Consider the following 72089-nt stretch of genomic DNA (forward strand, 5'->3'; position numbering starts at 1 on the left):
TCATCAATTCATATGTCTCCTTAACTATATTGTGATAATTTCGAATGGCTATAGCTCCAAACACAGACATGAACGTGAACAGAGAGAGAGCGTGTCTCTCCAGATCTAGCACAGTGCTTAGAACACATCAGGGGCTTGTTTCCTGTCTACGGATTGGTTGTTGATTGCAGAGAAGCAACATGCCACTTAGTCTGTGCCTGTGACATTGGCATAGAACCTAGATGGCTCTTTTCCCAGCTCTGCATTTAATTAACTATTGGTTCTCCAAGAAGTGATTTCACAGAACTTTAGCCTTAGTTTCCTTATTTATAAAAATCTTAAAAAGACTAAATTAACATTAATATCTCTTCCATAATAGTTGAAATTCTGTAATTCCAAAATGATTCTATAATTCCACAATTGTTCAAAATAAGGACTATTAGCACATTGGTTTGGCTCTATGCTGGCAAAAATTAGCGCTCAGCACAATAATTTTCTATTGAACTGATTGGGTGTGCTTTTATTTTTACTTCTTATTGTGAAATAATTTTAGGCTTACAAGAGTTACAAAGATTACAGAAGGTTCCCATACACTCCTTGTTGAGCTTCCCCTAAGGTGACCATCATGTACGATCACAGTAGAATTATCAAAATCAAGACATGACTGTTCGTTCTATACTAGTAACTAAACTGCAGAATTTACTCAGCTTTCACCAGTTTTTTTACTAGTGTCCTTTTGCTGTTCCAGGATTTAATCTAGGATTCCACATTACATTTGGTTGTAATTTTTCCTTAGTCTTCTCCCTAATTGGGTCTTTGGGTTGTTTGAAATGGATACTTGAGGATTGTGCTAGATCTGAAATGATTTCTTTGCTGCACATGGAGAAAGCCCTCCTCCGGTTCTTTTGCCATGGACAATGCTTTATTTTTACCTTTTCGCTCTTCGTCTTTTCGTAAAGGGTTCATCTTGAATCTCATCCAACTTTCTCCAGATTTCAGAAGGTGAACCTGAATCTGCAAAATGGAATTTTTCGTTTTCTTCTTTACCCCTTAAAATCACCCCTCCCAGGAGACCATCCAGGCAGTAACCAAAGTAGGTCTTTGTAGAGAACAGCTTTGTGTGTTCTGAACCAGGGCCAGGAAAGATTTTTAGAAGGTTTACTAAGCGTAATGAACTGAAGTGGGTCCTGCAAAAGCAGTCCTTATCTGCAGGAAACGGGGATCCATGTGGCATTATGTGATTTTCATTCTTCTATTATCAAGAGAAACGTGTTAAGATCTCTGGCTCATTATTCAACACAGACTCACTTCACAGTGGGTTTTTTTCACCTTGAACTTTAGCAAGATTACCATCTCAGAAATTTAAGCGCACAAAAGTTAGTTTTAGGGACACATACTGGCACGCCACCAAGGGTTGCCAAACTGCACACCTGAAGCTTGGCAGTTGGCTCCTGTGCTAACAACTGGCCGCTCTAAGGCCAGCAATAATTGCGAGGCACACCCCTGGTCCCCTGGGTGCCAGGTTTTCGTGGCTAACTGCTAAGCAGATGGCTCAAGTGAGACATTCAGCCTGGATAGTAATTGGGAACTGCTGAAAGCCTCTTCCTTCAGGGGAAATTTTGGAAGGCATGTCTTTCCCTCCTACTGTTTAAGCATTGCAGATTGTCAAATTACACATGGCAGATGGATTACAGTTTGTCCTTTTAGTGACAGGAAAAGCTGTTTCTATAGCCTGGCAAAGGCATCCACTTACACCAAGAAATGATTCTATTGCTCCTCAGCTATATTGGGGAAAATGTTTTTTGGTCTGTTTTAACAAGTGAGTATAAAAGCTTTTCATTATATTATGCCATAATTAAATAACTGGCTTTCATTAATATATTGTACTAGAAACGTGATAGGCACCCTGTAATTACATGTAAGACTTGGCTAGTCTTATTAGCGCAACTGTGTTGTCTTTGCAGTGTGTAAGGAAATTATAAGATACATAAAATGTGCATTGTGAGTCATCTTGGCATTATTAGCAAAATGTTTGTTTATTTAAAAACCAAAGGCAAATGTAGCATTTTTTTTTTCCTCTTGGAGCCATTAGAGAAACTCAGTTTCTATTCTTTTAGTTTCCCAGGCTCTGTTTTTTCTTAAATTTTTATGCCCTCATGCCTTTCTTGCTTTTTTCTCATCGCTTTTCATATTTTCCGTGTCTTTGTTCTTTCTGTAGATGCCAATGATTTCCTCTCCAGCAGTTGTTCTTCAGGGACTCTTTGACCTGGCTCCAGTTAGGATGGATAAAGTTCAAAGAACGATTGTGATTGAACTTCATCATCTCTTGAATGAATATATGGAAGAGAATAGTATCAAATAGAAAATTACGTTTTATAATTTCAAATGAAGCACCTAAATGTTCTCATTTCCTGTTTAATTTCTCTTTTATAATCCATTCTATCCTGGAAACAAATGATCTCCAAGATGAGACGGGAAGTCTTAAAAATCCACCCACTCTTCCCTTGCTAGCCCACTGTTTAATCTCTTGCTCTCCTTCAGGAATTTCCTGTTGTATTTTTGCTGTTTTTTTTTTTTTCAAGCATCCAAACCCAAACTGATCTTTCTCCCCCATACCCTGATCTAGCCATCTTACCTTCTCCTCAGATGCCAGTAGTGTGGTCAGACCCCAGTACTCCAAGCTCCAAACTTGCAAATGATCCTTTACTCCTCCATCAGCTTTGTGTCACGGGAAAGAGAGCTACTGAGTCCTGCCAGTCTTTAAGGAATGATCTCGAGTTCATCCCTTCTCTTTCTTCATTTCCATCATTCTCAAATTCCTGCCCATCCCCAGGCATCTGCACCAAGTGCTTAAGTGTCCTACCCGCTCCTGACATTTTCCCTCCGCCCCCACCCCTCTGCCATGAGGAACTGGCATCTTAAATTCCTGCTTTCTTCATGATACTTGCTCAGAATATTTCATTACTCTCCAAATCTTAATTCGACTTTCCTTTATGGGCACAATTAGAAAATGTGGGACTCTCCTGCCAATTAAACAAGAGGCCCATTTCTCTGAGCTAGACCAGCTCCCAGCATTCTCTCAAGTTCATTCAGCCTGTTCTCCGCTGCAGGTCGTGGCTTCCACCACCTGTTTGTGTTCTGTGTCCCATCCCATCCCCCACCGGGTGATACTGACACATATGCTGTCATCTCTCCAGAGCTCTTTAAGTCGGTTGTCCCCAGAAGTTGAATAGCGACCATTTTCTTTTAAAGTTGAACTTAGTGCCTTCACGGAAAAATAACGAGTAATAAAATTACGATTAGGTATAAGAATATCTAGCATCATTTTAGAGAGTTCTTGATACTTCTCATATCTCAGCCCCTCAGGGTGAGGACACTGTGGATTTTCTACTGTGGCATAGTAGTCGTCACGGCCAAGGAGACAGTAAGCGCTCCCATACTTTTTCGAGTGTCGCATATCAGGGAAATTCCAGATAAGTGTCTTCAGTTTTAACGTCACCCCTTTCCTTCTGGCTATTTCGAAAATCCCTTGTAGTCATTCATTCTGATTTCTCATTATCTTTCCAATCATGCCTACCAGCAATCCAGAGCAACCCTAACAGCACACGTTCTTCCTAGCCATGCCAGTCTCCTCACAGTCCCCACGAAGAGGGTGTTGTCACCACCTCTAGGTTTCTGCGTTCTGCTAGGAATGCCCTCTAAGCTCCTTTCTGCCTAGTTAATGCTTGTTTATACTTCAAGCCTCAGTTCCTGTCCCAATCTTTTCTGTAAAATCTCTCACCTATGCTAACCTAAGTCACTATAATTTATATGTTGATAGGTTTCTCATATGTTTATCTTATTGTCCAAATATATGGTAAAATCCTAAAGGTCTGATCAGCTAAGCCAACGTTTTTCATCCTCTGGGTTTTAGTCACAGGCATTGTTAGTGGGGAATGGGATTGGGGAATTCCAAATTTTTTGCAGAGTCTAAGAATCCACAAAACATCAAGATTCTTTAAAGACTAGATGGATCATATATGGCTTACAAACATGCATATCGACACTGTATACACATATGGATGATATGATTATTATACATACATGATAGCATGAGTAATTAGAGAAAACAACATATATATGAAGTATTGCTGAACTTATCCTAGTCGTTAGTCATTTTTTTCAACCAATATATACTAAATATAAAGCTGCCATGAAGGAATTGTCGAACCTTTTTAACATTAAATTTTGACTATGATACTTGAAAAAGTTTGTGATCATCAGTCAACCATACACATAATATTCTCAGAGAATTGTCAGCTAACCTGTTAAAAAGTAGAAACTTGGTCACACTTGCAAAACACCCTAGACAATGCAGTATAATTGTCCAGTTTGCCGAAGACCCATGAACACTCAAGAAATGGCAAGGATTACAAAGTTAGCAAATGAAGAATGAACCATGTTAAAAATGCAAGACAGGAAGACGTCACGTGTTTAAACTAAGAAATGCTCCTTGACCTATATGTCTGTTAATTTCAGGATCCTTCTACTCTTATGCTTGCGTTGGGTGACTCGTGCTACACATCAGAGCACCCAGCTTCCTCTAAGAATAATTTTTTATGTGTCGTAAAGCAGAGGTATTAGCCATTAGAGATCAGTGTTTCTCCATTATGAATTAAAATGTGTTAGGACTATGACAGCATTAACTGTCATCAAATTAACAAAACATTTCTGTTGCTGGTACCTTAATTAGATCATTAGTTATACTTTAATTATGTGTTATTTGTATTCTACAGCTGTTAGCGACTGAATTTTCAGTCATCGACGTTAATTACGTATTCCACAGTGACTCTGGAATCGGAGTCTGGAGCATTAGGTACAAATTAGCCGGTGTAGCAAGTGAGTTTATTACAGCCAGTTCATCCCCATGAGGATGACGATAGTGACAACAGCTTACGTGCCTACAGTAATTACTGTAGCGAGTAATTCAGAAGATGAACTTTCAGCTAAACGTTACAGGATTCTTTTTTACCCAGACTTTAATTATAGGCATCCTACGCTGGAGTTCCATCAGAATCTTTGCATATAGGTGTCTCATCACTTTAAAACATAAAACACACACACAATAAAACTTTTAAAAAGTATTGTTTCTCCCACATTAAGTAGAATCTTTGCCAACCAAAAACAATTGCCAGTTACATTGCCAAATGTCCAGAGGGCTAAACCTGTCCTGCCCTGGACCCCCATGTGTGTGATTCAAGAAGGTTCAGAAATTCTCCTTTCAAAAATATCAGTAAAAGAACTGCTCCTCTCAATTACCTGGACCTTATTTCTAAGCGAATACTAAGAACTGTCTGACAAAGGATTTTTTGATTTGCTTATTAATATATGACAAGACTTGCAAAAGCAATAAAATTAAATTACATTTGGAAGAACTTTTAATGAGTTCTTTTTATTGAAAAGGATAAAACCCTCATAATATTTGGACAGAGCTAGAAAATGTAGGACGTGTGGGTTTTAGATATAATGTTTTCAATTTCTGCATTCGAATTTTATTTCTTAGAGCTTTGAAAGCATTGAAATCCTTAAGAGGCCCCCATTAGGAGGCAAGTCCCCCCAGGAGCAGTAATTCCTTTAGAATTTGTCAATGAACTCCTTAGTGGAAAACTGCCCATAGCAAGTGAGAATTGGTGAGAACTTTACAGAATGTCAGCATAGGGACGTGCCAAAGCTACTTCAACTATTTTACTCTTTCTTTCTGGAGGCAAGAAGGTGAAGTAAATCAGAAAAAAATGTAATTCGTAAATGTTGCTTTATACAATACACACACATACATATAAATAAATATATGCGCATATATTTTTTTTCTTGAATAAAGGCCCATTGTCTCTTTATGGTCTATAACCCGCCTTTACATTGCCTGTCCACACAAAGGTAAGTCTGCCTAGTAACAATTCAGATCCATTACATTTCTCAATTATTTTAAGCCCTATCTTCTTCTGATGTCATGGCTCTATATCTGGAAATGTTCAGACCAAATCAAGAAATATATTCATCAATGAAAGAGTAGAAGAGAAATTCTTAACAACCAGGACACATGAATGCAATAAAGAGAGTACAACTGATAAAATCCAAGTTGTTGATAACGAGGTCTCAGTAAGTGCATCGAAGAGAAAATATACATAAGAAGATACATATTAGATATTTTGGAGACATATAAATTTCCTTTTTCCCCAATTTTTTTTTAATTAAAATAGATGTTCCTATTTCCCTTCAATGGAGAATTCTGAAGACTAAAGAAGCACCTTCCAATATTGATAGTTTCCTCTTTTCTCAAATTTCGTTCTGCTTCTTATAAACTACCAACCTCTAAGGTTCTATAGTCCCTAATTTTCAGTAGTTTGTAGCAATAGTGATGAAGAGGTGGACGGCAGGATGCCAGGACCGTGTGCAGCACCGCTCACTGGCGAACATTCCACATGCTCGCGGGGCCCTCGTCTGAAAGGGCGATGTGGAGTTTAGAGCTGAAACCCTCCAACCTCCTCACGTACAAGGCTTTATCTTGTGGGGTGATACACTTGAGCCTCCTAGTGTTACCAGAGAGTGGGGATCCCCTCCCAGTGCGTTGTCCAGGTTCTTGATGTCTCGAACAAAGAATTGAGCAAGACACCGAAATACAGTAGAAAAGAAAAGCTTTATTAGCAGGGAAAGTACACTTCCAGATGTGGAAGCAGGCCTGAGCAAGAGAAGCGTGGCTCAGAAGGCCTGGTAACAAAGCCTTCAGGGTTTTTATTCCTATCTGCTGTGAGTGGTTACTTTTCTTAGAGGGGTGGGCTTCCTTGATTGACAACTAACATTGACAGGACTCAGTGATTCATCATTTGCTTTCAGCTCATGGTCATTCCCAGAATTTAGTCTGTTATAATGATATCCATGAAATTCTGGGCATATGCATCATATTATAATGATGGTATACTGAGGTTCAGGTGAGCTGAAGGTTGTTGGGCATCTTCATTGCGCAGGTACAAGTGACTCGCTTAAACTGGGATCTTTTGCTCTGCTTGTTTCTTTGTGTGAGTTTAAAAAAATGCCTTCTGGCTTGCTTAATTGTGGGCAGATTAGGGTGGACCCCTTCTAGGATAGGATGACCTCAGTGTCTTTGCAGACAGACCCGAAACCCCCTAACTTTCCTGCCTAACTCTTTTCTAAGAGCCACGAACCCCCTTATTGTTAGTATGGATGTTGAGGGACGGGAGGTTTCTTCTGTATCTGCTTCCTGCTGAGAAGGGTCATTGTCCCTGCCTATTGGGGTTTCACGGAGCTCTTTTTCTGCCTCAGTTAGGGTGCTGAAGTGCCGCCTCAGTCTCTAGACAAAGAAAAGAAGATACAAACTTGATATTTAAATCATATATCTATTAATTTGTATTATCGATTTGCCTATTAAGTGAGTAAAAGGAAACGGGCTTGGTTATTATATTTCTTAAAGAGTCAAAAAAGACCTTTGGCCTAAAGTCCCCTCCCCTCTCAGACTCTAAGGGCCCTGTCTGGCCTAACACCATTTCTGCTAACAATGGGCCGATGACCCTTATCAATAACCAAAGGATCTGAGTCACCAGTTTTGGAGCAATTATCAGGATTTGAGGGAAAGGGCCTTTTTCCCAAAGAAAGGAAGAAAACTTAACTAGGTTTACTAAAAAGATTAAGAACTCTGCAAGTGATGTCCCACATCATTTCCTGCTAAAAGATTAAGAATTGTACAAGTGATGTCCCATCTCACCAGTTGTACCATTTCTCCGGTGTTCCAAAGGCGGTAATGGTGGAGCTTGGGCTTGAACAGAATCTGTTGCTTCCTAAAGAAAGGCTCAGGCATGCCAGTTGTCCCCTTTCAGTTGTAAAGAATTGTCACTTTTTCAAGTTTTAGAAATTTGCTTTGGCTTTTCTTGTTGTTGTTGCAATTGTTTTGTTTTGCCCTCTGGGCTTCCTGTATTAGCACAGTAATAACTAAGTCATCTTGTAATGAACTTGGCATGAGTGCAGATTTAGTTATCAACGAACCTTTAAAGTTTTTAGATCAAGTCCTCTTCTAAATGCCTATTTTACTTTCTGGTTATTACAAAAATTATGCATATGACTTCTTGAGCAAATACATAATTATGAGCGATTTTATTTCATTGTATTAATCTATAAAGGAAGTTATATTAACTTTGATTATTTGGCGACTTGACAGTTGTCTGCTGGAAGCAAGAAAGTTGAGAAGGAAAAACTGATCTCAGAAAGCATACTGTGTAGCTATACTAAAGTTTTCTCATGGAGAAAGTGATTTTAGTATAACATAGTATGTCCAAAAGCTGTGGGGGAGACAATCACATCTGCAGTCTACCTTTTCCAATAGCCCAAGAGAAATCAAGCAGTTAAACAGATACACTCAATAATCAGGCCTTGCCGAGGAATCACTAGCAGATTTGGATTTCTCATTTCATGCTACCCAGTCTGCTCCATCATTCGGCCATTCACATTCTGCTCTTTCTTTCTCCCTCTTTATCAAGTTAGCACAAACAGAGTAAGTAGACGGTGCTTGTTAGACTCTAGGGCTATTTATTTAAATATATACACGTCAGTCATTCAGTCTTGGCTCATAACCCTTCTTTGACTGTACCTAGTAAAATATAACTAGATTTGCCGGAGACTTTGCTCTCCCTGGCGATATACTACCCCTGAATAGCATAGTATGCCAGCTGAATTATATAATGCTTTGATACTCAACCAGTAAAAGTGCTTTGTGCTGTAGGACACTCCTCCAAAGTTATTTGATGACTATTAGAAACATACCTGATAAATTTAAGTTTTTCACCTAGGCCAAATATGATCTTGTGATGAAGGCTATTTATAAAAGCAGGTAAACTAATCCATGTGTTTTGATTATTATCATCTACCTCTACCGACTTCATTTTGACATCTTTTTGAATTTCGTAGTTTCACTTTGCTTTCTTAATAGGAGTGCGTAATTAACAGTGCAAACAGCAACTGCAAATTAATTAATTTTTAAAACAGAGATCATTTTTGCATTTACTTGTGTCCCTAAGTGATACTCAAAAATCTGATGTTTCAAAGAGAAATAAAGCATTATGGTATCCTTTTAAAATCTGTTCAGAATTAATTATCTCCAACCGTCAGAAGTCCAATACTAATTTCCTTAGACGGACTTTGTGTGATACATTTTTGTAGCACACACGAAATTTCCTTTACATCCTAGCTTCGTATATGGAAATACCAACCCTTGCTCTGCCCTATAATCTCGGATTAGAATTAGTCACTTCATTCTCCTAAATCTTTCCATTCAAGGAATGATTTTTAAAAATTGGTTCAAAACTCTTAGTGTCTTAGGAGAACTCTAAAACAGAGCGAGGACTTGGCCAGAGCACAGTTGCTGAGCTGATGAATGGAAATTGCGTATTCACCACCTGTTGGAAAATGTTAGTGTTCGCGTTCAATCATGTGCCTAATTTAGTGTGTAATTGGAAATGTAGCGCTTGCAAGGCAGGCAAATCTTTTTGAAGGTTTAGCTATTTATATTGAGCGTATTAATTACACTGAACCAGAGGAGAACACAAAGCTATCAGGAGAACAGAGACGACTTTCAAAGTAACTGCTCAACAGGACACACACTGGTTACTTAGAGAAAAAGCACCGTGTTGTCTAAAAAGTGTGAAATACTTCAGGGCTGCCATATTATCACCGGCACAAATTGTCAGCAGATGTTTCTTCTCAACACAAGTGGACACTGGTTCTTACCACTGCAAAAACATATACCAAGGGTTTTTAAGGGCCTCGTGTCTTTATTCTGTCCTGTCTTAGCATTAGAATTTTCCTGCCGAGTTTATCTATAAACATAGTTTGAAATATTATAATATTCAATAAGCACAGGGCAACATTCTCAGTCTTCTTGAATTTTCCAGAGTCCGTTCAACAGGATGGCCCTAGGAACTTTTCTAAGTGAAACTTTTAGTCCATGTGGTCTATTTGCCCGCATTGCTGTTGAGGAGCTTGAAGGCTGGTCACGTGTCTGCTCAAATACTTTTGTCCTTGTCAAGGAGAGGGTGGTGCTTCAGTGATAAAAGGCTAAGAAAAGTAGGAGGAAGCACCTGAGTGTGCTTCCAAGAGTCAGTGTTATCCTTGACTTTACTTATAGTCCTTTCTGTTTTCCTGATAATTTTTGGAAATGCCTTCAATCCGATGAAAGGTATGAGTCTGACAGGACAAGGATAGGTTTCATTCAAAAACATCTATTTAAATGTAAGTTTGCGAGCTTTTGGCTACTGAGTTCTTTTGCAAAACAATTCTTTTAAATACTTCTGATCTATTTGCCTTAAGAAAGTTTTATGTGCCAATCATCGTAGCTAAAAGTTTTTACTAGAAGTAATTCTCAAGCTTCATATGCTTATTGCTTCTGTGTACCTATATTTTTCTCTTTCAACTTAAAACTTGACACTTTGAGGTTCTCTGACTTCTAAACTTGGGTGGGAAGGCCACATCCTTACACCGATCTTTGCCCACAGGGCTGGATCTTCATGAAACTGTTGAAATCTCTCACAGGATTTTCTCTTCTTGTTCTAGATCGATAAGCAAATGATTTTTCTCAACTTTCAAGGCCTCAAATTTCTGAACTCTCTAGTTTCTGTTATTTTTACAGGGGAACCAGACAGTTATTTATGATCTAGATTCTCTTTCTTGAAAGAGCACCTTACAAACACAAAGTAAAAGCCAAAACACACCACTTTTCTGACATTTTCAAACCCTTTATCCTAGAACTATAGACTTGTTAGGCCCATGATATGCCCTCCAATTTATTCCAGGTGACAATTTTGCCAGTTTTGTTAGTGCATGACATAGGTAACAGATTTTTCAATTTGGTTTTAGTGTTCTTGCACTTGACATCTGACAACTAAGCCAAAGACAGTTTTGTTTTGTTTTGCTTTGTGGTTTGGTTTGGTTCAGTTTGGTTGGTTAGGTTTGGTTTGTTTTGGTTTGGTTTATATGACAGCATCTCGCTTCTGGAAATTTTGATGATAGTTAAAATAATGCGAGCTGTAGATGATTCCCCATATCTCTGTGGATTAACACAATACAAGTTTATTTTTTACTCTCATTAGATTTAAAATGGTCTTCCATCTTGTGCCTCTGCCACCTCTAAGGACCTCATGGTCCTCTGCATCATTGGCTGATGGGGGAAAAAAAAGAGAAATCACACATAGGGTATTTTTATCTGCCAGAACTGGTAATGGCACACATCATGGTCTTTACATCTCATTGGCTAGACCCAAGTCACATGGCCTGACCTGTGAAGAAGACTGAAAAGGGTTGTCTAATTTTGTGCACAAAAAGAAAAGAAAGTGGATTTGGAGATCAGATAGCCAATCTCCAGCGCAGAAAGAATCTCCCACATAGCTCAAGAACCATGGCTACACAGTCGGGAGCACCTCCAGACTGCATTTCGGGGCTGGCGTAGTAGAGATACCACTGCTGTCGTTGGGTAGAGATGCAGCCAGAAGCAGGGCAACTGGTCTATCTCCATGGCTACTGAGCAGCTGCCACCGTATCTGAGAACTGGATGCAGCTGCTGCCACCTCTACCTGACCTGATTCTTCGAAGTCTCTACCACTTTCTAGCAACCTGTCAGTGTTGAGAGACGTGAATCTGCTTGGTGGGCCTTGGTAAGACTGAGAAGGCAAGTTCTGCATTTTTGTCTTCAATGAAAGGTGTCAGGCTCTCTTCCAAAGGCACAAACTCTGTAAACACGGGAGAAAGTCTCAGACAATGATCTGCCTTCCCCTTGCCAAAAATAGGATAGACGTGCATCGCACTTCCCAGGAAGACATAAGGTGTCCAGAACTGTTGAAATCAGAGTATGAGTTGCAGAAGTATTTTGAATTGGGGGCTACAGACAGAAGTCTAGCAACATTTTGATCCATCCGACACTGTGAAAGTGCAACTTATCCTATAAACTGTTGAAAACCAAAGGTGAGAACAGCCTTCAGTGATATAAATAAAAAATGAGAGGGGGCTCTGACTGAATGCAATCATCTGCAATCTTACATGATCGCTCTATGCATTTGGAGAATGAAATGATGTTTTTAAATTACACTTTGGGAAAGTACCCTCGGTATTTTCAGAATAGTATAGGCTGAACAGATCTTTAAAAAGATTTGGGTGTCACATGGTAGTGACATTCTGAAGCCCTGCCTGAGGGCCATGCTAGTGGGGTCATCAGTATTCACACAATGAAGCCAGTGTGTTCTGTCTAATGATATCTACCTGCTCAATGACAATGTGTTGTTCAAGGTGAAGCTGTACGAACCTGGTTGTATCCAGTATATTGTTTTTTCACTCTTAAGGAAATGATGACTGAAAGTTGCCGAATTCACATAAAGACCTCAAGAGGAAGAAACTAAAAAAAACAAAAAAAAACAAAAAAAAAACAAGTCATTTCTTACGAAGTAAAATGAAAATTATCAACCCCACTGAAAGAAGTGTACACATCATTGATTCTAGCTGCATGCTTTGCCCAAATGAAAACACCATCAGACGAATGCATGAAAACACAAGATGAAAGACAGGCTTTCATTAATACATACTTCATAGGTAAGAAGAATTCCTATGACTGAAAATAATGAAGTTCATAGTGGTATGACCATGAATATCATCAGCTGCTTTTATTGTTTTGTTTTTATTTTTGCTTATCTGTGATAGACAATATGCACAATGGTCAAGGACATGGACTCTTGATTCTATCAGTCACTACCCTGTAAACTTGAATGATTTGCTCAGCACTCTGCACGCTTCGGTTTTATTTCTCCATCCGCAAAATGAGGGAAGGAATAATACCTCCCATATAGGATTATTATATTTTACAGTATTGGGCAAATGCCTACGACATGCCAGAGACTGCTCTTGAGCAAAATTATCTCTGCCCTCATGAAACACACTCTAGTGTTTCTAGAATCAGTTGAGATAACACATATAAAGCCTTTAAAAAGAGTCTTTGGTACAACATAAGAGTTCAATAAATCTCTATTATTTTTCTTTTTTCTCTCCATAAACTGTTGATTTGCAGTACATATCGATATAATATAGAGCAAAAAGTAATTTAGAAATCTCAGAACTTTTTCGAACTCCTAGATCATATCTCCTAGTATTTCTTTTTTTATGATAAAATTCACTTCAATTTTAATGTTTCTGAACTGACTTTCAGTTCATGGAAATCTAATAAGCAAGTAAATCTAGAGAAAGTACAGGTTCAATTATTAATCAGTATTTTTCTTCTTTGCTCAATTAAAATTTATTAGTGAATGATAGTATCTCACTTCTGGTACTAAAGCCCAGAATTACACAATTATATACTAATAAAATATATTAAAGAGTTTTAGACTACTTTCGATTGATTGCTAAAATTTCATACTTTTTGAAAGTTATTTACTTTTTTTTTTTAATATCTATGAAGCCCTTTTACTTCATTTCTAATTGAGGTGAATGGGAAGAAAACACCCAAAAATGTGAATCAATCCAAAGGCAAAAATACTTTTCAGATACAGAGGAGTCATATTTATAAACTATTGGGTTGATTAATGTCAAACGCTCCACAGAAGCTTGAGGGAATTATGTGTTATTTAAAATTATATGTATTTTATGTAAAGTCACTACCACCAAAAACTGGTCTTTCATAAGCTCTTTAAACTTTTTCTTTTTAGTTAAACAACTTTTCCCTAACTTACATGTCCAAGAGATGCTGTTAGTTGTTGGATCCACAGACACAGAATCAGAGATGAGTGAACACCTTTCCCTGGGCACAGAACAGCTGAGTGTGCCAGTGTCAAAATGATTTCTGCAATTTTGGAAGCTTTTCAGAACACTCTACAGGAATCTTTCTTTTACCTCTTGCCTCCATTTCTGGAATCCCAGGAATCAAGAGGTGGCTTCTAGAGCACTAAGTGTATTGTTGAAAATCAGCTCGGTTTTGGAAAATCAATGTGTTGGGTCTTTTATAATTACCTCGAGAGGAATTTTCTTTATTTTTCACGTCAAGGAAGAACGAGGAATCGTATACACAGATGCATATAGGGAGATGTTAAAGAAACTTGAAAGGTGATATTGGATATGCTTATGTATTTCTAGGAGCTCTAAAGAGGGAGAAGGTTAAAGTCTCTTCGAGATGCTAATACTGCAACATGTAATTCCCCCTATCATAGTGTTCATTGAAAATACTATTTTAAAAAATCACTTGTAAATGTTTCTTTCTCATCTATTGGACTGTAAGCTGCCAGATCAAGATCTGTATCTTGCTCTACGTCATGTCCCCAGTGACTGGCACACCGATGTCTCAGTCACATTCATTGAATAAAGGCCTCGTTGACTATGTACCAGGTGTGATGTGGGCCCTGCAAGTGCTCATGAGCTGCTACCTGTGGCACAACAGTGTGGCAATGACCTAAGAGAACTATTTTGACTTGAATTCCACTGAAAGCGATTGGCGAATTCCTCCTGTGATGGTTAATTTTATGTGTCAATTTGACACGATAACACATATTCAGTTTAACATGATTCTGGATTTGTCTATGAGGGTGTTCCGGAAGAGAGTAGCATTTGAATTGGTGAACTAAGGAAAGCAGACTGCCCTCCCCAACGTGGCCTCATTCAACCTGTCCCAGGCCTGACTAGAAAGAAAGGCGAGGTAACAGAGAACTCACTCTCTCCTCCTGACTCTTTTCAAGCTGAGACATTGACTGGTCTTTTCCTGCACTTGGACTAACGCGATACCTTCTGCTTTCCTGGTTCTCAGGCCTTCAGACTCAGACTGGAACTATGTCACGAGCTCGCCTGTTCTCCAGCTTGCAGAGGGCAGGTCATGGGAGTCCTCAGCCTCCATATCCCATGAGCCAACTCTTTCTAATAAATAAATATGTATCCCATTCGGTCTGTTTCTCTGGAGAACCCCGACTGGTATACTTCCTCTGCAAAAGTTAAATGCATTTCTAACTAGAATCAGGCAGAGTACAGCGTTTCTTCCCCAAAACGATGTAATGACTGCAAAGAGAAAAGACGGCTCAATATCCTTTCCTAAACTCACCGATATGTGAAATTCTCAGCAAGTTATTTTTCCTTCAGATGATAAAGCTGGTGAAATATGTAAATTATTGCAACAGAGATGAAGACGATGCTATGAGTTTAAACGCTGATTCAGTTACCAGAAAGCAACTGATAAGGAGTAGAGTACAGGAATCAGCAAACTTTTTTCCTGTAAAGGGCTAGTTATTAAATAGGATAGTTTTTACAGACCATACCACCTCTCACCATTACTCAACTATGCTTTATGGTGTGAAATCAGCCATTGGCACTATATAAATAAGTAGGCATGCGTGTGTTCTAATAAAACTTTATGTGCAAAGCTGGGTGGCAGGCCTGCTTTTGCCTACAGGCCATTACTTGCTGACCTGTGTGTAGTGGTTTACAGAGGACACAGACAGTAAAGTCAGACAGCCAGGGTTCAAATTCTGACTTTGGCAATTATCTGTACTATAAAGCATGTGTGGGTGATCATTTAAACTCTATGAATAAAGTACCTGCCTCCTAGGTTTGTTGTGAGAATTAAGTGAACTTTATATTTCAGTTGCTTAGGAAACCATTTGAATTATAGTAAGCACAATAGAAGGTTAATTATTATTCTTCTTCTCAGCTCGTTTTCTTCAACAGTTGAAGGTTTAGGATTTTGTATATACCACCTATTTTCAAAAGGATATTTTTTAAGTAGCCTGAAATTAAGTCATAGTAAGTTTTGTGGAAAAAAAGTTTTCATTATCGTTCATGTAGTGTGGGACTTTGGAACATGTTACTGCAAATATTATTTAATAATCCTACTCTTAGTAATGTTCTTTCTACAAAGAACATCTTATTCCACTGAAGGCTGAGAAACTGTCTTGAGGGAAAAGAAAAAAACAGTTTAGATAAGACTTGGGGAAAAAGAAAAATTTAACTGCTTCAGCTTCTTTGTATAACTGTTAAGTTTCTAGTATAACTTCTCAAAATTTTATTTGGCTTTTCTCAATTACCCAATTTTATCTTTTCTAATGCAGTTTAAACTGATAGAGAATCACCCAAGGAAAACATGGCCGCATTTATTTCTCCTTAAGGTCAGTCATAAATATTTCACCTCAAATTATCTTTATTTCCACCACTTTGATCATTTTACTCTCACCCTGAAAAACCCTCAAGTAGCTTTTGATTCCGCTCTATGCATCCTGACCTAGTGCTTCAACTTGGAGTTGACAGCTCCGTCCAGTTTTCTCAGGACCCTCCGGCACTCTCCATCACTCCCCCAACTGCCAGGCTCCCTCCACCCAGATGCGAAGGCATGTCACCCCCTCTCATCTGCGCATTCCCAGGACCGAGCTATGTCTGGAATGCTTTCTCCCACTCCTTGATGGGTTCCCTCCCTTCCATCATTTATGGAGCTTATCAGATCACACGATCTTCTCAACCTTCCCCAAATAACTGAAAATACAGAAGTAATTCTCTGCTTCCCACTCTGCCTTTGGAAGACAGGAAACTTTGCCTATAAATGTGAAAGCGCATGCACCACTCATTTTACCCTTGTTTACTGGGATGTTCTGATTTCTGCATTTTATGTCATTCGAATGTCATTCTTTCAGGTAGTGCTCTCCATTATTGATTGCTAATTCCAATAAGATAGGTTGGGAATCTTGCTGTGGTCATTGGCATCTGCCAATGTATGTGTCACCAGCTAACAGCCAGCAAAGAAACAGGGACTTCAGTTCTAGGTCTGGAAACAGCAGTAACAGCCCCTGGGCCCCACAGCCCACGGAAACTATTCAAACTAGCCAATCCTGAGCGTGTTTATCCCTCCTCTCTATTTCTTTCTGCAGAAATGACAATAAAGGCTCTTGCTCACATTTTCTTCCTGCCTCCTGATTGGCCCTGGTGCCTCCTCATGCGGTCCCTCCTCATGTGGTCCCTCCCACCTGGTTTGTGTGCCTCCTGGTTGTGTCCCGATTGTAGATGCCCTTTCGAACTTTCCCCCTCATCGAAGGAAACGTGCTTCCTTCATCTGCACTTTATTTGAGCTGCTCTTCTGTGCCAGTCATGTCTGTTCTTCCTTCACCATGACCCCATCACCTTTTCTCATACACACATTCATCTCTCTCTCTCTGCTGAACTGGAAATTAAATAAGACCCATTGCTGGCCTCTGGGGAAACGGGGTTGAACAAAGTAGAGAAAATTCCTTCTGTCAGTCATTTCATAATTCCCTGGGGCGATAGCCATTGCATAGCTCCTATCATTCCACCTCCATATCTGATATTTGCTTTCAGGGTTGCACAATCCACAGCGGCCACCATGCCTCCAGGCCACATTCTTCTATGTGGGTCACTGTCACCAATGACTCTGCTGCTGTCACACTGTCACTCTGCTGAGGAGAGCCCCAACTCAAAACAGACAAAGAAACTCTCCTCTGGTTTAGAAAGGCACAGCGAGACTACTTAGAATCCACATTGTTAAAGTTCTAACTTTTTAAAGTACTTTCCCTTCCCTCAGATCACACCCTGGTGATCATGAGGGTGGCAAGATGATGTGGGGGTCAAGTGATGGTTGTAACACTGTAGCTGAAACTACCACTGACCCTGTGGCCGAATCTAGCTATTCGTGCCAACCCTTCCTCTTTCAGGTTCAATTTGCTTGGAGGCACCAAATGCCCTTTTGTTTTACCCTGGGGAGAATCTAAATGTAATTCAGTTAGGCAAATAGATGCATCAAAAACAGGTAGAGAGAAGCCATCCAATTTTCCTCGGGCTCAGCTAGGACACCAAGATGACTTATACCACACTCAGTAATTTAGACTATCCCGTAGAGAATGGGAGCTATAATTTAGAGTTGCAGGGGGAGCGAATCTTTCCGAGAAATTTGCAAGTATTCAAGTTCTACCATTTAGATATGAGTAAATTGTCTTCTGGGAAATGTCAACACTGAATATACTGTGACATAAAAGACAGTAGTCTCAAATTGTTAATCCTGTCTTTCACCCCAGAAAAAATTAAAAAATCGTTGATTTTGGTGATGGTTAGGGGTTCATGGTTCGATGGTTCAGGCTTTTCAAGGGGAATTTGTTCAAGGAACTCCCAGGTGTAAGGTTTAAGTTATGAAAACAGCCGTAATTATTGATTCCCTTCTAGTAAGTACCAAACCAGAGTCCTAGGCCTCAATGGGGTCAATAGGATGTTTACCCAGGATTTACCCTGGAAGCATACAAGATCTGAGAGTCTGATGAGGGTGATCAGTAGGAGGAAATCCTTGAGACAAGCATCACCAAGCGACAGGTTTGAGAAGCAAGTATTAGCTTCAGAAAACAGGGTGAATGATGGCAGGTTAAACGATGAGGTCTTTTCAATAATGTGCCTTTATTTTGCTTCAAGTTTGTATTTATGAATTCTGTGCCATACATCTTACCAAAGCTGGTCACTTCATGCTACTGGATGGACCTTCAATTTCAACCTAGCATGTCAGTTTAAAGGTACCGCTGTAACAGTTCCTTCCAATTGTGATCACAGAGCCAGCCTTCTCTTAATCTTAAAATGCATATTTAATGTTGATACCGCATTATCCATCCAAGTCTTGGTTTATCTCTTAAAAATTCTATTTTCTGGCTCCTTCAGAAAGCAGTTTCCATGTGCTATACTAAGTGTACTGACAATTGCAGTTAGGAATTTAATAAGCAGATTCTGAGGAAAGATAAACACGATACCCCCGAAGCCATCCCCGCTGCCTATTTTGGAGATTCCTACATATCTCAGACCCAGAGCGATATAGGTTCTTTGCCTGCATAAGCTCATTTGTATCTAGTTGGTGCTGGATGCCCCCGTAGTACCGCAAGCAGGACTTTCTCTGTTAACTCTCAGATTAGTTTAACACATATTCTAGTATCCAAAATATTGGTATGTAAAATTCTGATCAGAACTTTATGATCCTAAGGTTTTTAAAGATCTTTTGTTTCGATAATCCTGATCTAGCATTAACATCTAAAGTCACTAGTTTTTATCTTTTGCAATTTGGTAATTCAGAGTCCATTAAGTAAGCCTATAAGATTAGAATATTTTTCTAATAAGATAACAAGGAAATAAATCAAGATAATTTTTTTCTGCTGAAATGATAGCTAGCACCATTTCCAAAGAATTTAATCCATAAATATCACGTCTTTCAGTTGAAATGAGAAGTTAAATAAAAAAAATAATAATTGATCATATTTCTCAAGAATTATAAACTTTTCACAGATACTTTCATTAACAGCATTAAAAATATTCTGCAATTGAATTTTTATCAAAACAAGTTTAACAACAGAAGCAAAAAGATTTAACAACCGAGGTGAAGTTTACTTAAAAACTGAGCATAAATTTCCTCCTAAGTTCTGTTTTCCAGTCTTCCTTTTCTTCCCCCACCCCCCGCCCCCACCACCTTATTTTTAAAAAAAAATTTCATTTTCTTCCTCACCAATGGCTCATAATAACAGCTTTGTCTGGCCTCTAAATTCTTCCTTGTCATTTAATGCCAGCTGGAGTCTTGAGGAGCTCTGGCTTCACTCCTAGCTTTTAACTTCTCCAGACTGTAGGTCATTAATTGTTCAGTAAAAGAGCTGAAGATCAGATAAAGTTGCTTAACCCCTCCCAAGCCAATGGCCCTCGGAGCCTGCCATCTCCTCTTTGCAAGTCATTCTACTTCCCTCAGAGCTATTACGTGCTTAGCTCAGTAAGGTTTCAAACAGTATCCTTTTGTTAAACTCGGTCTTCCTTTTCTAAGGCACTAAAAGGGTTAAGTAACATTAAAATAAAAATTTATTTGCCCTTTACCCTTTCCATCAGTTGAGCTCTGGTTGGGTCGTCTAGGGCCTTTCTCCTTCCATGCTTCCCCTCACAGGGCTTCATGTTTATGGTTAATGGATCTATTAAAGGGGACAGTGTTCATGCTTAGGCTGTAATTTAATAAGCTCTTTAGTTTACTTAATTAATTAACTCATTAACTGCCTTTTTCCCCACATTTTTCATGCTGGCTTATAAAAATGCACTCTACAGAAAATGGAGTAGAGTATGTATCTCTGTGTGTGTGTGTGTGTGTGTGTGTATGGAACACACAACAGAAAAAAGTACAAACATACAATGCACACTACAGAAAGAGGCAGAAATATATATGTTGACATGGAACTATATGTAATTAATATTTAATAATAATATATTATTAGATAATATATCATTGGTTTTATTAAATTTATATTTGTATATAATAAAATGCTAAATAGAAATAGAGTATAAGAAGTCATAATAAAACTTGAACAAACCAGTTCTCTCATGAGAAATTTAAAATCAAGGTATTTGTTCTATCTAAAGTAGATTTTGTTACTTGCATTAGAGTTACTTTTTGAACAAAATACTTATGAAAACCTGTACGGGACGATGCAGAACTATAGACACACAAAGCTGTCAGATCATTTGCCCCAGCTCCCCCTCACCTACTCACATTTAATTTCCTTAATGGTTCTACTTTTAAAAAAAAATGAAAAGACTTCGTAAAGATAAGCATACATTAGAGCCCATTAACACCATTAGGGCAAGTGTCTTAAAGAAAATCTGTTGAATATAGCGAAAATGTGGAATTTCTACTCTCCTAGGCATTTTTTTTTTTTCATTTAACTCCTAGGACTACAGCCAGGTGCAGAACATTTCAAAGCACCTTACTGTCGTTTATATTTTACTTGTAGGATATCATAACCACAGATAAACCTGGAGAAGACAGAACCGTTTAGTTAAACCTTGCATTGGGCCACATGACATAAACTGCACACAGACAGTTTCCAGCTGGGAAAATACTTAAGTTCCATTCACAGCTCTAAACTGTTATCCTGTCTTTGAAAGTTCTCACTAGACCCTCAGCCCGGTGCTTGGTGGGTTACCTATATGAAAACTACAGGAGACTATCTTAACAAGTTCATTGTAGCATCACAAGACTGTTGTCACAAGGTTTTAAATTTAGTACTATTAAAGAAGGAAAATACAGTTACCTAAAGGGAACTATTATAGTTCAACTCTTATTTCTGGTTATCACTGCTTTCTTACTTAGTTTTGACCTCTAAGGAGAGACCATAAAATGACTATCTCATGTCTATGAAGATTTCATGTTCAAGAGTAAGAAAGGGAATTTTAAGGAAAAAAAAAAAAAAAGAATTTCTTTCTCTGCTGACGAAAAATAAAGAAAGAGCTCATGTGAGTTTGTACCTCCTTGAATAAATAAGAACTCGCCCAGATTTATTTTAACCCTAACACATAGCATTGTATCTATTGTATCTTTTGCTGTTTGGTTAGATTGCTCTCGTGTTATCACTTTTTTGTCTGTTATTCTTTCAGCTACAAATTTCTTATTAATCATTCATAACATTTACAGTTTATAGTAGTTACTCACAACTATTTTACAGAAGTCATTCATGAAAGATGAAGTTTACGTGCAGGAAAAATTTCCATGTACCTATCACTGACTCCTAGATATAACATCACTCCTGTATGACACTCAAGAAAAAAAAAAAATACCATAATAGAAATTAAAGTAAGAGAGGGATAACCTTGAATACATTCTGCTGTCTTTACTGTAAATCATTTACAAACTTCACTTTTTTCACTAGTAAGACACGCCCAAGGCAGTAAGACAAACTCACTATATCATGACAGAGGTGTTAAGTGTACAGAGTAATGACAGGTTGTCCTGGGTCTGAGAGCTACCTGTGCCATTTACTAGCTGGGGGACCTTGGGCACATTACTTAACTTCTCTTATCTTTTTCAGTCTATAAAATAAGGACAATAATAGTACATACACGATAAGATTCTTGAGAAGACACTGCCTGGTGCATACTAAATAAATACTCTATTAAAATTCTCTGGCTTAGAGACGTTTTAGCATTAGAAATCTTAGTTCAAAAACATTAGCTCAGGCATCGAAAACCTTCTATTTCTACCTATGAATGGGAAACAGGGTCTGGATGTACCCTCCTACCACCACCAACTTAAAAACTGGTCAAATATATGAAACACCTATTTTCAGATGTTGGACAATAGGCAGCACAGGACTGTGATCTTTGAGAGAGGGGAAACAAATGAGGTGAATTCTGTGATTGTCCCAGCTTTTCACTCAGAGATAGTTTTCAAAGCTGTAGCACAAGTAAGAAAGCTAAGCAAAGAATGCGAAGTTGAGAAGGTAGAGCTTGGAGTTAAGTGTCAACATGGCCGGAATTTGTGGGTCATATTACTTGAGAGGAAGGAGTTGTTTAAAGAAAGAGCTGCATGGTGTTCGCTTGGCTTTTTGGCTGATTGCCAGTTTATGCATTCTTAGAGCAAAATTCTATCATGCTAGACAAAGAATAACATCTGATGAAAGAATATTATCAAAAATCTGTAAACCAAACAATACCCAGAGCTCATAGAAGTCCAAGAATCATTCAGGTTTTTATCATCCAGAGTGGAGAGACCACATAAAATATATAGGACATTCTGTAGAGACTCCCCACAAAGTCAAACCATAATAGTGGGACAGAATTAGACCAAGAGGAACATCAACTCTAGAACTACCTTACACTCAAAGTGATCAAAATAATGGACAAATAATTTAACTACCTGCCCAAACACATTAAAATATTTTAAATGATATTTAACAGAATCTAATACTCAAAAATGTACAATTATAATGTTCAGCATCTAATCAAAAATTAGTAGGCATCTGAAGAAGCAAAAAAATGTACCTCATAGCTAGAAGAAAAATACAAAAATATAAATAGATACAGAAATATTAGAGATTATGGAATTAACAGACATGCTTATAAATGCTATTTAAAATATGCTCAAAGATTTAAAGAAAAAGATGAGCTTAATAAGGATAGAACCTAGGGGAACAAATGGAACAGTAAAAATAAAATGTAATAAAAAAGTTTTGGGATGGAATTCATAGCAAATCCAGTACTTTAAAAGAAAAGATCTCAATGAATTTGTAATATAGCAATAACACCACCCAAAACGAAGCACTGTGAGAAAAAAATTACTGAATAACAACATTAAAAACAGAAGCATAATGACTTGGGGACAATATCGAGCAATCTAACATTTGTGCAACTGAAACCCTAATAGAAAAGGAGAGTGGGCAATCAGGAGGAAAAAATGATGAAATCAGGGGTGAAAACATTCATAATTCGATTAGTTATAATCCTACAGTTGAAATAAATTCAACAAACCCAAGCTAAATAAGCCAACAAACACACACGCACACGTGCGCGCGCGCGTGCACACACACACACACACACACACACACACCAAGGTATATCATAATCAAATTACTTGAAAGCATTCAAAAAGAGAAACTCAAAGGCAACCATGGGAATGGGAGAGAGTTGGCAGGGAGGCATATGCCATAAAGACATAAGCAATACAGAATATTTTCCATTACAAACTATAAAATCCAGAAGATGATGAGATAATACCATTAAAGTGCTGAAAGAAAAAAATCGTTAACCTAGAAATGTGAAAGCAAGTTTTTTAAACAGAAAGCAAACAATGTCAGGGGATTCTTGGATCTGCACAGGGGAATGTAGAGTGACAGAAATGGTAAATACATAAGTAAATATAAGAAATTTTTCTAATTTTTAACTTAATGAAGATAATTGCTTAAAAATTAAATCACTGTATAGTGGGATTTATAACATGTAGAATAAAAATATATAATAACTAAAGCACAAAGGATGGTAGAGGTGAAATGGAAGTATATTTCTGTGAGATTTTTATATTATACGTGAAGTGGTATGTTATTTGAAAAATATTGCAATAAGGTAAATTTGCATATTATAAACCCTGGAAAAACTGGGAATTTAAAAAGTAAATAGGGGTAGTTAATAAGCCAACAATGAGAATATAAAGGAAATTTTAAAATATACTCAGTTGAAAAAGAAGAAAAGGAAAGGAAAAATAGAAAAAAGAATAACCAGTACAAATAGAAAAAAATAGTAATTTAAATCAAACAATATGGTAATAATTTTAATGTAAATGGTTAAGCTACAGTTAAAAGAAAAAGAATGCCAAACTGGACAACAGAGCAAAATATAACATATATTGTCTATAAGAAGATCATTTTAAATGTAAATTCACAATTCGATTAAAAATTAAAAGATAGAAAAATATATGCCATGCAGCAAACACTAATCATTAGAAAGCTAAAGGGGCAATATGAGTATCTGACAAAGAAAACTTCAGAGCAAGGATAAAGGTGAACGTTTCATAGAGATAAAGGGTCAATTTATCAAGAAGACAAAGCAATCCTGAATGTGTTTATACTTGGTAATGGAGCTTCAAAATTGTTACAGCAAAAACTGACAGAACTGACACAAATACAGTTAGCTATTTCAGCATTCCTTTTTCAGTAATTGAAAGAAAGAAAATAGAAAACCAAAATGGCTCTAGATAGTTCACCAACACTATCAACCAACTTGACCTAAATACATTTAACAGAACACTCTAATCTAAAACCGAATTATACAGAATCTATGTAGAACTTTCACTATGATTGAACATATTCCAGGCCATAAATATAAGATGCTTATATTAAAAAAGAAAAGATTCAGTAGCAATGAATCTTTAGGAATCTATAAACTTAAGTAAAATGAAGGCAATAATAAAGAGGAGGACACATTAAAAAAAAAAAAACAGAAAATGGACAGAAAATATAGAAAATTAATAAAAGCAAAAGCTGATTCTTTGAAGTAAAAATAATCAAATATTATCACTATGAGAAATAAAGAGAAGATGTTACTAGAGAGCTTAGGGATGTTAAAGCATAATACAAGAATATTTTGAACTACTTTATGTCAATAAATATGTCAAACTAGATAAAATAAATATCTTAAAAGATACGAATTATCAAAATGTATTTAATAACAAATATAAAATCTGAAAAATTCTATATCTTTTAAAGAAAATTAGTTTGTATTAAAAACTTTTCCCCAAAATAAAATTCAACACTTAGAAGGCTTCACTGGTAAACTATAACAAGCTTTTAAGGGAAATATACAAATGCTACAAGAATTAATATCTGAGTTATTAACAGTGCAAAATTGATTTATAAATTAATTGCATTTCTGTATACAAGCAACGAACAATCAAATATTGCAACAAAATACCACTTATGAAGACATCCAAAATCACAAAAAAATAAATTTAACAAAAAATATGTGCAGGGTTCTGTACACTGAAAACTAAAACATTGCTGAGAAAAATTAAAGAAGGCCTAAACAGAGAGATCTACCATGTTCATAAATCTGAACACTGAATATTGCTAACATGTCAATTCTTACCAAATTGATTTATATTCAACACAACCCCAATTAAAAATTTAAGCCAGTTTTTTTTTCTTTTGCAAAATTGGCAAGATTATTCTAAAATTTCTATCTCAATAAAAAAGAAAGGACCTTCGAGACTAGCCAACATATCTTGAAAAAGAAGAACAAAGTTAGAGAAATTAGAACACTTGATTTTAAGACTTACTATAAAGTTCCAGTAACCAAGACAGTAATGTGTTGTCATAAGGCCATGAAGATCAGTGGGACAGAATAAAGAGATCCATGCATATATAATCAATTTATTTTTGCCAAAGGATCCAAGACAGTTAAACGAGAAAAGAATAATCTTATTAAACAAATATGTCGAAAACAACTGGATATTTACATAAAAAGAAACAAAACTCTTATTTTATACCTTGAAATCAATTACATACTAGCTATAAATCCTATATAAGAAAGGGGAAATTTTTGTGAACTCGGAGTAGACCAAGATTACCTACTCAGACAGAATGAAAAAGGCCAAGAATATAAAAGAAAAAAATCAAATATATTTCAAAATCAAAACCTTCTGTGCTTTGAAAAAACAACCGACTGGAAGAAAATACTCACAGTATATTTTTCTGACATATGGCTTATAAAGTATGCGTAAATGCAAACAACCCAATAAAAAGAAGGCTGAAAGATGTGAATAGACAATTAGAAAAGAAATATATGAATGACCAATAAACACATTGAAAATGGTCTACAGCCTTAATTATTAGGGAAATGTAAAGTAAAACCAAAAGGAGATATCACTAAAACCCACTGAATAGTTAACAATAAAGGAACTGATATTAGCAAATATTGGTAAAAAAGTAGAACAACTGGAAATCTTATACATTTTGGTAAGAACTTAAAAAAGCACAAATACACTCAAAAATAGCTTGGCAGTTTCTTAAAAAGTTAAATATACTCTAACAACGTATCCCAACATTTCCAAACTTGGGTGTTTATCCAAAATAAATATATATGTCTACCCAAAATCTCGTACATGTACATTCATAGCACATGTATTCACAATAGCCATGAGGAAGACGAACTTGAAGGTGGGCCTCGCGATCTCCACCCCCTGGTATTCGTGCCTGGCCGTCATTCCTGTCTCTTGAGCGTAGATGGGACCTGTTACTTGCTTGTAACCAATGGAACATGGCAAAGTGGTACCTTATCACTCCTCTGATTATATTTTGTTATATAAGATTCCCTTTTGACAGCAGACTCTCTACAGAAAGTGTGGCTCTTTATTTCCGGCTTCTAAGGAGCGAGCCACCATGCCCTCTACAGCTTCTAGGTAATGAATTCTGCCCCGAACCTGGCTGAGTTTGGCAAGGCTCCTTCCCCCAGTTAGGCCTCCAGATGAGAACCTAGTCCTAGCTGACACCATGATCACAGGCTTGCAGAGGACCCAGCTGAGCTGTGCCCAGACTCCTGACCCAAGATTCTGTGACATAACGAATGTGTGTTGTTTAAAGCTGCTGAGTTTGGGAACAGTGTGTGATGCCATGATGGAAAAATGGAAAACAAGCCAAAACTTAGAAACAACCTGAATATCCAACAAGTATATGGATTTGTGCTATGTGATATAGCCATGCTACATAAAGGAAAAATTGGCCAATATACATAACAAGGATGAATCTCAAATATTATGCTGAGCAAAAGAAGCAAGAAACTAAAATGCATACTGCATGGTTCTATGTAGATGACATTCAAAGAAAACAAATCTTATCCATAGTAACAGAAAGCTCATCAAACTGTACCCATAAATTATACCTCGATAAACATGATTTTTTAAAACTTCAGGAACTCAGTACATGCACATCTATTTCTAAATATTTAAACTAATGAAAGGAGAAATAGTATTTGTTCCTGTATGATATAGTATATCTGGCAGATAACATTTTTAAGATTGCAGATCTTGCTTTTGATATGGAGTAAGTACTTGAAGAAAAATCACCATGAAGGAATTTTAGGAGCATAGATAAAATTCTGTATTGGCTCTAGCTACACAATAGCAAATACCTAGAAATCTCAGGCTAAACAAGGGCTTTCACTAATTTCACTGTTTAGATTATTTTTCTCTGAGATTGTCTATTAATTGCAAGGCACACCAGATCTTTTGGACCATGAAGAATTATAGACCCTCTACTCTAGAAACAAAGAGTATTAGGAGAGAAAAGCACTATGAGTCACTGTGAGGCCAAATGAAACCTGTGAGCACCGAAAAAGCCCTAAGTGCCTTCCTAGGAAGTGGTGCTTGCTTTGGGATGGCAGCTCAGGCCAAATTGATATAGCAGGGGATATTTAATTTGATGTAGGTTTTGAAAGATACATAAAATTTGGGTGTTTACAGAAGGAAAGTAATCAGAGGGATGTTTTTGTCTAAATGCAAGAATACAGAGAAAAAGAAAAGGTTTCATTTTGAGAAACAGAGTACAAATAGTAGAAATTTGAATGATTCGGCTTCAAATAGACTCTCTCTGGGTGGTTTTATCCAATTGTGTGACATTAAATAACACATTTATGCCAATGATTCCAAGTTATATGTTTGTCTGACCTCTCCATCGACCTGCAAATTCAGTCTCTAACTGCCTCCTCAATGCTGACTTGCATAGCTAATAATAATCACAACCTCAACATGATGAGAAAGATTTTGATTTCCACCTAACCCCAAAACCTCCTTCTTGGTAAATGACACCATTGTCTACCTGTCAGGTCAAAAAAAAAAACCCAGGAACTTTTTAGTCCTTTCTTTCCCTCATCTCCATTTCAAATACATTGAAAATTACTGCCTGTTTTTCCCTGAAAATATACCCTGACTACCTCATGGAGGGGCCGTTGGCTGCCTCCCTATCTCATTGCTCACTATTCTCCACCTAACTTACCCAGCTTCAGACAAGGTGCTTCAAGCTCCGCTCTGCTTAAGGCGTTTGTCTTGCTGTTTTCTCTGGCTGAAGGATGCTGACCCCCTTCTGCAAATGGTTACTCTATTGTGTCCTTGTTTTCTCACTCAGTACAGGCCTTTCCGATCAACATGTCTAATTAGTCCCCTAACTAGGGTTGACTCCAAAATATAAATAGTTTGGGGGGGCTCTCTTTAGAATCAGGGTGGAATGAGACAGCAGTGTTAACCGAATAGGGTAAAATAGCTCACTTGGGTGAAAATGGCCACGTGAACGCATTTGTCAGGCTCCCAAGGCTTGGGAAAGGGCCTAGGTCACTGAGGGACCCTTCGGCGTTAGCATTTTTAGCTTCACAATAAACCTTCCTCTGGTCCTACCTTGTCGGTCTTTACGTCACTGTCTTTTGTCCTCTTCGTAACATTTACTACTTTTCAGAATCAGCTTTCCATTTATTTGTTTACTTTCTAAAGGCCGACTCTCCTTTTTCCTATTAGAATATAACTCCATGGGAGCAAGGACCTTGCTGAAAATTTATAACTATAATCTAAGAACCTGGAAAAGCACCTGTCACATAGTGGAGCCCAATGAGTGTTTGAATGAGTGAACATTAAAGAGTTCGAACTTGGATCTATGGAAAATATTGTTTAAAATAAATCTTAAAAGATAAAAATTAAAAGAAATGATATCCTTAAGGGGCTATTACTATGGTTTTAGCCAGAGAAAATGAGAACGTAAATTCAGGTCACACAAATGGAAATGCTGAAGAAAAGAAAGATATGAAAGATATAATGCTTGTAGAATACACAGGATTTGTCAGCTTACATGTGAGTTGTAAGCAGAAGCAAGGAGTCAAATACAGGTGTAAGATTTTAAGCCTAAACAGTGGGAGGATAATAATATCATTAAAGAGAAAAAAACAAAAACAAAAGCAGATTATCCGAAGAAAATTCTAAGGTTAGTGACTAAGATTGAATCGGAGATGAACTGAAATATTGCCTATATATGTGTGAATCTCTTTTTTAAAAATCCTATTTTTCTGTTGGTTTTTTTTTATAATATTAGTATTATTTACTATTAGAAAGTGTTTTGGCCTCCAATCTTAACAAAATCATATTTATTATCACCATAAAGTAAAATCATATCGGTATAGGAAAAGGTTTATTTTTCTGAAATCATCACTGATATTTTGAATAAGTTAAAATATCATTCTAAAGAAATCTGGTTCAGTTTCATATCTGACCTAATTTAATTTCCAAGGAAAGCTTGTCAGTGTCAACCAGACTGAGCAAAATGCTGGGATGGAATCAGTCACCTTCTGTTTAATCATCTTGTAAAGCAGGTAGCATGCTGCTCTCGCCGACTACCCAAATGTCTGTCCCTAGCACTATTCTGCAACCCACAGGCTTTTCAAGGCTGGAGAAAGGGCCAGGGTTCAAAATGGAGCCGTGGAGGAGTCTCAACAGGAAACATGTTTAATGAAACACTTAGCTGGATGGACCTAAAATTTCATAAGGTAAAAATTCAAATAACATCCTTTCAATCTGTCCCCTGGTTTAAAATTCATCATTATGCAGTATGCTGAGAAGTTCTGTTTTCTCTCCTTTCCCCAACTGAAACCTCATACAACCTGCAGCCAGAAAGAGGAGGCAGCGTTTGCATAAACATAAAACAAATGATTCTGGCTCAATAAAGCAAAATTATATATTGATAAGACCTAAGAGATAAAGAACCTGCGATGAAGCTTTAACAGGTTCTCATGCAATTTGTTGTCTACCAGTGCAACAAGAAGGACGCTTGTTCCATCTCACTCCTCAGAGCCCCTAATTTCACCTGCACAATTATGAGCACATAGAGATTCCGGAAGAGAGCGCTACAGACACCACATCTGCAGAAGAACTTTCAACTGGAAGTGGTTCCTTTTTTTACCGTATCTCAACGCCATGGGGCTCCAAAGCCAGCTGCTGGGGCTTCCGCAGAGGCCTCCATTTTCCTTTCCAAGCCAAGAAGCTTCCATCTTGAGGCAAGCTCCTCCTCCTTTGAAATTCATTTCGTCTGGTTCTAAAGAACCTTCCAGTCCTCTCTCCCCATCTCCCCACATCTCCTCCCCTAATGAATCTAAGTCACTGGTATTCGTCTTACAGTCTTCTGCTCCAGGAAGGTCCAAGTGTCATCATGAATGACCTCGAAGTCCATGCGTACAAGTCACCCCACTCCCTGGTCACAAACTTCTTGCTCGTCTAAGGATCAGTGAGTTTCATCTTCATTCCACGTTGGCCTCCCATTCCCTTGAGCTGAGATTCCAGCCAGAATTGCAAGTTTCCTCACCGTAACTACCAGCCTTTCCACCTTCTCACTCCTTACTTCACAGTACAGGAATATCCACAAGACATATAACTAAGGATTAATGCCCCATAAGTCAAGAGAAGACCAAATCACCAAGAGAAAATGGGAAAATTATTAGAGCAGGCAATTTAGAGAAGAGGACCACAAAAGACCTTCAGTTAACTTGATTTTTCCCCCCTAATCCATCATCTTCACATTGTGATTTAAATTCTTCCTCTTCTCTTATTTGCATCAAGACCCTCACCTCCATCTGCTCTACCAATCACCACATTCCCTATGAAGCCATCTATCATTTTTCCCAGTTCGCCACTTCTTGCTGCTGGTTGCTGAGTACTATATAAAACCTGGGATTTAATGCTCTATGAACTTAAGACTTTTAACCTCAAATGGGGCTTTGGGTCCACAGAAGCCATTCTAAGCTTTTATCACTATACTATTTATTGCAGTCAACAGACGATATTTTCTGTTATTTCATAGAAAAAAATTGCAACTATCAGCTGGGAATGCCCTCCATTTCCTTATCATAAATCAGTATTTTATATCCATTCAACAATACGGACAAAGCAAAGTTTTTCTTAAAGAACCCCACACGATGATATCCTCTGCCTCAGATAAAACCACTTCTTTTTATTGTGTCTTAAGACGCTTTTCTGTGCATTTTCAAATATATATAGTTGAAATACATTTTACGTATTTATGTTTTTATATAACTGATATTTTCCTTAGTTCATTCGGACTAACCCCTGCTAACAAAATGCCATTGATCGAGTGGCTTATAAACAATGGAAATTTATTTCTCACAGTTCTGGAGGCTGGAAGCCCAAGATCAGGGCAGCGTCCTGATCAGGTCCTGGTGACGGCTCTCTTCCGGGTTGCAGACCTCTTGTTGTATCCTCACGTGGCAGAAGTGGATGAGCCCTCATGACCTAATCGCCTCCCAAAGGCCCCGTCTCCCACGACCATCACCATAGGGGGCAGGTTTCAACATAGAAATTTTGAGAGGACACAATTACTTAGAACATAGGGGTGTTCTGTAACTGTCACTCTGATACTTCCCTTTTTTCTTACCAATATGATAGGAGATTTTTCCATTCCAGTGTTTCTAGCTTCTGCTTTATATTTCACTGTATAAATATGCCACAACTAATTTAACCGCTATTGTATCTATGGGCATGTCAGTTGCAAACAATGCTATAACATCTTTTTGCATACCTCCCTGTGCACATATGAAATTACTTCTCTCTAGTAAATATCTAGAGGTGAAAATGACGGGTACAGGTTATGTGTATTTTAAAAACTGTATTTGTTATTCTCATTTGCCTTCTAAAGTGCTGTATAATTTTCACTCCTACTATCAAAAAACAAGAGTGACAGTTTCCCCACACCTTCAACACTCTGTATCTTGTACTTTTTTTGCTGACCAGATAGGTGAAAAATGGTATTTCATTATTTTAATGTGCTAACTTCAAGTGTTAATTAGGTTTTTATATTTCATGTCTTATGAAAAGCCAGTTCATATCTTTTGACCATTTTTCTTTTGGAATGTTCTTTTTCTTATATTTTGTTGTAAATATATAATAGATACATATCCTTCAAGTATTTTAAACATTATAGAATCTTTCTTCCAGTTTGTCAATTTTCTTCCATCTGTTGAGTGACAGAGCTTTAACTTTATTTATTATGTTGATGGTTGTATAGAATTTAAATTTTTTAATTTTTATGTAAACAACTATACCATTTTTTCCCCTCTAGGACTCTGTTCCCTGTTGAAAGGAAACATTTACTACCTTAAGGTAAGAAGTGCAAAATTTTATATTTTCTGCTAATATTTATATATGCACACATGCATATACTTATACATGCATAAACACATTATTTCTTTAGTCCAATTGGAATTCATTTAATTAATGGTAAATGGCAGATATCTGATTTTGCTATTTTTACTGAATCGTCATCATACTTTTTATTGAAGAATCCATCCACTCCGCAGTGAGTATATCATATTCTAAGTTATATTTATATTCTCTATGCTGTTCTATTCATTTCTTGTTATATTTTTAAATGACTGCCACAAAGTTTACTAATAATTACTAATCTTTATTGCAATTCTTGTGATCTCATGTTTCAAAATATTCTCAGACAATCTTGCTCATTTTTTCTTCAGATAAATTTTTAAGCTTCCTTATCATGTTCTTTTTAGAAATCCTGCAGGTTTTATTTGGACTGCCTTGAATTTACAGATTATTGCGATGCTGAAATATTTAAATATTGTGTCTTCCCATCCAGGAAAATCCCATTCAGATTTTCTTTTGATTCCTCAGTGTCATACTTTCCTTGTGTATCTTTTTTTCCTTTTCAAGGTATTTTATAGTTGAGCTGGTCTGTGAATGAATCTGTCAGTTACTGCTGGTTTATAAGAATGCATTTCTAGGCATCCCTAAGGGGCATCTCATGATCCCACTGTGTCTGAGCTCCTCCCTGGGTGCAATCCCGCCTTCTACCCCATACCCTCTCACGCCCCCATCTCTCCCACGCCTACCTGACCACCCACTCCACCCTACCTCCCCACGCCTCAAACCCCACCACTCAGGGCAGCTTTTCTTCCCCCGAGTGGAGGACATGCCACACTGCCCTGCTGCCCTGCTGCCGCACAGGGCTCTCCACACTCCCCTCTGAGCAATCCCAGAAATGCGTCCTGATCGCGAACTCCCCTGCCCGCGATCCTCCCGCAGCATCTCATTGCCTGCAAGATTGTGTCAGAAGTGTTTGTAGGGCGTACACGCAAACCCCCCCAGGTTCTGGCTGCTGCTTTTCTCTCTCTCTTTATGTGCAGCTGTGTCCTTATGTGTCAGGTAACTCGCGAGGCACTGGGCCGGGGAAACTCCTTGCGTGTCCCCGCTGACGCCACACACTCTGACCTCTCTTTATCTTGACACGCTTTGTTCCTTCTCTTTGAGATGCTTTTCTTAGCGGGAGGTCACCCACCTGCTTATCTGGGATCCATCTCCTTCAAGAAGCTTTCTAGAGATTTCCCTGACTTCTCCTCACCCCTCCTGCCGCGCTGTACTGAATCCATATTACTCTTTCAGTGTCTGTCTTAATACTTATGGACATCTGTAAATGACCCCCCCATACTAGACTCTGCCTCTCTGTCTAGCATAGTGCCCGAAAACAGGGGAAAAATTACCTGGTGAAGTAATATGTTGTGGGTTTATCCTTTTCATAATACATTATTGTTTGCATGGTATTCCCATATATAAAATTGATATGGCCCAAGCTCTAACTTAACAAAAAACAAATCATAGTTATCGTAATACCCCTAAATTTTGGCACTTCAAATTCGCTCAGTCACAAATTACACTTTTCTTGAAATCTTTCTTTTTTAGCCTGTCTGAGGATCTTCCAGACGGGCAGCTGTCCCTGGGCCATGATGGGCTATCAGTTCCAGGGGAGGGTTCTTCCACTGTAGAATGGGGAAGCAGAGCACATTGCCTCCTGAGTCAGCAGAGCCCCTGCTCGGGGCTCCCAGAGCCTCTTGCTCAGTGGACGGCACTGCTCAGCGGGTCAGCGTCCATTCCACTCAGGGGACTCTGAACTCCCGGCTCTGCCACTCATCTCCTCACTGACCCAAGAAAACATGTCCACCTCTAGAGCAGCTTTTCATAGAGAGTTTCCCCATGAGAGCTATTTGGACCGTGCGTGACACTGTCTTTTTCTTTGTAGTGTAGCCATTTTTCTCCCAGACCACACGTGCATTGTGGAGACAGAGTGGGGTGGGAGAGATTGAGGGATACAGTTGTCACAACTGTATCCTGATGTCTTCCTAAACCTCCCCCTTGCGCATACGATGTGGCCACCCAGCTACGTCCCTTCTTCACTCTTGCTGGTGGCCTTGTCTTAGAGGACCTGTCTTCCCTTCCCAGGTACCTTTCCAGTCTGTCTAACAGCTTCGCATGTATTTGACAAAGCTCGAAGTCTTTATCACAGGGCTCCTAGGCCCCTCGACAGTCTTTTTTAAATGAGCTGGACTTCCCCGAACAGATTAAGTTCCCTAAACATAATGTAATAGGGAAATAACCTGCACAGAATATGGGGGACCCCTAAGGGAGTCCTCACCTCCACAAACCCACCTAATGACCCAGCTAAAATACCCTGCTACAGATAGATTTTAAAATTTTGACCCTCACTACGATCATGACAGATATAACCGATATTCACAGTTTAAATGATTTGCTCCAAGATAGTGAGAGACAAAGCAGCATTAGAAACCAGACAATTATGCCTCATAATCATTATAAGTAAAAAGCGTGGGTTTTCTAATCAGATTGGCATGGACTTGAGATACGCTAGTTCCTCCTCATCTGGTCCTGAGCGGGCCTTGCTTTCTGCTCCAAGCAAAGGGTGGACCTCTGCCTTATGGGGTGGTTGTTTCCACAAATAAGTATACAGAGACCTGAGCCCACAGCTTGTCACAAAATATATGCTCAACAAATTTCCACTATTCATATTCTTCATATTTTAAAACTCATCCTTTGATTTTGTAACATTGAGATTTCCATTTCCTTAAACTGAAGGAGCCAATGAATACTTGTTGACAAATATTATTTTAAATAGAATCTTATTTAAAGCATTCAGCATAGTTTTGGGTGCTAAAGATAGAGTGGCAGAGACCCATTCCCCGTAGTCAAGTTGCTTATCAGCTGGGGAGTGCGTTGGCCAGGTTGGGCTACTCGATAATCGATAATTGTCTTCTAAGCATCTTCTGTGACATACCCAGCTGTGTACCACTACCCTCGAGAGGCTTTTCTTCATGGGTTATACTCGAACTTACAAATTTTCCCCTCCAAAATAAAGAAAGCTTTTAGAAAAGGTGCATCAATTTTAGATTGGGCTTTGAAAACCCTTAATAATGTTATCTGATATCTGAAAATATAGAAAGTGTCTATGTGTAAATACCTAAAAGTGTAAACAATAATAATAATCAACTAATTTGCACAAACTAGTATTCACTAAGTATTGACATGGCACCAAACACAGCAGTTCTAATTTGATGAGAATTTAATTCATTGAGAAAAGACTATCATCCTCTAACTTATCAACTTAAAACCATGAGCTTTAGAATTCAGAGAATAATGATTACAGTTCAAATCCAATATTTTAATTTTTTTTTTCTATTTATATAAACTAAGGTTGAAGCATTGAGTTTTGAAATTGGGTTTCAAATTTCACTTCTGCTGGCAACTTGTTCTATGGTCTCAGGACAAGTACTGAGACCTCTAAAACCTCATAGTTTCCTTCTAAAACCTCATAGTTTCTTTTATTCTATGACACGGAAAAAGTATGTTTGTGACGCTTAACCTCATCAGGTTCAGTGAGGCACAAATGAGATACTCTGTACTGTGGCTGGTATATGGTAGACACTTTATAAGTGTTAGTTCCCTTGTTTGTTTTTATAGCATTGCTGTCCTTAGTGAGATGAGACATTTGGGATAGGTTAAAAACTCCTCTTGAGGTTCATTTTTCAAAGCTTCTCTGGTGATGTTTCTAAAAGACCTAAAATTCCAAATTTGCTTTTATCATTATGATACATATGTGTAGACATATTTTCAAATCAGATCAGGGCCAATATGCAGGAAACAACTATGGGACAGACTTTCTCTACTATCTATACTCTTTGGAGGATGAACACCTAATAAACCCTCCACGCACACTATTCCACAAACACAGTGCCCTCCACTACTTATGAATTACTTATTGAATTAGTCAAACCAATATTTTAAAGTACTACATAAATTTTAGTTGTGAATATAAAAGCAATTCAGTCATTGAAACATGAGATGACTACCTTCAAAACATTTTATTAATTAAAAGGAAAGAAACAAGCATTTGTTAAGTCCCCACTTAAGGCAAGAATTTCACATATAATATGTCTTTGGATTTTCGTAACTGTCCTGTAGGTTATAGAGAACCACAACCTTACACGAGCCAAAGGCTGCCATTCTCATCTTAGACCATGTGTTGACATCCCTGGGATCACCCAGTGTGCAATCTGTTGACCATATAGAGTATCTCCAGGTTTGTAAAAGAATATTCCTGGAATATTTGTGATAAATAATATTTTTGCTTATCCAATCCAATTTTATTACTATTTTACGAAATTAGAAAATATTTCTGTAGAAAAGTCGATAGCATTAGAAAATAATATCATGCTTATGAAGATGTCAAATATTTTCAGTTTTTCCGAGCTAAATGGTATGCCCTTAATTAACATTGGATATGGTTGTTACGGTAAAGAGACCTAAGATCTCTAGACGCCAAAAATCTGGTGAGTCCTCAGGACACCTAAACATTTCTCCTATTCCTTCTCTGGTAAAGGTGTAGAAATTTACAAAAGGTCATCGTTCCCAATTAAAAAAAAAAAAATTACAGGATAAACTTAAAAAATAATATTCTTCTTTATAGCTATGAAATGCCTGGGTGCAAATAAGTCAAAGTGAACTAAACTCCAAAGAGGGATTAGCCCTTCCTGGTTAAGCAGAAATCACTGCTCACTTTTATTTCTAGGGGCGTTAGCCTTATCTAGAGGATGGAGCCTGTAAAGGCTGAGGCTTTTTCTGTGATATACAGAATCTAGTCAAACTCTTGGTGGCCATACATGTCCTGACAATGGGGATTGAAATATGAAGAACAAAACTTACTATTCTCTGCCATCTATAAATTCTTCCCCATGGGACTTTTTCTGTAAATAGCAAAAAAAATAGTGTCTATTTCAGTTTCTACTGTGTTTTGTATATAATGTCTGGTATATAATCAAAAATGTGAAGAAGCAAGAAAATATGACTCATAACCACTGAAAAGTAGCCAATAAAAGCATATCCACTTGATCACTAATTTGTGTTCAAATTAGCACCCAAGGATTTTGAAATAGCTATTATGCATATGAAAATAGTTTAGAAAAAATAGACAAAGTTATTTTTATAATGGAGAATTTTCTGCAGAAAAAAGTGCAAGCTCAAAAAACGAAATTTAGGATTACCGAGTACAATATCTGAAATAATAAATTCAATGGACGATCTCAGTATCCGACTGGATACAGTAAAAGAAAAGAGCAGTGAAACTGAAGAGAAGTCAAAAACATTATCCAAACTGAATAACAAAGAATAAAAATAATAAGAATAATTTTTAAAACCAAAAAAGCATTTTAGACATGTGTAAAAGATTATCTGTCTACAGATATCTGTAAGTGGAGTGTCAGGCCACATACCACACCATATACTGGGCCATAAAGCTAGTCTCCATAAATTTTTAAAAACTGAAATTATAGAGAATATTTATGACCACAATGAAATTAAGCTAGAAATCAGTAACAAAAAGAAAGTGAAAAAAATTTCCAATATTGAAATAAAGCAACATTCTTCTAAATAACCCATATGTTGATGAGGAAATTGCAATGGAAATTAGAAAAATTTTAAACTGAATAATAATAAAAATACAGCATATTAAAATTTGTGGGATACAGCCAAAACAATGTATCAAGAGAAGTATGTAAATGTTTATATTAACTAAAATTAAAGGTTTAAAATCGATATCAAAGTCTCCTGCTCAAGAAGCTATAAAAAGAAGAGAAAATAAAATACAAAGTAAGTAGAAGTAAGAAAACAATAAATAGAAATCAATAATAGAAACATGAACAATAGAGAACTAGCAACAAAGCCAAAATGTAACTCTTTGAAAATAATAATATAACTTATCAATCTAAAGAGAGAGAGAAGCCATGAATTACCAATATCAGAAATAAAAAAGGGAGGTATAGCTACAGTCACTAAAGACATTAAAATGAGAATAAAAGAATATCGTGACATTTGACAACTTAGAAATAAAGATGCATTCTTATAAACCATAACTTTTCAAAGGCTGACATTAGAAGAAACAGAAAGTATGAATAGTTCTATACCTATTAAAGCAATGCAATTCATTACTTAAAACTTCCTACAGAGAAAACTTCAGGTCCAGATGATAGAAATGACACCAAACCCTTCAAAGCAGAAAAAGAAAGAATAGTTTCAAAAACACCACTCTTAGAAAAACCTAGTAAAAGTATCCTCTTTCTCCTCACTCCTAGACCTTCAACTCAAGAATCATCTGTAGATTCTTTTTTCTTTACTTTTTCCCTTTCTTTCATGATCAAATTTATGCTTCTATATACTACACTCTTATTTCATACACTTAACCTTTTTCTTTCAAATAATTCTATTGTTTTCCCAAGTTATAATGTTAATGATTTACTTACCACTTACTATATACCAATGCTGTTAAGAGTTTTACATATATCGATCACTTTATTCTCATAAGTAGATTTGGGTACTATATTTTCTCAGTTTTACAAATGAGGAAACTAAATCTCAGGGTTCATTAACTTGCCCCAAATCCCAGAGAACTCAAACTCCTGTCTCTTTGATTTTAAAGCCCACTCTCCTTCCAAAACACCACCCTCTCAATAAGTCAGTGATTAATAGATCATTCCCAACCAGCCTGTCAAGAAGTAGTGCCACATAAGTTCTGTCTTTGGTAGTGTTTTAATTATGAATTAAACCAGAAAAAATAATAATTTCAGAGGTAATATTTATCCAGCTGCTTTTATTCTTGTGAGCCAATCTGCCATTCTTCAAACTACAGGACTTGTCAGAGGGTAAATAAACCCCACTTATTCTATCATTTGTAAACTTTCAGGAATTGCTGAGTGACGATATTCTGGCCCCATATGTTTTATGTAAAACACTGGGTTAATTTAAAACAGACGTGAGTGAGGAAACCTGCTTCTAAAGTAGTGTGACTTCCATCACAGAACCTCTGCTGACTGCCTACCCCAAATCAGACCCACCACCACTCTGGGCTTAATATTTTTATTATTATCTCCTCCATCACCTTGTAACCACCCCTTTAGAAGCATTTACAAACCGTGGTCCACAGAAAACTTCTTGAAGACAAAAACTGGATTTTTTACTACTGTGTATATTCAATATGCCTAATGCCCAGCACATAGTAGGTACCCAATAAATATTAGCTGTATGAATACACAAATAAGATATTTTAGCTCTGGTTATATTATTAACAACCTGCTTTTGCATCCTGCCTTTAAAGTTTCCATTTTGTCCAATTTGTTTTTTAATGTCTATTATTATGAATAAGAAAAATTTGAAATTCTAGGTCAGTTTGGTTTGACTAACAAATATCTTTTGAGCATCTAGACTTTTCAGAGTCTTTAAGGAAAAACATTTTTTTTATTAAAACCTATGTTAGAACTGCACTATCCAAAAGAAATAAAAGGCAAAGAACAAATGCAATTAAAAATTTTTAGTATACACAACTAAAAAATTAAAAACTTGTAAGTGAACTTAATTATAATAATAGATTTTATTTAACCCAACACATCCAAGAAATTTTTTGGCATTTAATCATTATAAAAAGTTATTGTGATATTTTATATTTCTTTGTTTATTCTAAGTCTTCAAAAATGCACTTTATACTTACAGAACATCACAGTTCAGACTAACCACTTTTCAATGTTCGGTGACTACTATATTGAACAACAGAGAATTAGAACTTATTGATAAGATAAATAATTTTATGTAGCCAGGAATGAAATTTGTAGCCAGTGACTACTATATTGAACAACAGAGAATGAGAACTTATTGATAAGATAAATAATTTTATGTAGCCAGGAATGAAATTTCCTCAAAAAATAAAGAGGCAGTAAGATAGAGAGAAGTAGAAATTACTTACTTCTAATTGGAAATAGACATACAAGGTGATGCAGACTAAAAGGAAACAGAATATATAGCTTTTTCTCCCTTCCACCTCTTGCCAGGTAGCATAAGTAAGAAAAGACCTTGAATGAGATTGACACAGAAATATCTCTGAAGAATTCACTGTAAAGTTAAATGAGAACATGACACTACAATTTGCAACATCATAAATATTGTGAACGTTTGATCATCTAGATGAATTGATTAGTAATTACCAGAAAGAGAGACAGAGAACTTCACGCCTTTGTTAGAAAAATATGGAGACTGTAGTGCCCAAACCTGTTCCACTTACGTGAAGAAGAAAATCAGCAAGATCTCAAAGTTCACTGGATCACAGTTATGTTATCAAGATTATGAATGATTCACAGTAATTGGGGTTTTTCTGAACTCTAAAAAATAGACTGTAGATTGTCAAGAATTGTCACATACATAACCATGAATAAAATTGACAGAATAAAAGGTCTCATTTCCTTGAAAAATTATTAACCCTCGACCCATGGGTAGCTAGCTATCTTTTAAATAAAATTTGGCATATCCTAGCACCCCAAAGTTTGTCTTATTTCCTAGCCCAGCTCTGATATAATCCTGGATTTAAGAATTCACACCATGAAATCTAAATTACCATAGATGATTCTAGTGTAAGCAAATTATTCTAAATTAAAGACAAGAGGCTTTATATACCTGCTGTTAAAAGGAGGCAATCTTTCAAGATCCACTGAGTCTCACGGGCCACCCTAGAGCCAGCTGATCCAAATTTAACTTTTCTGATAATCCTCAAAATGAGAGATCTGTCAGGACCATCACTCCTGAACTGGATCTCTCCCAGATTCAGACAAGCCTGATCAAGCGTCATCTCCCCAAATTATATCTAGATTCAAGTCTACTATATCTTACACAGAGCCCATGTACCTGACCAAATTAGTGAAGATTTCCAAGAACTTCTTATGGTTTTTTCCCTGAATTCTTCTAAAGGACATTACATTAAAGAATACTGTAATATCGTTCCTTATGCCTCATTTTAACAGACAACTAACTATTCCAGGGAAGCTGGTTTGGGAGGTTACTTCATATTGGAAATTGATCAGATTTGATTACTACTGGTCTGTGCAAAAAGGATTGCTTGTCTAAATATTAACTTTTTTATGGTTGTTCCATTTTTACTGAGATATAATTGATATCTCAGTTTAAAGTGTACAGCATAATGGTTTGACTTAACGTATGTTGTAAAATGAATCAAAATAAGTTTAGTTAGCATCTGTCATCTTCTATAGATACAGTTTTTAAAAAAAGACAAAAAGCAAAAAATATTTTTCCCTTATGAGAACTCTTAGGATCTATTCTCTTAAAAACTTTCACATATACCATACAGCAGTGTTAACTATAGTCATATGTTGTACGTTATAAATACGAATTTTCTACAGCAATTTTTTATTTTAATTCTGTAGAAGGAGGGGAAATGTAGCTCTCGAATGATCATTAAAGCCTCACATTCACTTAAGATGGTACACACTATAAGACATCAAATTTCTCAGAGGCCAGGGGCTGTCAGAGGAAAACGTTGCCATTTCTGAAATAAGTATTGCAGTATTGCCTTGTGAAAATGTTGGAAAGTTAATTTCTCTATTGAGTTTTTCAGGCATTTCGAAACCTCCCAATGAATATAAAATGTGTCTTAAAAGAGCCGGCACCAAGGCAAATTTCTTAATTTTCTCAGAACGCATTAATTTACACTGCTTTCTCTCATGGCTTCTAAGCGCTGTGATTTAAATACACGTATATGGTTTCTCTTACATTGGTTTCCATTGCTATAAAGGTCAGTTTGTTAACTGTGGTGACAGCCTGCCCTTCATGACACATGTTCAATAAATGTCAGTAAGTGAACAAAGACAAGAGATACTGGAACACTCTAAGCCTTAATAAACTGAGAAGATAGTGGGGGACTGAAAGTTAAATTCATTCAGAATAAAGAGGCCTTTAGAGTCAGTTTTTCTGGTTGAGAGATCAGAGCAAATGAGTCTAAAACCTAAAATAGAAGTTGTTTTATTCTCACAGGTTCTGACATTTTAGTGGTGAGCTGCAAGTTATAAAAACTGCTGCTAAAATCCAAATTGCTAGCACCATATGGAAAAAGATCCTGCAGTGTAGCTTTTATCATTATGATATGTATGTGTGGAAAGTCACTGCACTTGAATTATTTCAGAATTTTTTTTTAAATAAGCACAATGGCAGGAAGGTTGAAATATCGGGAGGCCTTACGGACACTTAAAAATGAAGGGATGGCCACAGACCTCAGGCTCTCATTGACCAGTCTACCTCTCAATGAAGAAGTCTACCTTCACCTGATACTTAGGGACGTCAGTGAGTTTTAGAGACTTGTTACATCTCTTAGTCAGATATCTCCTGGTTGACTTAGAGCAGGTTTCTTAGAGCAGGTTAAGTATCAGGTTACTTAGAGCGAATGTAAGGAATTTGAGCCTTTATTTAAATCATCATCAGCTAGAATTGAAATTAAATAAATGCCTTAGGCCCACATGAGCTTAGTATTTTTACACAAAAAGTAAAATATTTTGAAAACTGGGTATATTTTCTCCTTGCCTTATCTGAGTAATGCAATAAATAAGAAGTAAAATTTTGAGACCCTGAAATGCACCCGCACTTTGAAATCATGGAGGAGAATCTCAAAAGGCAGGCGTAAGTAGAAGGGGTAAGTGTGTGCATTCAGAAATCCCATTTGATGTGTGTTCTCTTTCAAAAGTAATAGCACCTCCTTCCTGTGTAGGTGTGGAGTACAGGGTCTTAAATTCTTTGGGGATACTTCCTTCTAACTTAGGATGTATTTTATGCTGGGTTCTAAGCCATCATTATTTTTTAATGATAGTACTATTTAGACATTATTGAGAAGTCGTCAGGTACAATAGTCGATGCTGAGGGAATAGATTCAGGGGTTCCAGGAAACATCTACATTGGTTCCGCTTTGGAAATCAGCCAGGGAGCTTTTAAAATAGTAATATCTCAGTCTCAACCCAGAACTAAATCAGGAACTCTGGGACTGGAACCTAGGCAACAATATTTTTTACAAGTTCTCAAGATGACTCAAATTTTCAGCTCAGATTGAGAATACTGGGTTAAACTAATTCATCAAGCCAGTAAGTACGATGGGAATAAAATACAGGTTTACGTCACTGCAAAGCCCTAGCTTTGACCCAAAAATTTCCCACAAAGCCTTCCTGGGTACCCCTGGGATAGGGTCAGCATCCCTAGCCACGTATAGAACCACCGCACATTAATCAGCTACTGGCCCTAAAGAAAATTAAAAATGATTTTTTGTACCCCCATCGATTTTACCATTCATATCACAGTAAAGCCACCTCTGATCCCGTATAGGGAAAGATAGACCATACTTCCCAGAGCTGATTCTCAATACATGTGGTCATCAGGAAGTGCTTTATACCCTAGGACTCTAACATCTAACTCTATTTTCTCCTACCAAACCATTTATTTATCATTGTGCAGATATTGCCAGAAGGACTCTGTGGTGTGGCAGAGTGTTCCTCACTGGGTTTATTATTCGGGAGTGGCATATAGCTACCAAGGGACAATGCTGAGAATGGAAAAGCTGTGGTGTTTTTATGTAACTAGCATAAAACTTTCCATATGATGGAAATTCAAACTCAGGCAGTCAAATCACTAACGGCTGAAAACAATAAATTCAATTAACTTTGTTTTCTTTAAAAAGAAATAAGCTATTTCATTTCTAGCAATAGGTTGGTTCTGAAATATTTACTCTAAAAAATTATTATGGCTGGATTTAACAAAATAGTCTCGATGTTGATAATTTTACTAGATGGTAGCGTAAAAATCAACGGACATGGAATTCCATTCAAAATACTACCGAAAAATTCTTTTCCAAGAATTAGGAAAAGAAACTTTTTAATATGCAAGATCTGTACAAAGGAGAAAGTATAAATGTTTCCCAAAGTAATTTTTAGGTTGCACATAATTCCAATCAAAATTCCATTTTAATATTATTAGAACAAGAGAAATTTTTTCTGAAAAAGGAACAGGTGAGTATATTTAAGAAAACCTTCAAAAAGAAAACTAATGAAAGAGGATTAGTTCTGAGAAATTAAACAGTCTGCAAATCTTCATTCATCAAGACAATATTGCACTGACATAAGAAAAGACATACAAATTAGTAAATAAAACAAAATGCCCAGAAACGGACTTGAATTGGTATTTAATTGTATTTATAACTTGAAGCACAAAAAGTCAAGGGGGGAAGAATAGTATTATTTAATGACTGATTAAAAAAGTTAACTAGCCAATTTTTAAATCAGTTTAGACCCCGCCTGTACCATATAAATGGAAAAAAGTAAATATGAAAAGTAAAATTAGAAACATTTAAAAGAAACATAGGTTAATATTTATCTTATTTCTAGATGGAAAAAAATTCTGAAGACATAAAAATAACGAGTTTTCAGGAAGAAAAAGAATGATAGATTTGGTTGCTAGCACATTTAAAATCAAAAATGCAGTACAAAATCCAAAGAAAAAAATTAGAGCATATATTTACCAAAAATACAATAAAAAGTTAATGTATAAAGAAATCTATTCCACCCATGAGGAAAACATTACTATCACAGTAGAAAAGTAGGCAGAGGTTAAGGATGAATAATTCACTAAAGAGGAGGAAATACAAGGGAATAGCAAGTGAAGACAAAATGCACAACAACCTCATAGTCGTCTAAAAAGCACAAATTAGGAGAACGATGGTACTTTAGTTCCACCAACAAATCAATGTTTTTCTAAATTATAATATTCAGTGATGATCAGAGTACTCCGAGATTACGACTTCCTCGGACTACTAATTTAAATGTAACTTATCTGGAAAACAATTTAGCACTCAGAAGACAATCAGAAAATGAGATCGATGTTTATATATCATGATGTTAATCACAGTATTATTTGTAATCATAACAAATCAGAAACCTGAGAGATATTAGAAGATTAAAGAATGGATTAAAAAATATTCAACCAAAAAATGAAACAGTGTCCCCCCCAAAATTCAGTTGTTAAAATCTCCCCCTAATATGATGGTATTAAGAGGCGTGACCTTTGGGAGGTGATTAGGTCATGAGGGAGAGGATACAGCAAGTGTCCATCACTCTGCACCCTGGTAGAAGACTCACCGAAACTAAACCATGCCAGCACCATGCTCTCAGGCTTCCAGCCACCAGAACTGTGAGAAATCAATTTTTGTTGTTGATAAGCCACCTCGTTTACGTGTATCATCATCCTAACAGCCCAGGCTAAGACAGCAGTTAACAAAAGTCATGTTTTTAAAATTATATATATATATATATATATATATATATATATATATATATATATATATATATATAGTGATTTACAAAAATATGAGGATATAAAGTAAATTGAAAGAAGCAGAGTACAATGAAAAGCTATACAAGTAAATCAGAGTCACATATTTTTTAAGTGCCATTGGGTCCTGCAGTGTACAGATCTCAGGAAATATTCTGGAAAAGAAACACACTGAGAGGCAGAGTTCCCCAAGAGCTGGACTTGGAGATTTTAATTTACCTTCTTATACTTTTCTACGCTTGACAAGTTTTAGCTATGAACATAATTAGGTTCATTGTAAAATATAATAAAAATAGAAGGTATTCTTGGCTTCTTTTGTCTCATAATTCATACCTGATATAAAATTGAAAGAAAGCATGTCTCTCCTGAAGAGTCAAAAAGCCACCACTACACACAGCTGCCACCCACCCCACGCTCACAAAACTCAGCCACTGGGAATCCCCCGGAGACCAACGCAACTAGATTGTTAACTGTATTCCCGTGCCGGATTCTCCAAAAGAATGCCTCATCTACTGAATGATTCCCCAAGGACCTGAGAGTCCCCAGTGTTGTCAGAGGAGTCAGGTCATCATCCCCGAGGCCAGCATGAGATGCCATCTGCAATGTCTCAATCTGACCAGCTTTGTCGCTAAACAGAGCTCTCTGCATTTGTGGAGCCAATGTGACATGCTGGCTATTTTTGGAAAAACAGTATGAGAGGTAAAAACCAGACTTTTTTCACCTTCCTTATTTGTTAGTTAACTGACTGCAAAAATTACAACTCTTTGCACATACTGATTGTACTAAGCGATTTCTGATAACACTTTGGGAGTTGCTTAATAACAGCTCAGAAATATGGTTTGTTTTAGTCTTGTTCCAACTGCTTATAAGAGGGTTCACCCTGTAAAGATCTATTTTCTTAATACTTTGTAAGCATGCATACTGGTTGCCTTCAAATTTAAAATTAGTACTTATTATCCAATCATTCCAGTGTATCTATACCGACTTCCTAAATAGATTCCAAACTTCTCAAAGGCAGGCAAGAATTCTTCTATGTCCGCTAGACTCCCACTTTCCACAGTGTGATTGGAGCCACAGCACAGTGGTGTCTGCCCTTAAATTCTTCCTCAAATGAATGCCACCTGTCAGGAAATTTCCACTACTAAATATTTATTCATTGAGTCAGTCGCTCGTGAAACTTTTATTAAACACCATGCATGTGTCAGGTACCATTTAATGAACTGGTGATACCAAGATGAAGAAGATGATTAGGTGTTGGTCTCTGTCTCCTTGGTCTTCACATCCAACTCACTCCCATCCACCTGGCAGGACCAAAAGACACTATCAAGATACATATGTTCATTCAGCATGTGTTACTGGGCACCTACCATGAGCAAAGTCCAGTGTAATGTCCTTTTATGGCACTGTCCCGCCCCAGTGCCATTCCAATCGTTTTGGACACATACACATCAGTGTTAACAGATCTTGCTCTCCCTTCCCATAGCCAATTACAGAAACTCTAGGTTCGTCCAGGCTTCTACTGAGATTTTTTTAATGAGTCTTATTTGCCTGGGGTTGAGATCAATAGAAAGGGGTTAAGAGTATGCTGCTGATAATGGCACAGAATTGTGTAAAAACCGTTGGGTAGGCCAAGTAAGCTACACTCCAGCTTATGAGGCTTTCAAACCCAGGCAGCAGCGGGGCACAGCAAAGCCCACCACCCGAGTCCACGTCAGCACCCAGTCTGGAATTCTGAGTCCATCCCATCTCCAACTGCGATCACATAGAAAGTAAGAACCACAGACAGATGTTCGTGCAGGTATTTTATGGAACGCAAGGATTACTCTAAGCACAATCTAGAAACCACTATACAAATCTGCCAACTATTGTTTTGGAAAGATAAAAGCAGGATTTTTGAATAGGTGGATCACTGAGGTTCTTTTGAAAGGGAAGCGCTTAATGGAAAGATAAGTTGACAAAGTTAACAAAAAATGTATCTATCTCTAAATTTTCTCGGAATATTTTAAATAATTTGGGAAGTGTCTTTTTTCCTAAACATATATAATCGAATGATTCTAGTTAAATAAAAATATATGGTCTTTCGTTTTTAGAATACCAAAATACACAGATACACACACACATATCCATGCTCATGCATGAGAATTTATTAGCTAGAGAACTGGCTAATGTTCATCTGTGCTTAAGAAAATCAACTCATTATATCTCTATTGACAGTTCTATCATAAACCCGATTTGTTGTTTATTTTACTGAAAACCGTTATCAATTGTATAGGTGTAACGGATGTTATCCCTCAATATCTGTTCTTTTTTCTTCAGTAGTCTTGACGGTGATTCTATAGCTAGCATTTATGCAGTGCTTCCTCTGTGCCAGGCTCTGTTCTAAGAATGTTATAGTAATAGTAAGGGAGGTTTAGCTGAACGTAAGGCTACCAAGCCCAAACTACATTTCCCAGCCTCTCTTGCATCAAAGTGTGGCAATGTAACCAAACATTGGCCCATGGATGGGTACAGAAGCGATGCGAGCTACTTTGAGAGTAATTTCTTTAAATGAGCCCTTTTCATTTGCCCCCTTTACTCCATGCAATGTGGACACGATCGCGAGAGACATGCAGCCTTTTTAGGCCCCAAAACGGATGCTGCACGTTGGACATTGGGCAACGAGGCCAGAGCCAGTCTACCCTGTAGTGGGCACTGTGGACATGGATTCATAATACCTTTAAATGCTTTCATTTTAATTTCTTTTAATGCCAAATTTAAAATAAATGTAATAATAATGAATATGTGATAAATGCAGCGTGGTTAGTTTTATATTTATGCCAATACAGTTGTAAAATATAATTTTTGATTCATTTATGAAAGAAGGGGCCCATGAAAGCAAAAGTGCCTAGGACCCCCCAAATCATCAGGTAGCCTTAAAAGAGGCAGGGGAGGCCACATATTGATGACCTCCAGAACAAAGCCATCCTACCATTCGTGGACCATCTACCTAGGGACAATTATTGAAAAAAATACATTTATGTTTTTCCTATTCATTTTGCTTAGTTTGTACCCTTACTTAAAGAAAAAAAAAGCCTGTTATTAAAAATATAGTAAAATTAACTATAAAGAGTCAAAATTGATATAGTATTTCATATTTTTCAAAGTGCTTTTATATACATGACTCACTATATTCTCACGATAATCTCTTAGGACTGGCAGGGTAGCTGTTGTCATACCCCAGTTGTCATACCCCAGCTGGGGCTGCCATAATAAAATATCACAGTCTGGGTGGCTTCAACAATATAAATTTATTTTCTCACCCAGCCACAGGTTACAAAAACAAATCATTTTGTTACAACCAGAAGTGACAGCAGAAACAAAGGCTGCCAATTTGCTTCTTGATGATCTTCCTCTGGCAAAAAGGATTTATCTATAATATTCATAGGTGGTGGAGGTCCATCTGTGTTTTGAAGTAGAAAGCAGTTATCTCCTACAAAAAAGAATTCAGAGAATGACCTTACTCTAAGATAAGAAACATATTGTTTTCGTTTCTCTTAGAGGGAGCCACACTTTAAAATCACCTCCTACCGATCACCAGCTCATCCTAGCATTTATACTTTTGGCTTGGTGTGCACATCTGTGTCACTTTAAACCTTGTTTTTCAAAGCACATGGACTGGCCTACTAATTACTCTAGAATGAGACAGAATGAGAATGCTTACAAATCAACATCACGTATTTCTTCATTCACTATAGTAATGAGAGTCAAATAAAACCTCACATCTTTGTTACTCATGAAATTATAATCTTTTAATCATTTTTAACATAACTGCTTTTTCTTAACCTTTTTTCTGTAACAATTTAAATTTCAAATTATCACTCCTTTGGGATGGCAAAACATAATTTCCGTCAATCCTCCCCATTTCCTAATCCAAGATTCTGTCTAAATGCTGAACTTTATCTTTGAGGTATCTGTGAAAGAGATCTGCTAATAAAATTAACAGAAGACTAAAAGATGGAGCTTAGCCTACTTAAGACTTGATATGCTTATCTAAACTCATTTCTGTTTATCCATGAATATGATTTCTGAAAGACGATAGTCTTTTTTGTTAATTCTTTGAAAATTCTAATTCTCTGCAACTCTAACAACTACATTTTCTCAGAATAAATAAAATACCAGCTATCTTTATTTACTTAATGCAGGACTGTTATAATCAAGCATTTCAGTAATTTTCAAGTACTGTACTGTGAACCAATCAGTTTTATTGTAAAGCCACCACCATGGTGCAGTGACAACCCTATAAATGATCCCCTGAAAAGTGTGCTCCTATATCACAAACGTTATGCCGCTGTTGTTTCAATAAGCTCACCAAAGTCTTCACAAATTCTATCACATTTCTGGGCACTTGAAGTACATGTAAAGAGCACTTACAAATCAACGAGGAAAAGAACATCCCCTGTGTTTCAAAAAAAAAATGAGCCAATTGACATAGAAAATCAATATCCAGCTTTACAATTAGTAAAAGGAATGTAAATTAAATTTAAAATGTAATACTATTTTTTTTTACAAGAAAAAATGTGTTTTTTTCAAATGATTACATGTAGTGTTTACAAAAATGCAGAGGAAAGGGAAATTTCTGATATTTTGAGGGGGAAGAAGGGTCAGCAATAGATACAGACCAACGTAACAGATTTTAGTAAAAGATTTCAAGAAATTTAATGTCCTTCAGTCTATAAATTCCACTCTTAGGAATTCATCCCTTAAGACAGGATCTTAAATGTGGGGCAGCAAACTTTAGGGTAAAATTATGGTAGCATTAATTATAATAATGTAAACGTGGACATGAGTTAAACGGCCCATGGGAAGAAATTGAATAATTTCATCCAATCAATCAATAAACTGCGGCAGGCACTGATTTCTGGTCGCTCTCTGTGACACCCCTCCTGTGCCGTTTCTCCTGGCACAGGGCTGGATTTCTAGTTGATAGACGTAGTCTGTGTGAAATCAACCTGAATTCCCACTGTACATTTCATGACCCACAACTTCTGTGCCGATTCCATTATGAGAGAAGGAGGAGGGGGTTGAACGGTGTGGTTTCTGAACCATTTCTTAATTGTAGACTAGTTCTCTTGATGGAAGACGAACCCCAGTTATGCGCCAGTCGCCAAGACCCTAATGGCGACTGTGGCATTGCTGCAGTTAGATGCTTTGGCTTTCTTTCTGAAAATGCCCCCCTGCTTCTCCTTTCTCTTCCTGGGACTGTCTTGCACATCTCGTGCTTAAAACAGTCCATGGAAGCTTTTGAGGCATTTGGCTGGATTGATGGGAAATAAGGAAGCTTTCCTGGGCCTGATCTGCAATCCTTCCTCACTCTGGGTTCTCCCTTATTTAGCCGTCCTTAGCATTTGATTTGTACCAGGCTTCTGGCTATTCTTCTGTTTTTCCATGTGCACTGACGAATTTTACAGGGTACTAGCTACATAATTGCCCACCGCTTTTATGAGCTCGGTCATAGCATTGCTGGGGCCAGGTGCTTTTCCCAGCTAAGTTTTTTTGCTGTGGTTTTCAGATGTGGTTTCAATTTCTTCCCCAAGGCTTCAGGGGCAGGGTTTCTTTCCGCGTATTTAACGGCCTCATTATTGATCATTTTCTCTGGAATATTTAATATCCTTTTCTAATGTCTATGGGTTTGAACTGTTCTTTCTGGTGTTTTCTTTTTTTAAAATAGAAATACTCTTTTGCCTTCAGACGCAGAATTAAAATTTATAGAATCTGAAACTCTCCATGTCTTAGAAACGGTGGCCATCCGCTACTAGACGCTCTTTCCCTGAGTCTCATCTGTAATTAGAGAAGCAAATCTAATGAGGATATTTGGACAAACCTAGAAAAGTCTTTTTATTGCACCTCGGTGGTTACGTTTTTTTCTAATCGTTAATATATAAATATACAGACCTTCCAAGTGAGGTGTGACTTTGAAAAAAGGGACAGAAGTTTTGTTGGAGAATTATTCCTTTTGAGGATAAAATGCTAAAGAACACCTTAATTTCTTTTGAGCCAACCATTTTTTTAAATTTCCCTTGTTAGACCTTAAAGGAGGACAGGAACTCTGTTAAATTCTGGAAATTTGCTAAGAGAAGATTTCAGGTGCTCTTACCACATGCAAAAATGTACCTATATGAAGAGAAGATATGTTAATTAGCTTGACCGTGATAGTCATTCACAGTGTGTATACACACACACACACACACACATTTCAAATCCTCATGTTGTACACATTAAATATATAGAATTTTTATTTTTAAAATGCAATGAAACAAGTGAATAAGAAAGACAGGGAAATGCTTCTGTGGATTCCAGAATTAAGAGCTCCCTGATGAACTCAATGAAATGGTAGGAACGTAGAGACTCAAGGTAGCTACTCAAAGATATGTTGATTTTATTACATAAGATTCAAACATAAAGTGGACTTTAAAAGTTTAGTCCTATAGAAATGAGAGCCGTTTTATAACTTTATGAGAAATAGAAATTTTAAAACAAACAAAAAACTTATGACTTTACAGATTCTAACACTTTACCAAATAGCCCTCTGGCATTTTTCTTCAAGTATTAGGCTTAAAGCTTTCTGCTTTAGAATGTGTGTAATATTCCTTTACCTTATTCACTTACTATTTTCTAATTTATTTCTTTAATTATATCTCTGGATCATCTTTTTTTTTTCTTTTTTCTTTTCTTTTTTTTTTTTTTTTTTTTTTGCGAGAGAAAAAGAGAGATGTCCATGGACAACAAGAAGGTCCTGAAAGTATATATATTTTTTTAACTTCATGAAGCTGCACAGAAAAGCTTGTTTTAAAATAATTACTTTGGAACTGTGAAAAAAATGTGGCCATGTGCAGAGATCTGGTTTAAAGACAACATACAATGGATAAGTAGAAAAGAGCAATTTTCCAAGTGGAAAATGTCAACAATCAGATCTCCTAAAGACAGATTTTAGGACTTTCTCAGTTATCACTTTTCTAAACGATTTCAAGAGAAATATATAGTGAGACCTACAAGTTCGGAGAAAACTACTAATATCTTCTAGACCAAAGCTATCTTGTTAATATGCAGGTTTAATTCAGTGGGTCTGGGTAGGATCCAAGCTTTTGCATTTCTAACAAGCTCTCAGGTGACACAGAGGCTGATTGTCCCCAGACTATGCAGTGAGGAGCGAGACATCTAGAGCAGTTGATTCAACCCTGGCTGCACATTAGAAGCGTTTGGGGAGACTTTTAAAACCCCAATGCCCAAGCCACACCCCAGAACAATTAAATCAGAATTTCTGGGGATGGAACCCAGGCAGAAGTATTTTTTAAATCTTCCTAAGTGATTCCAATCTATAATCAAGTTTTGAGAATCACAGTTCTAGAGAGTGAAGAAGGAAAGGCAATTCAAAACGCCTGGGAACAGGTACAGATAGTCCAAGGAAGTTTTAGTGTAAAAACTGTAAAGTAATTCATTTAGGGAAAGGTATTCCCAGGCATATCTACCAGATGACAGGCTGTAGACTTATCAAACTTGCCTTTGGAAAAGGCTATGTACACCCTGTGCTTGTGTCTACGATAGCATTTACGCTATATCATAGTCACATAGTTGTTTATCTCTCTCACTCTAGTCCTTTGAGACAGCAGGAAGTAGCTCTTTTCTACCATTGAGTCCTTCACTGATACGCGGTAGGCACTCATCGAGGAGGTGAATTCACGGGTGAATAGTTACCAAGTTCCTTTCTGAGGCCAGGCACTGTGGTAGACAGTTTGGCTACAGTAAGAAGTCAGACAAGATCCCATGCTGCTGGGGATAAGGGGACAAGAGGCCATGCACAACTAGGTGAATAAAGAAGAAATTATCAGGTATTAACAAGCGCCGGGCAGAGAATCCAAAGCTGGTGATGTGATAGAGAGGAACTGTGTCTACAGTGGATGGAGTGAGGTTACACGCACACAGAGAATCGAATGCAAGAATGAGCCACCCAGGTGATGACTCAGAAGACCCAGTATAAATTTTTCATTGGCAGAAAGAAGCATAGTGGTCAATGACTAAAAACAGAAGGCCTAGAGTAGTGGACAAGAGAAATATGGTAAGAAACGAGGTCGAAGATATAGGTAGAGAGTCCAGATTCGGTAGGATTTTATAGGCAAAGGTAAAAAGTCTGAATTTTATTGTAAATGCAACAGAGAGCCATTCACGCGGGTTTTACTCAGGAGAAGAACATCATTGATTTAGGTTTTTCGAAGACCCCACTAACTACCGAGAAAGAAATGGATTGAAGAGGATCCATTACTGAAAGAGGAGGCTTCGTTAGGAGGATATCGCTGCTGTTCAGATGAGAATGGGAGATGGAAAAACTGGAAGAATAAACCATGTGGGAGAAGGTAAAAATCAAGAATCCTGCTCCGATTCAATTTGAAGTGTCTGTTAAACAAACAATACCAAGAAGGGAGTTTTATATACCAGTCTGGCGACTAGGGGAGAGCTCAAGGCTGAAGAAAAATATCAGGGAGAAAGCGGCACATATAGAGTTTCTTATACCTTAGGGCTAGATGACAGTACATAGAGAAAGTACAGAAATAGAGTTAAGAAGGGATTTCATTAACTAGCCTGCTGTGATATTTATTGGGCAGAAACAGGAAAACCATGGATGAAACCAAAGGGTGAAGGATAACCAGGAAAGTGGAGTTTCATTAAATGCAAAAGTTTACTAAAATACTGGAGAAGGAGTATAGAATACTTGGAACATTTTTCTAGAGTAAAAAGAAGAAACCGTTCTAAGAAGAAAAGTGGATATTTTCCTCCACTTTTTCATATGAAATGAGAATTGATTTGTACACTTTTGCACCGAGCATAAGGCCCTAGTTCTCAGGTGAAGGGATGTGTGGGACAGGCAGGCTTTCCTCTGTGGTGGCAGCTCGCAATCCCACAGAGAATAACCTTGTCCTCCTAGGATGTGCTTCCCCCAGGGAGACTCAGACACTTCGCATTTCTTGGTCCACCAGAGAATCGTCATTGCCATGAGCCACGACCACTGAAGTAGGCCACATGCATCAAGTTGGTTAAGATGGAGAATAGTCTATAACCACCGCCTTAGGCATTAAATAACAAAGCCTACTTTGGTAGCTATTGTTAAATATACAGAGAAGCACTAGGACAAAATGGATTTCAATTTTTAATTAGAATAACGAAGTAATAATTGAGTCATGATGTTCTTAATTTGTATTCCGTTTAAGGATAAAATACATTTTTAAAACTCTTACCCACCTAAACCGTTTTCATAATACAAAGCGCACAACAAAGCTTACTAAAGAACAACTGAAATGGAATACTTTACATCATGGGGAAAGACATAGCGTAGAGCAGTGTTTAAGAAACAGCAACACAAGCAGACATGGATGGGGGAATGTTATGGGTCAAATTATGTCCCCAAAAAGATATGTCGAAGTCCTAACCCCCAGTACCTCAGAATGTAAACTTATTGGAAAATAATTGCAGACGTAATTAGTTAAAATAAGGTCCTTCTGGAGCTGAGTAAGCCCTTATCCAATATGGCCGATGTTCTTATGAGAAAAGGAGAAAGGCAGGCATGATGATGACGGCAGAGATTGGAGTGTTGCAGCTACAGCCGGGGAACAACAAGAATTGCAGGCAAACACCAGGACCCAGAAGAAACAAGGAAGGATGCTCCCCTGCAGGTTTCAAAGAGGGCATGGCCCTGCCCGCCCCTTAATTTTGGACTTCGAGTCTCCAAAACTGTGGGCGATAAGTTTCTGTTGTTTTAAGCTACCCAGTTTGCGCTGCTTTGTTACAGCAGCACTAGCGGACGGACACAACCTCAGCTCTGTCACTTTCTAGCTCTGTGACCTGGAGAGTTCCTTTCCTTCTCCCTGGCTCAATCTCTTATAATGTGAAGTGGGAATCATAGAAATAATACTTAACAGTGGTGAAGGCTAAAAGAGTGAGTAAATGTAAAGCAGTTAGAAAAATGTTAGGTGCTTAGTAAGGTTTATATAAACTTACTAAACTCATTAATATGTAAATATTCATAGTAAATACCATAGTACTTGGTACACAGATGGCATTCAATGAACAGTTGTTTTCTTCCCGCAGTTATAATTTACTAATCATGAATAACTTTAAGACGTGGCAGCCTTTATAAAATAATAGGCAGTTTTTTACGATCGCAGATAAATCTTTTGTCTTTTATGTCAGATTTTGAGAGCTATCTTTTTTTTTTCCTTCAAATTATGATCCCTGCGCTTCTCTAGGTAGACCGCTCATAAGCCCACCCTTTCCTACCCAGTTCTTTGGTGCAGGCACATGACATTGAAATTTGGCTACTAGACAAAGAAAGCTTTAATTACACAGATTATTGTTAGTCCCACCACCTCCTCCAAATTATATTTATTTCACAGTTTAAATCCATAGAAACCTCAAAATTTGTTTTTCGAACTTTAGGTTCCTGATCTTTCAATGCAGGTATTCGAAAGTTTATGGGATTCTTAATTCATATGAATGCGGACCTGATTTTGACTACATTTTAATATTTATTAAGAGCCCTATAATCTCTTTAAAAAATAAGTACCTTTTTGATAAATTTTAGAAAGTAATTTTATGTTACACATAACATCAACTACTAATATGTAACTTTACTTACATACATCCACTGTTTCTTGCCCCTAAAATTCATTTAACATACATTCATTCAGAAAGCACTTATTGAATGATTTGTACAGGTCACTGTAGGGGAAAAAGAAAATAGAGAAATGTAAGAGACTAATAATCTGAGAAAGAACAAAACATAATATGAGCAAATATATGAGACATCAGTTCCTCTCGGGGCAATCAATAAAGGCTTTATTGTGAATGTTGCATTCGATGGAACCCTTGGAGGATATGGATTTTAAAAATGTAATTTTTTCTTTTAACTTTTATGTTTTCATAATAATTCCATTGGCTTGCAGGAACTGCAATAAAAAAAAAAAACCTAAAACATTGATAATCCAAAGTAGATGAAAATTTGTCCATGGTAAATCTAAAACATTTGTCAGTATCCTATTGAGAGCATTTGATGGCAGAGCCCAAAAGCAAAATCTGTTCCTTAAATGATGGAATTCCTCAGAGTAAAAGATGATGGGGCTGGGGTGACAAGGAGAGGGATACATGTTGGCATGTGCCTGTGAAACTGAGGTGGCCATGGAAGAGCCTTCTGACATGTCTTCACATACCACCTGACACAGTTATGAGAGCCGAAGAAATTGGAAAGTTTATCATTATTTTAATTCTGGTGGCGTTTGAAAACTTCATGTAAAAGACGCTATTTTAATACAGTCTTCCTCTTGGAGTTTGGCAAAACAAACTCATAAGAGAGATATTGGATGTGTTTTCTTTGGCAGAGAGGCACAGTCTGAACTTCTTTCATCTGAAACTCTTTACCATCTTTGGAGGGAGAGAGCTGAGATCATGGCCGGCTTGTGCATTCTCCAAGGGACCCACAAGGAAGCTGGAAACATGACTGAAAATAGTGTTGTTCAGCGGGAAGCTCCGAGAACTATTACAAAAAAAGAAAGAGAGGAATGAAAAAGCATAAAAATATAGCCATTCAGATGTATTGATATGTTAATAAAAAGCCTTTAGATTGCAACATTAGTCATCTAAAAATGCCCAGTGGAAAGTATAATGAAGCCACAGAGAGCTGCTAACCAATCATTAGTTGCTTAAATTATGAATTCCCGGCTAACCACAGTATCCTTCAGGACAGCAGGTGATGCTTTCAAGGTGCCTAAATTTATGCACAGGCAGAACTGAGGTAGAGAGTTAAGACAATTGTGTAGACAAACAAATGAAAACCTAGCTAAAGAGTCTCGGAATCTGCAAATCCCACTTTGTCTACCTAGATTTATTGAGATGTATCGTCTGTTGTTGTCGTTCAAGTTTCCATTTCGTTTTGAGTTAGGGTCAGATGGAAGAGCCTAGAGAAACAAGGTCCCAGGTGCATATTTCAGAGAACTCTCAGCAAGACGAGAAGAGCAGGTGGACGCGGCATCCCGCGTGGGCTCCGTTATTTGCCGGCTGCGGAACCCTGGCTGATGTACGTGGCCTCTCTGAGCCTCAGTTTTCTCGTCTATAAAATGGAGTAAACGACACCTAACTCTTAGGATGCTGGTGAGAGGTAAAGCACATTGCAGTGCTTAATAAATCAGAGCCTCTATTACCCCTACGTACTCAAGTAGCTGTTTTAATGTCTTGATTTAAGTACGACTCACTTCGAGTTGAGATTAATGTCATTTTTTTTTTCATCTAAACTGACTTAAGTGGGAAACAATAGAACACGTTTCAGCTACTTTTCTAACAACCACCTAAAAACCTTGGAAAGGCCTCTCAATTTTAGGCTTGAGAAACTGGCATGAAGAAGGATCTTTTTTTAATTCTGGAAGTTACATGAAAAGCGATCCCCTTCCTGCAGTCTCACCGGCTTTTGCAGACACTAACGATCCTGGGAGCAAACTCGAGCTAGCACCTGGGCTGCCTGCACTGTGACCCGCCACCCTCCACACGCCCGCGAAGGCAGGGAGGAAATGTGCAAGGTCACGGGGAGACATACATGAGTGCCTCCCAGACACGCTGTTTCCTTTGGATGGGACTTTAAAGGTCAGAGTTCAGCATTCTACTCACCAGAGACATTGGAGTGCTTCCACAGGTGAAGATTTTAAATAACCTGCTATACGGATTTTCGACGTGAAAGCCGGGCAGAGCTCTTTTTGGACTGGTTTTAATAAGATCCCCTGAAAAAGAAACAGTGAGGACTGGATTACTCCTTGTTCTCCCCTCCGGTGTATCACTCCATAAATGTTCTTCTTATCTTTCTTGGGCTTATGGGGTGGCCTTAGATGCTTCCAAAGTATCCTCTTCCCAGGCCTTTGCTGGGGACAGTTGGGTGTATATGACTGTTCACTCTTTTGTCACGCCAGAGAACAGTTGGACAGAGACCAACAGAGTAGGCTAGAATAATGCCACCCACTTTTGTGATCATTGTAAATATTGACTCATGACACGTTCTCACCAATCTCGCTGAAAGTAGCAGTTGCCTTTAACATCCCAAGTGTCCAAGGCATTGTAGTAAGTTGTGGTGTCGTAATGCTGAGCAAATCTGACCAGCAGATCCAGCTCATGCCCCGAAATGTCCATCCCCACAAGCCTGGAGCATGTGCTTCAGTGTAATTGCTACAAGGCTTGGCTTCACGGATGCACTTCGTGTTTGTGACGAATCAGGGGAAATGTGAAAATGACAACCCTGGAAAGTTAGACCAAATTATTCAGAGTATTCATATTTCATTGGAAAAATATTTTTAAAGAAGGATAATTTCTAATCAGCGTGGATTCTGATCTACATAATTAGGCGACTCTAGATTTGGTTAAGGATAGTAATTTTCCATTCTACTATAAAAGAGTTTTTTGCTCAGAAAATTAGCATTTATCAAAAGTATTCCTTAATGACTTTTTATAGCCTTACCTCTAAAACCTCTCAGCAAACATAGCGAGCGAATAGAAAACAGAATTAGCGATTCCACTGGCTTTCTTCCCAGTCTAAGTATGCACGGCAGATGAGATTTTTATGTTTCTAAACATCTGCATTTCATTCACATCTTCTCCCAAGTAGAGAACTTGAGACAGGATAAAGGAGCAGCTCTTTATCTACAGAACAAGGCCGCCCTTGCTCGAACGGGCCAAAAGTCTCCAAAAGTCCATCCGTTGAGAGTAAAAACCGTAAACCGCACCTCACGCTCGTATGTAGTCTTGTGTTTCCTCCGACTCAGCAGATCGTCCAGGGAACCACTTCAGCTCCTCAGATTCGGTAATAAACCGTTGCCATTTTGGCCATTTCCTTTTGTAAAGCCACAAACTGCAGAATCGAGGAATGGCCCCTTTCCTTTGATGGCCTTGCCCGAGGGCTGTTTTAGCGCCCCATAAATCCTGTAATTGTGTGGGACCATTCGGCGGCAGCGTGTGGATTTTTCTGCTAAGTCACAGTGAGAAGAAGATCGGGAGGAAACCTGAAAAATAAAGCTTTGTAATGGTATTGGAAGATTTATAGTGGGAGCGAATGGTACTGGCCAACCCCAGCAAGGCCTTTATTACTGATGAGGAGAAGGCATGGCTAAGCGTTAAGTATCTCCTGTGTGTACTGAGAGTAAAACATAGAGTCAGATCCGTTTGTTTTGTTTTGTTTTGTTTTGTTTTGTTCCTACTGCACATTGCTGATGGCAGCGAGGGTGTGATGAAATTTCAAAGTAGGCTTAGCTGTCGAGAGTATCAGCCGAGTAAGTTTACGTTCTTTTATATGGATGTTCTGTAAATGGACTTGTCACACCAAACGGGCATGGGAAGCAGCGCTGCCTCTTGCGCATGTGTTGTTTTCTCTGTTCGATGTACGTGTGTGTTTTCCCCTGAGGGTCTTTGTCAAATCAGTGTGTGTAAAAGCATTGTATAATTCTGCCAGTTTTTCATAAACGGCATTTTCAAGTCTCAACAAGAAGTCAGAGTGGAGTAAGCTGAACCATACCATAGGCTCTTGGGGGGATGTCGATAGTGGGTGGGAAATCCAAATTGTACACTATTAATAAAATCTGTGCTTTTCCCTGGATAAGAAGCTTCAATTGCTCTGTTTACAAATGCTTTGAGAACAGGGAAGTGTAAAAAGACACATAAAGCATTTCCCCTAATGGTATCAAATTTAAATGTTTTCTAGCAAGTTGAAACCAGCATAAAGCTTCAGTAATTAACAGATTAAGATCTATCGACAGACTCTTCACATCAGAAATTAAAAGGAAAATTACAGGTCTCTTAAGAAGTTAAGGCTTCTCATATAGCAATGGCAAGGAATAACTGGATATCTTGACGGAATTTTTTTTTTTGTTTGGCAAAATAAGCAGTGCTAAATTATATGGAACGTGTAATTCTTTTGAACTCTCTGAGACTGGGAATCCTATAAAGGAAAAGTTTCAGGGTTTTGAAAGTGATTGCTAATACTAAAAGACATGCATTGGAAATAACTGATAATGAATGTTGCCTGAATTATTACTTAACCTGGGCTGAGTTCAAGGCCTCCCTTCCTCTCCCCTCTTTCTCTACATTCTTTCCCCCAGGTGATCTCAAATATTCCCAGACCTTTGAAAATCGCATTGGTGCTAGTAAATCTCACACTCTATATCCCATCTCTGAGCTCTCCTACCTGAATGCCAAACCGGTGTGTCCAGTTGCCAACGTGACATATCTGATGTCCAATTTATCATGCAACTCGAAGTTATCTTGTCCAGGACAGAACTTTTGATATTTAACTTCACTGCACACATGCACACATTCGTGTGCATGCGCACACACACACACACAAATTAAAATAAAAACAAAACAGTTTTGGTCTTACCCATCCCATTAAATAGTGGCACTTTCCTCCCAGTTGCCCAGACCAAAATCTAGGAATCTCCCATAATTAATCTCTTTACCTCCCACTTAGAATCCTTCAGCAAGACCCGTTGGCCACACCTCTATGACACATAGCAACAGTTCCTCTTTTCTTTCTGCCCGTTGCTACTGCTCTATTCCAAAGCATAATTAGTTATCTCTGTTTGGCTCCATAGAGGTTCTTCTGCTTCTATTCTTGTCCTCAGGATAAGGAAAAGATTTGGACGGTTTTCTATAAAAATAAGGAACCAACTGTAGGTGCTTGAACAGGGGTATAGAAATTTACTAAGAGTCAGTAAAGTGAATTAGCAGAAGAGGATCTCGCCATGATATAGGACAATTGAAAGGAGAAGATGGGCGATTGGTAATTCAACCATTGCTAACAAAGCAGAACGATTTTACTAATATAAAAGAGGAGTCAACCAAACTAGGTAACAGACATTAAGACATCCCCCGACCCTGGTCCAGTCTATCCTGTGGCTATTGATCAGTTGGCAGGCATCGCAAACTCCATTGGAACACTGTGCCTCTATGCATTCATTGACGTAGTCAATGAAATTGTCAGTCAACAAAGTCTACACTCAGACCATGGTCTACCCTTGTAGTACGGAGATGAAAGTGGCAGAGGACCCTCTGGAAGTGTGCAGCCTAGAAGACAGAAATGCACGCAAGTAATAACAATTCCATGTGATGAGCATCATGATAGTGGTGGGGACAAGAATCAGTTGTAGAAGTCCCCGTCTCTTCACCTATCACGTGGAGATGACATCAGCGTCATCATTTGAAAATCGAGTAATGCTTTTCACTCCTGCTGTTACTTGTCTGTCTGTGACTTTCGATATTGGTAGACAAGAGCTCCTGTTTGAACTATTCTTTCCCTCTGGCTTTTTCGATGCCGCTGGTTTCTTGATTTCTTCTAATTCTAAGATTGTATCTTCTCTTTCCCTTAAAGACTGGGTTTCCCCAAAATAATGTCTTTAACTCTTTTCTTATTCCTAGAGTAATCTCATCCTTACCCGTGGATTTAAATAACATCTCTACAATCACGTTTCCCAGATTCTTAGCTCTGACTTTGTCGTCTGTCCTCAGTTTCGTGATGATACATATTTCTTACTGGACATGTCCACCTGGGGGTTCCCCAAGCATCTCTACTGAACATGTTCAAAATTGGACTCACATTTTCTCCCGAATCTGTTTCTCCTGATATGTTTCCTGGCTCCATGAAAGGCAGCATATATCCAACTGACTGCTTGTGTTTAGAAGTCCCCTACACCACCCTCCTGTTCAGTGATTCAGTAGGACTTGTAGAACTCACAAAGGCTGTAATACTCACTGTTACAGCTTCATGGAGTGAAAGGATACAGATAAAAATCAGCCAAGGTAAAAGACGCACAGAGCAGAGACCAGGAGAGACCAGCTACAAACTTCCAGTGCAGTCTTACAAACAGTGCTTAATTCTCTTAGTGATGCTGTGTGACAACACACACACACAAAGTATCACACACCAGGGAGGCTCCCCGAGCCGTCCTGTCCAGGGCTTTTATTGGAGGTTGTTCACACAGGCATGGCTGACTGCCCCCCGTGGCTGACATTAGTTACTTAGTGTCATTCCCTTCTAATCAAGTATATACTGCATGTCCGAGGTCCCTATTGTAAATCACATTGTTAGCCTAAACTATCGAGCATGGCCCAAGGCCTCAGGTAAACAAAGACATTTTTGACAAGCAAGATATTCCAAGGGCTTAGAAGTTCTCTCCCAGTAGGTACGCAAGATTCCCTGTAGATCCATGTATCTACACATTCACCCTCACTCCCAGCGCTTGCATCCCCAATCCCAAACTAATCTGTTACCAAAACGTATTCATTTTTTTTTCATAAAGATCTCCTCATTTAATTCTTTATTCCTTTCTCAGTTCTACTGCCTTAGTTTTGAAAGTCATCACGTCTTCTATGGCCTCTGGTCTGCATCCTGCCAATCATCTTCCATCTTCCTCACTGCTTTTAGGATGATTCCTGCAATAGCAATTTGGCTGTGCCATTGTGCTACTTAAAGTCCACGAAGGGTCCGCATCTTCGTTTTGTTCATGTTCTTTAGAGTAGCCCTGGATATGGCTGCCAGTTAGCTCTCCAGCCTCGTCACTCACTGTTTCAGAGCAACCAAATGCTTCTTTGTTACCATGCCTTTGAATATTCTGTTTCCTCTATCTGAATTTGCTTTTTCTCCTACAACCCTCTCAACATCCAGTCAGTGATTTCCCAGGCTGAATTTCACTTATGAATCAACTCAGGTGGCAGTTGCTTTAAGATGTCTTACCTGCCTTGAAACTGTACTTTGGAAACATTCCATAAACGCCTCAGTCATTTTACATCTTACCTTATTCTACTCGTCCATATACTTCTCCATCTCCCTCACTGGACTGTGACACACTCAGTGGCGATAACAAGTGTGTTTCAACTTAGCATCCTCAAAACCCCGTGGGTGGCAGTCACAGTGCATGTAGGGATGTATTTCTGAAAACTTGGCATAACTCAAAACTGTCATAGCAACAAAGGATGGCAGGTATTTTTGTTTCCAGACGTGTCAATGGCATAAACAAATTTTACCAACCCCTTAACTTTTATAAATACACAGTAGCTCGAAGAATTTTTAATTTGGGAGAATTCACATCATGTCGATTTTGCATAAAGTAAAAATTTAATCTGATATCTATTATTAACCTGATATTCATATGATATTAAGTGATATCATAAATTCTTATAAATTTACATAATTTAAATTCACAACAAATGCAATTCTCATATCTAGTACCTTATTTATAGTAAGTACTTAATGCTTATTTCCTTCTCAACCAGTTCTCTTCCCATCTATCATTGTATCTTGTTTACCTCCTTAATCACCATAGTCATCACCTGTATTATTTCCTGAGATCTCAAAAAAAGGATATATATAATCCAGATGAAGCTATATATATCTCCTTTCTTTCTTTTCTTCTGTTATTACAATTTTCCCAAAAGTATGAGTGAAGAATTACAAGAAAAACATTCTACATTTCACATCTTTAAGATATAGGCTATTTGTCTCTCATTAATTCTGTATGGTTTAGTTTGGAATAATCGTCGGAGATCATGCTTTTAAATTCCAGAATGAGTCTGGCCTATCAGAACCAGATAGAGTGTGAAATACAATTTCAGTTCATGAAATCACACCATTAAGTAATCTAACTCAGATAAAGCCATATCTAAAAGTGGGTTTAAAAAGCTTTTGGATTCCTGCGACTGTTTGCATTATTTTTACTGGTTGTGGGCCTAGAGTTGTTGCAATTTGCTGTAATGATGTTAGTAATTTTTAAAATAATAATAAAATTTGATCGTCAAGAACCTAGAAATGTGTATATCTCTGCAGCCTAGGCGTGAAATTTTTCATTCGCACTACTGCCTTTTACAAAATCGAAGGATTCTGTTTTAGCTTTATTGGCTGTCTGGCAGAGCGGCAGTATAAAAACTAGAACAAAGGAAAAAGGTTGTTTTTTTACTTTTTCTTTTGCATAAAGATTAGTATTAATTACCACGTAATGAGCTGAAAATTCCTGCCAAGAAGCTGAGGTTTGTGGTGCCTTTAATGAGTATTTTCTTCCCACTGGGTGAAGTAAAACTTTTAAAGTGTTGGGGATTTTCACTTGGAAAACATCTCCAAGCTATTTATACAAGCAAGTCAATAGAGAAGCACATTTCCCCTTTACAGCCTTTGTGGTGCATTCACGGTCCTGACGTTTCTGGCAGTGCGTTGCTCTTGGTCCTGACGTTTCTGGCAGTGCGTTGCTCTTAGCAGTGGTTCTGAGCTGTGGCCTTGGGCAGGTTTTGAGGCAGCAGGAGCGAGACTGGCGTTCACCGTCCAGCCTTGGGCTGGCTGTGGCCCCGTCTGTGTTCAGAGCCTCGGTTCCTATCTACTGTCCAAACTGGGAGAAAACAGAAAAGCGTGCTTCCCTACTCTCACCTCCAGAATGGATTCTGGTACCCCGACCACTGAGGGACACTAGTCACAAGATGCCACCGACGACATAGTTTGGGGTTTTGTCCCAATTAAAAGGTTTTTGGACAGTTTGCCACTGCAGCCATCTCTAAGAATATTTTTGAGGGGAAGTCTACACCTTAAGAGACGTAAACAAAACTGAGTCACCCCGGAGGCCATGAAAATGCACCTCACCCAGTTTTGCTGTGGGGCGTGTCTCTGACAAATGTCCCATTTCTGTGCTCTGAACCCACCACTGCGCTCACTGCTCCAAACCAAATACTGGGCTCCGTGGCAGGCCCGCCCTGTGCGGGGCACAAGGCTCCTTGCACGGCAGCTTTGCCTTAAACAAAACCTTCTAGAACTACACCACAGACTGAGGCTCTGCCCGCCCGCCCCTGCTTCCTTCTCTTCCTGGGGCTTTCCTCGCCACCTCTGGCTCCCTTCCCTTTTTTTTTTCCCCACATACTTTGACCTTTATGACGATCAATCTCTTACATTTCCAATCTTGTCTTAATGTGTGCTTCTATGAGGACTCCGATTTCATGCAGTTATTGCTATCAGTCGAGATTACATTATCGTGGATATGTTAGAAAACCCAACATGGCACTGTCTCAATGGTCATCAAATTCTCTTTCTCTCAAGCCCAGGGGTAGGAAGTCCAGGTTTGGTGTAACCAAGGAGTCGTCTTCTTGCTCCACCATCTCAATGCTGGCTTTCATTCTCAAGGTCACACTTCATGGTACAGAACAGCTGCTAGAGCTCCAACTATCCCATCTGCTCCGAGGGAAAAAGGAAGGACAGAAGGACCAAAATAATATAACCCCTGATGATCCAGCTCCTTTCAAGAGGCTTCTTAGAAGTTCCTACAATGATGTTTCATTGTCTAGAACATCATCACATAATCGCACAGGCATGCCTATAAGCACGGGGGCTACGAAGCTAAACCGCTACGAATGTCGACATCCAAAATAGCACTGGATGTTCTATCACTAAAGGAAAACGAAAGAATGGGTATTTGTGGCAACTCTCAATCTCTTCCATCCTGCTTTTCTTCTCCTTTTCATACAGACGTCGAGAAGCAGGACGATCTGGGTTTCTGAGAGGTGTCCTGACCATGAGCCTTTTCCATCTCCGCCCAGGCCAGTAGGAGCATGAGCCGTCCTCCCTTTTTCCTTAATTCTTTAATGGCCTAGACTCAGGATTTCCAAGGAGAACTGAAGGTCTTTACCCATCCTGACTAGACACAGTCTACAGTCTGCCTGTCTTCAACTTACAGTCTAGAGATTAAAATCAAGTGAACACAATCACCAGGAAGAAGTAGAACCAAATCCCAGCTCTTTTGTTCACTAATGGTGTGAACTGATGACTGAGCAATCAAGCCTTTCTGCCACATAGTAAATGCTCAATAAATGTTAGTCGGCTGTTGATTTGATATTTTTGCACGTAGTCAAAATGAACCCTTTAAAAATGGGGTGGGGTATAAAAAATTACCAAAAAGAACTCCTTGGTTTTTTAACTTAACTCATCCTAAACTCTGTATCCTAACACACCAAACTTTTTTTTTAAGGTACAGGTACCTTTCCTGACACCTCTGTTTTAAAGATTTTCAGTCTTTTTAAAATCTTTTTTTTCCAGGTCTGTTCTACCACTCTCAGTGTGTATGTTTTTGTTTCTATGAGGCTTTTTGCTTTTTTTTCCTTTTCTAGTTTCCCTGACCTTCTAGCATGTTCTCTAGGGCTCCTTTGCAACCTCCACTAACACTGCCATGCATTCTTGAATTCCACCTGACACCTCACACACCTTCCCGGTAGCCCAGACTCACAGTCTCCAGGCCTTCCTGCTGTCTGCAGGTTTAGAAACCATTAGCAAACAGTATTTGGTAAGCGTCTATTCCCTGCATATTTTTAATCATTTCAACGCTCTAAGGCTAGAATACAGATTTTCAGCCAATTAATGCAGATAATATAAACACATGGCAGTGTTATTAACTCTAGATCGGTTAGTGAAGAAATTAGAAAATCTTATCTAAGTAGCAAAAGCTTCTTGCAAAATCACAGAAGATGATTTTAATAATCTCTAGATTTTCAGATGAAATATTTAATACATTGCCTACTCTGATGAAATATGATCACTCAAAATACCACATTCATTTGGATATCTATGGCTAATTTTTTTTTTAATTTCTTGTTTATAAATACGTACTTCATCTTTACCATTAAATCCTATGATAATTACTTGCTCACGTATCAGAGTTTATCAATTCAGAATTGTTTTTATTCTTTCTAGATCTCTCATAAAGATATTATATTGGAAATAAACAATACAGCATTATCGTTTTTGCCTACCTACAAAGTTAGAATAATTTTATCTAGAAGTAGCTCTCTAGCATCCTATATGTCTTACCATTGTAGCCTATGACAAATTGCTTAACTTACCAGGACTCAGTCACTTTATTTATCAAGAGATGTTAATAATATCTAGCTAGTAGGTTTGCTATAAAGGTGAAAGACAATGGATATGGAACATAAAGGCCAGTGCCTCCTATTTCATGGGCATTCAATGAAAGGGAGAAATGGAGGTGGTGATGCCTACGATGAGGGTTATGGAGACGATGGTGTTGATGGTGATGGTGATTATGACGTTGATGATGGTGATGGTGATAGTGATTATGACGTTGATGATGGTGATGATGATGGTGATGATGATTATAAGGAGATTGTGGAAATGAAGGAGATGGAGGAAATGAAGAAGGATGCATTAGTTTTCTATTGCTACAGTAGCAATTTGCCACACATTTCATTGTCAGAAGTTTATGGCCTTAGTAGATTTCTTTGCTTCAAGTCTCACAAGCCCAAAACCAAGATGTCAGTAGAGCTGTGTTCCCTCTGAGGCCCTAGCGAGAATCTATTTCCCTGCCTTTTCCAGTTTATAGAGTCTGTCTGCACAATGTGGCTCATGGCTTCCTCCTTCTATCTTCAAAGCCAGCAGCAGTATCCTTCTGGGACTTCAAATGTCTCCTTCTTCTTCTCCTGTCTCATCTCTCTGCCTTACCGTTCTGCCCTCCTCTTTCACTTTTAAAGGCCCATGTAATTACATTGGGCCCACCCAATAATCTCTGTATCTTAGAGTCCATAATTTTAATTCCATCTGCCAAATCTCTTTTGCCATGTAAGCTAACATTCAGAGTCTGTAGATTAGGGTATGGGCATCTTTGAGTGGCCATTATTCTGCCTACATAGAGGGAAAGGAAAATGTTGATCCTAATAGGAATAACTCATAAATTTAGACCCTAGTTTCTAAAGGATGTTAGCCTTTCTCGGTGTTTAAAGGGAGATAAAACTTACACAATAAAGTCAACTTGGTGTAGTAGAAAGAGCACTTCGCTTCCACCTCTATAGCCGTGTATCAGTCACTAAATGATTTGAGATTTCTGATTGCTCATCTATCAAACGAGAAAGTCAGTTTAATGACATAAGAGTTCTTTCCGATTGCAAAATTCTGTCATTCAGTTTGAATAAATTTAACATCCAAGAGAGGATCTCCTGGATCTTGCCAAGGATTAGATGACACTGTCTCACCAAAACTGAAGACGAATGTGGGATTGCACCTGTGGTCCACGGTCCATGTGGAGGATTATAATGAGGAAGAAACCCAGGTTTATTTTTTAAGGATTGAAAGACAAGTATGTGTTGGCAGTTTCTTAGCATCCAATTCTCCTGCTGTGATCTGTCCTCCCTTTGAAGGAGCAGAAACGCCAAGCAAAGCACAGTACAGAGCTGAGCCTGAGAAGACGACAGCCATTATATACACATATCTATTACTCCTACGTACGGGAATGCATTCACATCTGTAAAAAATATCAATGCAGTTGCTCTTAGGCAATCCCTGAGCATAGAAGGGTCTCAGGTGGGAGAGAGGTTTTTAGAGTGTGTCCACTTTTCTGTAATTTTTCATTTCTCTTTTAATAGCCTCTCCAAAATTGATATTTTCTATAGACAGATTTTAGGATAGGGGTTTTCAGTAGTAAATGCAGTACAAAGATGTTGGTTTATTAATAACAGTGCAACTACTATTTTTTAATCAGCTAGGGTCCAGAGGGGTGTTTTTAAAATAAGAAGATTTATCATCAACACTTTCATAGTGGTTTCTTCTCATTTATGTGCCCTTTGTAATCAAGAAAATTTAACCCATCTTGAAAATCACCATGTAATAGAAAATGGTCTCATGCATCATCTTAATTAGACACACCTGTACTTATTTCATCACATTCACTGATCATCTTATCTGTGTTATGCACTAGACTAGACATTGGAAATGCAAAGATGACTGGTATGTAGATTTTTATTTCAAGAATCCCAGAGTCTGTTAAAAGGAAAGGCAAAAAAAAAAAAATTTAAAAAATAAAATAATAATAGTTACTATTATTATAATGCCATCATAATAACATCTACACAAGATAGAGATAGTTCATAAATCAAGTCAGGGAAATTGAGGTATGTGAAGGAAGCTTTAAAAAAGTAGTCATATATAAGCTGGGTTTTATTTTTCAGGTGGACAAAATAGGGAAGAGCATTTCACAAAAAAATTAATGATACATGCAAAAAGGAGAGGAAGAGCATGCATGTGTTTAAAACTCCCCTCGCTGAGAAATACTCATCTATGTCAATTTCTTTCTTTCCATCTTTTGACACTCATAGGAAATTCTCATTCAGTATTTGCAAATCGCTAGAATTGCGGGTTACTTCTACTGATCAGCATTCCTAAAAGACAGAACTGAAGTTTGGAAAATTATGTGGTAGAGGAGTGGAGGTCTTATATTAAAATCTTAGCGTGGATAAAAGAAAATAAGAAAAATATCTTGTACTTAAGTCCAGTGGCTTCTGCGAGCTAAGGGGACAGCTGTGTAAAGCCAGGTGACAGGGGCAAAGCCCAGGGAGGTTGGAAGAGGTGTAAAGAATGAAGGAAAGAATGGGAGATGGGGAGAGATCTATGGACACTCCAGAATCATAAAATCTGAAACCTTAAACATTTAGATAGACGACTAAACTCGGGAAAAAAGAGTATGTCTTAATATGTCTTAATATGCATATTATTTGCAAAAGAAGAAATTTAGAAGCATCTCATTAAAGCTATTATGGGGATGGAGGGCAAGAGGTTAAGCCCAAAAATTTTTTAAGTTTCTAATGAATAAAGGTTGATTATTGGAGCAGTTTCGAAGCATCATTAATTATTTGTTATATCACTGATACTACTTTTATTTAGCCTTTGTCTTTAGAATAGTAAATATTACTGGGAAAAGGAGCTTATATACTATTTTTATTTTATTTTTTGTGAAAGAGGCTACCAATTTCTTCTTTGCTTAAGTGGATACAAAAACCTACCTTGGAGCAGATTTTCTTTGTTTCTTCCCCAACTCTTGAGTATTTTTACTTGGCTATGAAGATTCGAATAGATTGCATCAGGATCATGTGTGACCTAATAGAGACCACCTCTTCCAATACCTTTGGATTTACAGGTTTGATAATGGTTAAGGAGAATGGGCTAATCTTAATATACAAGGAATATTCCAAAAAAAAAAAAAAAAGATTAAGACCTGGAACGCCTGTAATTTGGTGGTTCCATAATATTAGACCCTCTCCCCAGATGGATTCTCTTTGTCTTAACTAAGGTTTGCTAGTAAGAAAGGAAACCAAGAGCCCTAAAGTGAAATTTATCATAAAGGTTGAGTAAACACAGTTCAACACCTGTGCCTAAGCTTTGGGGAACAGCCAGTTTTGCCACAGCATGTGATGGAGCCTGTCTCATCTAACGGCATACTTTGGGAGTAGTGAGTGTATATGAATATACATTTTTCTTTAAGCTGTAATGTTAAAATCTGAAGGATCGCACCCTGTTGCAGCCATGCAGGTGACCAGACCTGTAAGGCAGCCCCAGTGAATAGGAGCATCACTGTGTAGGACCGAGTTTTCATCAGCAATACTGCAAAGGAACCAGACTCTGAGACAGATGTTCAGGTGTGGGTGGTTTATTGGGATCACCATCTGTTGGGGCAGTGAAGGAAGCAGGATAGGGCAGAGAGCGGAGGTGAAAGGTCATACATTCTCAACAGAGGAGGTCTCCAGAGCTGAGACGGTCCTTCACTGTTGTCCCATGGAGGCAAAGAGGCTGGGCCTTATCTTCACTGGATGTGGGCTCCTTGAGGAGGGGATGGGTATAGCATGGGGAAGAGGGTGAGAGGTGGGCCTGAGACATTCGATTAGGTGGCTCTCACTGGTGGGGGGCAACTCCCACACAATGACTTAGGCGACAGCCATCAGCCCCCAACGGCTCCCAGCAGCTGGGGTGATGAGGGCCTCAAGGACAATATGGGCAATGCCCTCAGCACAGCCACTCAAAACAACCACTGAGGACATGGGCCAAAGGGACAGATCCCCCAGCCCTCTCTTATCTGGAAAATATCAGAAGATTAAGTCCATAAATGGTATAATCACAATAGACACATTTTCTTATTTTATTTCTGAAAAATATGTGGGAATTAGGATATATAAGTTGTGTTCTCTGAGACTGACCACTGATTTGTTTTCTATAGTCCTAATAAGGCCTAAACATTTAAAGAATTTTCTGTAATTTTAAATGGAACATTGACTATAAACCGTGACTTTTAAGGTTGATTTTTTGTGTGTGTGGAATTTTTCCCCTATCCACTGTGCCTGTGCCTTCACTCCACTACCTACTTGTTTTATTCCAATTAGGGCACTGCACCTTGCC

The sequence above is a fragment of the Pteropus medius genome, unplaced genomic scaffold (assembly GCF_902729225.1).
Source record: "Pteropus medius unplaced genomic scaffold, Ma_sr-lr_union100, whole genome shotgun sequence".
Classification (NCBI taxonomy): Eukaryota; Metazoa; Chordata; class Mammalia; order Chiroptera; family Pteropodidae; genus Pteropus; species Pteropus medius.